Below are 72,089 nucleotides of genomic sequence, written 5' to 3'. Positions count from 1 at the left end.
GCAGTTTTCCATCCAGGCTCTTCTCTACATGCGAGAATTTGATGTGCTCTTTGATCATTGTTGCATATCTTCATCGGAGACGACGTGTTCGTGTTCGGTGGTGGTGATGGCTTCTCCAGAGTGTCGCATTTTCTTGCCGGGTGGTTGTCTACGTGAACGTCGACTGCCGTTCGAAGTTTGCGAGCTGTCCGTTTCGTTGCCATCGGTCCTGCGTTGAGAAACAAAGGTGCCGATTGGGACTGACACCGGCGTGAGCTGGATGACGGCTTGTGTTGCGGTTGGTTTTTTTTTGTATAGTAGCATGTGCAGCGGGGGTGGCATCGTGCTTTTGTGTTGTGCTGTTGTTACTCGCGTCTCACTTGCTCCAAAGAGATTTGGAGCCATTCCCGAAGTGCCTGGCTGTTCGATTACAAGCGGACCTTTTCTAGCCGGTTTGCGTTGCTCCGCTATGTACGGTGGAGGTTTGCTTGGTAGAGGTTTGTTCGGTTTACCTTTTGTAACGTTAGCGTACGATTGATCTGCTGCAAGCTTCTGTACCAGAAGTTTTTTGTTTTGCACACATGGGATGCCAATGTGTGCAAATTCATGGCAGTGCAAACAGGTTTGCCTCTGCCCCTTGTAAGCCACCGCAGTTTCTTCGCCCTGAATCGTAACGAGAGAAGGAATGTTCTTCGTTACCACTACACGCGCGACATGAACACCGGTTTTAACACCACCAAAGTCATTGTAACGGGTATCCCATAGTAGGTCACGAACGTAGATGGCATCACCGTATTCGGTGAGGAAAACTGCGATTTGTTCGTTGGAGACGCCTTCGGGTAGATCGAAAAATTTCCCTCCATCATAATTCGTAGCTTGTACGACTCGTGTTTACCATCGTGTTGCTCCACGATCGTCTCGGCAAGATCGAGGTTGTTAACCTTCACGAAGGTACATCCCAGCCGTCTGCTTGGCTGGAGTTGTAGCACATTTTCACGCGAAAGACCAAGTTCTTTCGCGATGAACTTGTGTATTTCGTCATGGGAAAGGTGCTTCGGAAACTGCGAATAGTCGACGCGAAACGTATTTTCGCGGCGTGGCATCGCGAAATATGACGTCGCGACGGAGGCGAACGCGATACTTGGTTCGACGGTAGAAAAAACCGACAAAGAACGTACAAAGTAGCCTGTAAACGACTTCCGATATCTGCTCGTCCGAAAACATCGACTTATCGGCTCGGAAGTTGAGCGCTAACTGTCAGGTTCGCAAATCGATCCTGACCGATCATTTCCAATTACGCTGAAACTTTGCACAGTTGTTCCTTTTTAGTAAAGGCGCCATTTTGTGCTCTCAGTGTTTCATATTGAATCACGACTACTTTTTGAAAAGGGCCTGTGTAAAAATAGTACTAATGAGTCTAAAAATATATATTGCCGAACCTCTTTGTTCGATTGATTTGGTGTCTTCAGCAAAGTTGTAGATATTATTTTGGCAATTGTGTTAAACATATACACTGTAAAAAAATTGATTGTATCAATGAAAAAAAAATATATTTATTATTAAAAAATATAATTTCTCAAAAAGTGCATTTTTGAAAGTTTTTATTTTAAGCCTCATTGAAGCTCATAATGTTTGCTACTAACTGGCAAAGTTTGGTGATGGTAAACTCAAAAAGTTATGGTTTTTTGAAAATTTATTTACGATTTTTACATTTTCATTAAAAACACATGTTTTTCAACCGTGTATATTTTTTCAAGAATCGCATTTCAATTTTGCACAACTTTCCCGAAGACACCATAGCAATCAAGCAAGCCGTTTTTGCAAAGTATTAAAATGTTTATTTTATAAGCGCTTTTCTACACAGGCCCTATTGGAAAAGAAGTCGGGGTTCGCTATAACAATTTGTTAAAGCGAATCCCGACTACTTCCTTATTTTAAAATTTCAACTTAAATCCACAAAATACATTTTTCTGCTCTTTTTCACTTCTTTTTATTCGGAAACCTTATGGACAGATGATACATAATTTATTTTCTTTTTTTTTAATTAATTTATTTGTACAGGCTCAATCGAATAAACTTTACATAGCCGAGTTATCATTTTTGTTACACATTATTGATGTCTTATATTTAAAGTTAAAGGTTTGAGGTTTGAGGTTTGTGGAGATTTACAATTTTTTTGGATGGGAAAAGGGAGAGGGAGGTTTGAAATGTGGTTTACGATACAAATATTTAATTAATTCTAAAACATGAACTAATTTCTATTCATCTTGAAAACAAACATAAAAAAACCCACACGTACAAAATACAAACTAAACACAAGGTTAATAAAACTTACCATTTAATGTTAATATTCTTAAAGTAAACATATATGAGTTTCATAAACTCCAGATCGCGTCTAGCCAAAATATCCCGACTGGAACATTAGGTTGTCTACCTCGAGCCCGAAGGGAATCGTACAGCTCAGATCTGACTCCACGGTGCTCAGCACATGACCAAATAATGTGATCTGCGTCCTGGTAACCTTGTCCACATTCACAGAGATTGCTGTCTCCCAACCGTTTAATTAATTGAGCGTTTAACGAATAGTGATTGGACATGAGGCGAGACATCGTACGAATGAAGTCTCGACCCACATTCAACCCCTTGAACCAAGAACTCTTCGACACCTTAGGGATGATCGAATATAGCCATCGTCCCAAACTCCCTTCACTCCACTTATTCTGCCAGCTGACGAGTGACTGTTGACGATAAATGAAGAAAAATTCATCGTAGGCGATTTGTCGATCGTAAATATCGCCTTCCATAGCGCCCACCTGAGCAAGTGAGTCCCGGAACCGAGCAATGAGATGGGACCCATGCAAAGGTGATGACAAAAGATCTTAAAGATAAAGCACTTAGAAGCTCTCGTATTTTCATGAGAAAATACGAGGAGTGCTTTACCGGCCTCATGGAGCGAATAGCCTCGACAGAACTGAGACTATCCGTAAAAATAAAATAATGATCTGGTGCAAGTGAGGCGATCGTTTCTAGTGTATAATGTATTGCCGCCAGATCAGCAATATATACAGAACGGGGAGCATGAAGCATTCGAGAGGCGCTATGAAATTCGTTATAAATACCAAAACCAGCGGACGCCTCTATTAGTGATCCATCTGTGAAGAACGATCTTGCGGAATCAACTTGGCCAAACTTTGCAGCATAAATTAACAGAACAATCATGGAACGATGATATTCTGGGATCCGACGAATCTCCCGCGTCATATATAAATCAAAACTAACTGAATTGCCGAAGTCGGAGAAGCATACACGATGAGGATTATGCTGTGAAGGGCTGACATCCAGCGTTATATACACGTAGTACAATGACATAAAACGAGTTTGAGGGTTTAGCTCAAGAAGCTTTTCAAAGTTTTCGATTACCAGTGGGTTCATAACTTCGCAACGGGTGAGGAGCCTGAGGGACAATTACGAAAACCGATCCGAGAGCGGCAACATGCCCGCCAACACTTCTAGACTCATCGTATGAGTCGAGTGCATGCATCCTAACGCGATACGAAGACAACGATACTGTTCCAGTTTGATGATGTGAGTTTTAGCCGCCGACTGGAAACAAAAACTGCCGTATTCTAAAACCGATAAAATCGTTGTCCGGTACAACGTTAGAAGATCTTGCGGATGGGCTCCCCACCACGTTCCGGTAATTGTTCGAGGAAAATTGATCCTTTGTTGGCATTTTCGTCTCAGATACTCAATGTGGGATTTCCAGGTGCATTTGGAATCGAACCAGATCCCAAGATATTTGAAAGACATAGAATGAGTGATCGGTCGACCCAAAAGTTGAAGCTTCGGTTGTGCTGGGCTATGCTTCCTAGAAAAAAACGACCAACTCAGTTTTCTCAGTGGAGAATTTGATACCTAACTGAATAGCCCAAGTAGACAAATTGTCTAAGGTATCCTGTAAGGGTCCTTGCAGGTCAACCCCTTTGGGCCCTGTCATAGACACTACGCCGTCATCTGCAAGTTGTCTCAACGTGCAGTTGTCACTTAGACAATTGTCAATTTCTCTGACGTAGAAATTATAAAAAAGGGGGCTTAAACATGAGCCCTGGGGGAGACCCATGTAACTAAATCGAGAAGCTGTAGAGTTTCCATGAGAAAGCTCATATGTTTCTCTGACAGCAAATTGTACAAAAAGTTATTTATTAATGGAGAAAGGCCACAAGAGTGGATTTTGTCTGAAAGGACTTCAACGGATACTGAATCAAAAGCCCCCCTGATATCCAAGAATACAGAAGCCATTTGCTCTTTTTTAGCAAAAGCCAACTGAATTTCTGTGGAAAGCAACGTGAAACAGTCGTTCGTTCCCTTGCCCCTACGGAAACCAAATTGAGTATCTGAGAGTAGGTTGTTCGTCTCAACCCATTTGTTCAAGCGAAAAAGGATCATTTTCTCCAACAATTTTCGAATGCACGATAACATCGCGATGGGACGATACGAGTTATGATCTGAAGCGGGTTTTCCAGGCTTTTTAATGGCTATAACTCTCACTTGCCTCCAATCATCCGGAACAATATTAAGCTCCAGGAACTGACCAAACAAGTTCAACATGCGCCTCTTAGCGACGTCTGGGAGGTTCTTCAACAAGTTGAACTTGATTCTATCAGCCCCCGGAGCCGAATTGCCACACGAAAGGAGCGCGAGTGAGAGTTCCAGCATTGAAAAAGGCTGGCTGATCCCGTCTACCGAATACGTCGTTTCGCGAGGAATCATATGTGCCGGCACGGAATCAGGACATACTTTTCGCGCGAACTTGAGAATCCAACTGTCGGAGTACTCCTCGCTCTCGTTGTTTGAAGACCTATTACGCATCCTTCGCGCCGCATTCCAAAGCGTATTCATCGACGTTTCGCGCGATAATCCGTCCACGAATTGCCGCCAGTATCCGCGTTTCTTGGCTTTGATGAGGCTCTTTAGTTTGCGTTTAAGAGAAGAGTACGCTTCGAAATTCACGGGTGTTCCACGTTTCCGGAAAAGCTTAAACGCGTCGGACTTTTTACGATAAACCTCAGCGCATTGCTGGTCCCACCAAGGGGAAGGAGGTTTCCTACGGAAAGACGTTCCTGGAACCGGCCGAGTTTAAGCTCGAAGCGCGCTGTCCAAGATCAGATTGGAGAGGAAGTTATATTCCTCCAATGGTGGAAGCCCTTCTACCGACGACACGGCTTCCTCTATCGCGGGCTTGAACGTTGTCCAGTCGATATTACGGGTGAGGTCGTACGCGACGTTAACGGATTCCGACGGATTGAACCCACTGGCAATCGAAATTTTGATCGGCAAGTGATCACTGCCGTGGGGATCCTGGATCACATTCCACGTGCAATCCAACGATAATGAGTTAGAGCAAAGTATGAGGTCTAATTTACTTCCATTCGAGGATGGTCCAGCCAAACGTGTTACTTCTCCATTGTTAAGAATTGTCATATTAAAGCTGTCACAGAGGTCATATATCATAGTAGAACGGTTGTCATCATACAGTTCCCCCCAGCCTGTACCGTGGGAATTAAAATCTCCCATAATCAACCGTGAAGCAGGAAGTACTGAACATATATCTGAAAGTTGTTTTCGACTAACAACGGCTCTAGGAGGATTATACACTGAAGTCTTTTTTTACACGGTTTTTTTTACACGGTTTTTTTTACACGGTTTTTTTACGACGATTTTTTAAATAACGCGGTTTTTTTACACGGTTTTTTGAAATAACGCGTTTTTTTTTTACACGGTTTTTTTTAAATAACGCGGTTAAAGAGCCAAAACATTCTAAGTGTTTTCTGAGGAATGGACTAGCCAAAAAAACAAACTTGAAGTGTACTTCGAGTGGATTCACCGGACAACATGGGTACATACATATTTTCGGAACGGGAACGACGCGTAGAGGCCGGAAATCGATGATTTATGCCATTTTGGAATCCAAGATGCGGCTTCCGGTATTGTGAAAAACTGTCAAATAGCTAACGATATGGATATTTTCGGAACGGCAACGACGTGTAGAGGCCAGAAATCGATGATTCACGCAATTTTGGAATCCAAAATGGTGGCTTCCGGTTTGTGAATGTTTCAAAAAAATGTTATACAACAAATTTTAATTAACTTTTTTTTTCGATAATCTGTAATTAATCTTTTTACATTTACAAGAACTTCATAAACTCAATGTTGAACAACATTTGATACCAGTGACTTGGTTGTGGAATGCATGTAGCACTAGAGGTTATACAGGTACAAGTGGTAATGGCCTGCCGAGATTTGCTCAGCCGAGCTCGGTAGAAAAAAAAAAACTAAGTGTGTGGATAGTACTTAACATAACAGGAACCGGGGTTGAAGTTGTCGCTGACCGAATAGTCAAAGTCATGAAACACAGTGAACGAAGGATTCTTGTCACTGAAATCGATGTTTAGCCAATAACACATCTTAGTTTTTTCTACCGAGCTCGGCTGAGCAAATCTCGGCAGGCCATTACCACTTGTACCTGTATAACCTCTAGTGCTACATGCATTCCAACACAAACCTGGTTCATTGTCTCTACCGAACAATTACAATTGTGGGAGTTAGAAGGAAAGGGGTGTAAGTGACTTTGATCGATTCTCTTCATCTCTTTCGTTAATAATTCAGCTGCAAACACATTCCTTGATGCGTGTGCCATTCTGGATGCTAGATTAGAAGCTTCTTTATCAAACTATGTGGCAGAAATAGCGCGAAATCTGTTTATAAAGCTGCTATCAAAAGAGAAAGTCGATGAAGAGAATCGATCAAAGTCACTTACACCCTTTCCTACTGACCCCTCAGCTTAATGTAATACTGATAGGTAAAATCTGAAAATCGTTTAATTTTTCGCTATTTGGCGAAATTTTGAGGATCACCATAATCAGCAAGTTTATGTGTACCGTAATGTGCCCTATTTCAAGAGCAAACTTCCATTACAAAGCAATTAGTTTTTATATTTTATAGTATGTTTGCCCTCGTCGTTTTGCTTTCTCATTATTAAAGTGAATAAATGGAACTGTTTGTTGCTAAGATGATTTCGGTGGTCCTAAAATGATGAATGGGCTGCACGTAAGGAGAGGTGATTGATAATTCTCCCGAATATCCTGGTAAAAAAAAACTAAGACTTAAGTAACCTTAGGGGGTCACCAAACGACGTATAATAACTTTTGGTTCGAAAACCAGTACTTTTTAGCATGAAAGCTAGTGATCTGCTTTGTATGATTAAACCCCTGCTTAATATGTTAAACATTGCTATCACTATGAATTGAAATTAGGATGCACCACGGTATGCACATTTGCACCACGTAGATATTTAATTCATACACATATGTATGTACCTACAACGTTTTACTGGTCATTACTCAGCTACGGGAGCAGCTTTGTTGAAGCCAGCTGCTTTCAAGATGGTTAGGATTTACAAATGAGAGAAAATTCCGAAATGGTGTGATCAAAGCATACGGAAGGTCTTTACCTTCTTCTTTAGAAGAACTTTATCATGAACGAATATGTTCTAGGTGATCATGACTTACAAGCACCGAATAAAATTCCATGCACACTGCTCAGTTTTTTGTTATGATGAATTTTGAAATAACACGGGTTTATCACACGGTTTTGTGAAACACATGGTTTTTTTAAACGGTTTTTTTTAAATATCACGGTTTTTTTTTTTAACACGGTTTTTTTTTTAACACGGTTTTTTTACGCAGTAGACTTGCGACATGCGACAACTTCAATACCTGTAAATTGTGGAAGATTCACTCTATAGAAGGAATGGCACTTTTTGATCCCCAAAAGTACCCCTCCTCCACGCGAATCCTCACGATCCAGTCGAATAATGTTAAAATCATAAAAAGGAAGATCAATATCTGAAGAGAGCAAGTTTCACAAACAGCAAATGCATCACAATCATTATTGTGAACTAAAAACTTAAAAGAGTCTAATTTAGGAATAAGACTTCGGCAATTCCACTGTAGAATAGTGATCAAATCCCCGACCTCGTTTGGAAAATTATCCATCGAAGGAAATGATTGCTGCAATGAGGGGCCACTTCAATGTCAATTGCTTCAAGAGGGTCTTCACAGAAGGAAGCATTGCCAGAACAATGCTTTTGAGAGGATCAGAAATATTGAGGTACTTGAGAATATCGTCCACAATTTTATCAAATGAGAACAACCAAGATGAAGAAGGGGCTTCTGTTCTTAAAAATGGGACATCAGGGGTTTTGGATGTCCCCGGGAGAGGTGGAAAATCCTGGGTATAGTCAGTTCTGCGGAACCCAGGAGGAGTAGAAGTCTCTTTTTTTTCCACCACTCCTTGATTTGGGCAAGCTGATTTGGGGTTCTTCATTCTCAACTTTCCGCAAACGGATGCGTTTTCTTTTCCGTGCTGAAAAACGGAAAGAAGTTCCCTCCTCAGCCAAGTCAGAGTCAGTCTCGTCATCTGACAAAAGAGAGAATGGATTTTTGTCGTTGGTAGATGGCGTGGCCGTCTTAAGTATTTCCGCATAAGACTGCCGGGAACGTTCCTTGAGTGAGCGTTGTAATTTCTCCCCGCGTTGTTTGTACACCGTGCATGACGAGAGACCATGAGGAGTTCCCTTACAGTACACGCATTTTGGTGCAGTGACTGTGCAGGCGCCATCCTCGTGCTTCACCCCGCATTTGGAACAGCGTGCCTTGCTGCCACAGTGGGACGCCGTATGTCCCAACTGCTTACAGTTTTGGCAGTTCGTGACCCGGGGAACGAACAAGCGCACAGGTAGTCGAAGTTTTCCCAGCTCGATGTAGTGAGGAAGGGCTGAACCAGAAAAGGTCACACGGAACGAGTCTGTGGGGGTAAAACTCTTTTTACCCTCGCTGACAGATACTGAGCCCAGTTTTTGAACATCCAGTATCTTCACCGGGGGAAGCAAAGGGTTCTTGAAACGGCCAACCACCTGCTTCTCCAAGATCTCGGGGGTCAGACTCGCTTCGGTGACCACACCTTCGATCTTCACATCACGAGCTGGGATGTAAACTCTGTACTCGAGCGTGAAGTGCTGGGAGGCAGCAATCTCGTTAGCCTGCTTCAGGTTAGAGACGGACACACGAAGTTTATTGTGCCTAACCTTCATGATTTCGGTCACGGCCGAGAATCGCTTCGTCAAATCATTTGAGATTTGCACAACGTTCAAAGGTTTGTTTCTGGGCTGAAAGTAGACAACCCATGGGCCAGTCGAGTCATCTGGATAGGCTCGCGATCGGGGGTTTATCTGAGCCTGTCCTTTGCCAGACTGAGACGATGAACCAGGGATGACATCCTCTGTCTTCTGAGATGACATACGTTTTCGACCCTTCTTGCCATCGCGTGGCAAAGTGGTGTCATCTTCCGACAAAACGTCCATTTCGTCTTGCGACAAAATGTCCATTTTGCCGTACTAGTGGGAGCGAAAAACGCTCTACCACTGAAACGATAATCACTCGGACACAATACACAAAAAAAAACTACAAACACAGAACACAAACTTAACATTTAACTGATGGGCGAAAGAGAGAAACAAGGACAAAAACTTATCTGATAATCCGATACTACTACTACCGATCGTTTACACAGCAGCTGCGGAGCGACGCGCAGCGTGGATGATCTTCGATCCGCGTGTGCGGGCGGTCTTCGTTGGTGTGTGCTTGTATGAGGGTCGGCACTCAGCTGAACACACGATGATAGATGAGCGGTGTAATGCGGAGGCAGATGCTGACACTCGATGACGATGAGCCGTGTGCAGGTATGCGTTACCACGCACCGATGGTGCGCAAAATGGTTGGCGAATTGGCAATCGCAAAAACAATTTTCCTTCCGATGATGCCGAAAACACACTTTCTTCTCAGAAAAAAAAAACTCACTTTTAGTTAATTATTTAGCTGGGAACTCTAAGCGTGAAAAAACTGATAATTTAAATCAAGCGAATAGCGAGAAAACTTCCAAAATAGCGGAGCGCGAACTAAGTCGACCGTACTTCTTGCTAGGACGCAGTGGAGTGACAATTCTACAATGTACATATACAATTAGTCACACGCGACGTGTACTGAAAACGATGTACTCGTACGGAAGGTTTCTTACGAACTAACTTATATGATCTATTCTGGATCTACACCACTGCGTGCGATTTTTTTTTCTTATCGGTTTGCTACCTACGTTCGGCCCTACTATTGATCGTGAAGCGATCGATAAGGCACGGGATGTAATGATAATGGACATTGGTTGAAGTAGATCAACCATATCACCTATACTGATCAAGTGAGTTTTCTTCAAAAAAAAAATATACCTCGGTGATCGGCGTGAACAAATGTTATCTGGCAGGATTTGCAAAAACAAATTAAAAAGCGATTCTCTGCCCTGAGGAACAAAATTTTTGAAAATAATGCTTCTCAATTAGACCCGAGTTCCAAACCCTTTTGGAAACTCACAAAAATTTTGAAAAAAGAAACATCAAAAGCCTATTTTAGCGCTTAAAGAAGGTGGTAAAATTTTGATCACGAGAGTTCCCATAATTTCAGTTTGGGTCTTACTAGTCCTATTGAGAATCAGGTTGCTCGGGATTATCTGAATATTTTCTCTCGGGAACTAAAAAGTTTCATAATATGAAAGCTCCAGGTAATGATGGAATTTTCTATATCATCATCATCATCATCAAAAAAACTCCCAGAGAGTACCTTGTCTATCTTGGTGAAAAAATCCAGCGGATAAAAATCCAGCTGAAGCCTCTACATAGCTACCGTCCAATAAGTTTGCTTTCTTCAATAAGTTAACTTTTTGAATAGATAATTTTGAATGGAATGATGTTTCACATCAATACGAACTCAATTTTTGCAGATGGGCAATTTGGATTTCGCCATGGGCATTCAACTACTCAACTCTTAAGAGTTTCCAATTTAATTCGTTCAAACAAATCTGAAGGCTGCTCAACTAGAGTTGCTCTTTTAGACATAGAAAAAGCATTCGACAGTGTTTGGCATGAAGGTTTGATTGCTTAATTGTAAAAGTTTAATTTTCCACTCTACATTATGAAATTAGTTCAAAATTCGAGTAGTCGAATATTAGTGCACTGAAGAAGGCACTGAAGAAGTCTGATCATTGTAGACGAAATACGCGTATCTGTCAAGGATAAGCAAATAAGGTAGTGGAACTAAATGGAAATTACTAATCCTTCTCTCTTTCTCTCTATCTCTCTCTGTATACAGGTATTCCACTAAGACGCCCACATTCATCAGGAGTTCAACATTATTTAACTGACATAACTCTGCAGGTAAATTATCAAAATTCCAAATCTGAACGACTATCTGTTAGAGCAGGAGTTCCTGAGGGGAGCATTCTTGGCCTATATTGTATAACATATTCACTTCGGACCTCCCTGATTTGCCACTGGGTTGCCGCAAATCTTTGTTCGCTGAAGACACAGGCATTTCCGCTAAAGGAAGAAGTCTTCGTGTTATTTGCAGCAGACTGCAGAAAAGTTTAAATATTTTCTCTTCTTATTCACAAAGAAGGAAGATTTCTCCCAATGCTTCCAAAACTCAACTTAGAATACATCCAAATAAGCCTAGAGCTTCCTTTTTGAAACCTAGTAGTAGTCACATAGTCACTATGAACGGATTACAATTGGAAGGCAGCCCAGTCTTTACACCCAGAAGATCCCTGCCGAGGAGTTTTTTCCTTTATTTAACCGTCGGTTTCTGTTCCGTAATCTAGTGTCAATCACCGACGGACATCGATTGCCATCCATTGACGGCAACCGAATTTGTATGAAGGCAGCTTCCACACCTGCGTAGGATATCGCACCCATTCAAACACACATGGGCCGGGACCAACGGCTTTACTTCCCTTTCGAAGGAAGACGTGACCTGTGATTTTTTATGCCTCAGAAAAATACCACCGACCTCGGCTGGGATTGAACCCAGACCCATGGGGGTGAGAAAACAGTCACGCTTACCACTACACCACCGGTGCCGGTAAAATTAATTTGTTGTTTTTATCGATAATTGCATTTCGCATCCAGGGGATTATCCACTCAGCAGTTTGTAATCCAAAGTGCAATAGGACTAGAAAGTAATCTCGCTTTTTTTAGTAAGCCTGAACAGGAAACCAGAAGAAGATGAGTTGTAGAAACGAATTATTGACAAATGGACTAATCTCAAGTAGTATTACCAGTGTTCGATCGTGGAGATCAAATTCGGATGCCGGAGGTATTACTACCCGCTATATCTGATAGCAGCACACCAAACCACGGGTAAAAGTAATTCACCACTGTAGCACACTTCACTGGTATTGCAATGCTCTTTCTTGTGACGGTTTCTTCGTCACGAATCACCCACTGTAAATATCACGGTTTCAATCAATCCCGTGATCCATTTATTGTCACCTTTGGCTAACACCGAGATAAGGTTCGGACATCGAAAAAACACTCGAATTTACTGCACTGATGGGGTTTGCTTTATTTGCCCGGAATAAAGGGAACGACTTGGGTTTGCAACCGGTTGCTTTGGCTTTATATTTTGAACTGATGGGATTGTATAACTTACTTAACATTGAATGGGGTTTGTGCGTACTATAGTTTGTGGGTCGATCGTAAATTTGCAGAAACGTTCCTTATGACCGACAATGCCATTTTGAATCCAGCCTTATTTTTGAAAAGGGCATATAGAAATAAAACAAGCTAATCTCCAGAAATTTTTTACTCGAAAACTGTTTCCCGATCGGTTTGGTGTCTTCGGCAATATTTCATATAATCATAACTTGGATCATAACTTAAAAACATCACTTCCAATCGAAATAACTTTAGGGACCAGAGATTCCAGATTTGCAGACATGTCTGTGAATGTGCAGAATTTTCATTTTTAATACAGACCTTTTTCACAGTGCAGCATAATAGCCTTTTTATTTTTTTCGCAGACATTTACAGATTTTAGGAGTCATAGAATTTGTCACACTAAAGCTTACATTCATAATTATGGATAGTTTACAGAAAGATAGAGAGAAGGATTAGTAATTTCCATTTAATTCCACTACCTTATTTGCTTATCCTTGACAGATACGCGTATTTCGTTTACAATGTGCAGACTTCTTCAGTGGCTTCTACTTATACTGTACTAAGGACGTGTATAAGAAGAAGACACTGAAGAAGTCTGCACATTGTAAACGAAAACGCGTATCTGTCAAGGGTAAGCAAATAAGGTAGGAGAATTAAATGCAAATTACTAATTCATCCCTCTCTCTTCAAACAGGAATTCTTCTTAGACGCCCACATTCATAAGGAATTCAAATATCTCATTGATTTCACTTCAAATAAGTTTTATGTAAGCTATACATTTGACACATCTACTAGCAAAGGCTGGTGGAAAAAGGATTTTAAAAAAATACTTGTTGGCTGTTCCTAGCCGCACATCCACCTCATACTAATGTTTACTAATTGGCGTTCTTCGAAAAACTCGTCTCTTCTAGCAAATATTGACTGTTTATTATGGAAATTTTTGGTTGAGTGAAAGGATAGTCCAAAGTATGCTATATTTCACGCACAGACTGACGTTTGCTAGAGGAAAGAATTACAGAGTCGACATCAACGCCAATTACAGCCAATATTTAGTAATGATTATGTTGATAGATGATCGACATCGCAGATATTTCAAACCTTTGCCAAGTTTCCAAAGCGGAAGTTGTTTCACAATTTAAAAAGGTTTAAACCCTCATCGCTCGTTCTAAAAGCGCTTACGGACCCCACTCCGATGCCCTGTTAGTCTTGAAACCCGAAAGCGGTAGTTATCGAACGTGTTAAGATTTTGGTATCAAGATTTATTTGGATCTACCAGTTTTGCTTAAGCTCACTCACTTGCTTTAGCTTATTTCGACAGCAGCTGTTTCTTCCATTGAAACGAAAATTAAAATTAAATTGCTGCTATATTTATTTATATTGGTAAGGTAAGCAATCAGGCTAAGGCCTTGTTCTCCTCTGCTGTCCGAAGAAGTCGTCTCCACTCTCTGCTCGATCCATGGCCACACTTCGGCTGCCTCGTAGTCTGCGAAGGGTCTGCAGGTCGTCTTCTACTTGCCCGCTGCGAGTCTCTTCTTCTTGTTCCTGTTGGGTCGCCTTCGAGAACCATTTTTCCTGGGTTGTAGTGCGGCATTCATGAAACGACTTTTTTCGCTTTTAAATAAAGTAGACGACCCTATTTTCGATCTTTTTACAATCAAAATAATCTACAGACCCTACACGATAAGAACAAAATACTCAAATTTAAATTTATAGAATCTCAACGTTGGGTTCTATCATTTGAGATCCACCGTTGAGTGAATTAGCAAAGTTACGTTGGTTCAAATTTACTCATCTATTGAGTTAAAATGTTTTTTTTTCCCTTGATTTGTTTTCCGTCCATTTTTGACGCCACAGAAGCAGCTCCCACACCTGGACCCTACCTATCGACCCATCAACTCATGAGCCGGGAACCAACTGCTTTTCTTCCCTGCGTGATCAGAGATGTTATGCCTCAGAAAATCCCGGCGGCGCTGACTGGGATTGAACCCAGGCCTGCTGGGGTGAGAGGTAATCACGCGCAACACTACTTCATTGGTTCTCCAGCTTAATCATTGTTAAGCTCAAAACGTAATATTTTTCACTGTCGATTTATATAACACTTTCCGTATTTGTTTAAAAGTTACATGTTTGCGAATTTTGTTGCATAAAGTTATTATGAATTAAACAAAACACGCTGTGACTCATAGTAAAAAAGAACTAAATTTTCAGTTAAAAGTACTCATCCGTTTAACTTATTTTTCGATGAAAATCATAGCAACCTGCGCTGTGTCGATGCTGTCATATTTTCGTGCTCCATTGCCTCCGTTCGTGCTCCATCGGTCATCGTATTAGTCTTCGTTAGTGCGTGGCACGAAGCGACAAAAAAAAATTGGATGCTGGTAGGTTGTGAGTGTTTTTAGTTCCATTGTAGCATGATGATGATGATGATAGCATGATAGTGGCTTACACATTGTAGCACGTAAACTTAGTCCGATAGCAGTGGGCTCTCTTCTCTGTTTGCTTAATAACTTCTGATTGTCCTCAACATGTCGCTGTATGAAGGGCCAAAAACGGATTGGGTGGATCGATAGACAAAATCGCCTATACGCATCTACGGGACAATAAAGAATCTCCTTCCAGCAACATGATCAGCCAATTGGTCAACAAGACGAGTTCCCAAACAGGAAGATGCCCCAATGAGTGGGGTGAAGAGCCCGCCCTTTATCCACGAAATGTTATCAACAGGGAGTTGGCATTACCACTCTCCCCGTCCAAATCGCTTCAATCGGGTGCCCCCTTTTTATATGTTTTTAAATGTTTATGTTATATAAATGTTATATATACTGAATCATCACTTATGCGAGTCGATTGTTATGAATATTGTCAATAATACTTACATATAGATGAAGATGATGCCACCAATCCAACTTTGAATCGTTCGGAGAAGGGGCTCATGGTTCCACTCATCCTGTATAGTCTTCTTTTTCTTCTTCCGGTTCGCTCACCACCCGAAATGAACGCTCGGTGCATCATAGATTTGATATGGTTAGTAATATCAAATAGTGTTACATGCAACAGAAAATGATGAGTTTTTTAAAGTAACAGTTTCATCTGAATTCCTAACTAACCACATCGTATCTCAGTGACATTGTCTCACTCTGAACCTACATTTAAAGTTATGTCTTGATTATATGGTTACTGTGCAAGTATCACAAGTTCAACAACGCCCAACTTGGACAGTTCAATGCTATGGACACCAAAGAATATATAGAGATAAAGTTTAATACAGTTTTAACTGATAGTGACTCATCAAGTTGTTCCATATTGGATCCTGCCAACCCACGGAACCTGCACGGTAATGTGGGCCATCAGAATGGTTCATCGGTTGCTAAGTCAAGTACTGCTCAAACTGAAGCGATACATTTCTCAATGTTTCAACTTTATTCTAATGTAAACTTAATATCGTCTCACCCATATGCCCATACACACCCAAAACCCATCTCCACACAAAATCAAATAAAAAGGTTTATGTATGGTAAACACGTCCGGACATTGACAGGGAAAATGAGTTTACATCTTCACTATTGCAACTACGGGTAATCATCGAAAGTATTTGCATTTTACTCAGGCATTTGAGGGAACTTCAATTACCCTCTCATACTTGAAATGTGCCACGACCAACCTGGCACAACGATGCCCTTACGCTCTCTGATCAAAGCACAGGGAGTGTTTTAGTTCCGTTGTTTACAAAAATCTTAATTTGTATCTACTGTAAATTTGCATGGACCATGAGCTTCCGAAGAAGTCGAACTTGGTATAAGGACGATGAGGATATATTCTGCTGTGAACGAGTGGTTTCGCGTTGACGAGTGGTTGCGGAAGTGCTTATTAATTGTTGTGTAATAATTTCAATGGCTGCAAATAAATGCAATTTAACTTTGGTTGTCATATATTCGTTGCTTTCCATACTAAAGAATGGAAAATTATTAAATTATGAATTATTCCAACGTTGGGTAAAGTTTACCTATTTATAAACCTAATTTTACCTAGCCCCACTGAAGCCACGCGTTGAGTGAAAGGAACTCAATTTTGGTACTTTTTTCTTACCGTGTAGAAATTCTAGTGGACCACTATTTTTGAAATTTATCAAGAAATTCAAACAAAGTCATTGGAAACTTTCCGTAACACGTTTTCCGGAGGCTTCGTAGTCAGCGTAAAGTTTTTTACCCACCCTGTTCGAAGCGTTAATTTAAATTCTGTTACTATATCTAATATTGTTCTTACAAGATAATTTTGTTACGGGTGACCTTCATAGCTTATTGATGAAATATTTATCGTGTTTTTTTTCAGGTGGTTCAAAATGGATCAACAATCGCATGATAGTGAAATTAAGTCGGGTGGCCACGGCGAAAAATTCCAAACAGACGTTGCCCTCGCACTGTTGCTGCGTACGCGGGAATTAAGTTCCGCTACAAGGATGGCGTATGAAATGAAGATGGCCGACAAGTTTGACGATGTTGTGTTGATTGACGATACAAACAAGGTGATCCACTTAATTCAAGCAAAACACGCCGATACCAAGGATGAAAAGGTTAAAAATATCGATATGGATGCCCTGTTTCCAACTGGAAATAGTGCCAAACGCACCGGGGACTTTGATTTGTGCAAGTATGCAGAATCCTACATGACTGTGACTGGAAGTTTGGAACCAAAGGCGTTCAAGAAGATGTTTTACATCTTCACCAATGAGGATCTGAAACAGACCGATAACGAATGGGTGAAGATCGAAGAACGAGAAGTAAATGAAATCCTACGTTTTTCTGGATCCAGTGCCAAAAACCTGGAACTTTGTCCAAAAGAGAAGGCTATCAACGAGGTGCGCAATTACATCAACAAAGATATCATTGCGATTAAAGATGCGATCAAAGAGTTCTTTCACAGCGGAACGGTCAGCCAAATTTTACCTCTTTATTGCACTCCATTGAAAGACGTTATGATCATAGACCGGAAAAAGTGTCGCTTTGCAAGCAACTTCAATGCTGAACATACAAATCCCAATGTTGCCAAGCTATACACCATGTTGCAAAGCGATCAGGTTGATATGAAGAAAGAAGTAACCGTCAACAATAATTTCATGGCGAAAGACTCAAGGAACAAACTTTTGCCACCATTCGTTGGTGAGGATGACATTCGTGGCTTCTTTCGCGATTTGACTCTATCGGTGGGTCAACCGAACGATTTGCAACCTATCATCGTTGGTGAACTACTGGCTTGGATGAAGACGTGGATTCAACCGGACATTCTCGGTAAGCTGGGGGAAAAGGACTTCGAGCAGGTGTATATCGACCTGAAAGATTATTTTGTCAAATGCAACGAACCTGATAACAAAAATAGGAAACGTTTTTTGGCCAAACAAGGTATCGAACAATGCTTTGGACAATTAAAGCGTGGAATGGAGACGGGTGTCATAAAGCGCGTAATGGCAGAGGTGGAAGAATGGCAATTTACGTATATTAACCGCCATATCAAGTACGAAGAGACGGCATTAGAACCAACCGGTAAATTATTAACCAAGGCAACAGATAAGGATAGGACTAGCACAATAGTTCGAAAGATAAGTGATACTATATTAGTTGAAGAGCTTCGAGGAAGATTCAAATACCAGCAACACATTTTACTTGTAGCAGACCCCGGTATGGGAAAAACCATTTTACTGCAGTTTTTGGCATTTCAGGTTCAAAAACAAAGCCACTCTGAAGTATTCTTGGTGTATTTAAGCACGCTTTATAATGAATTAAACAAAATTGAAAAAGTATCAAACTCAGACGATGTCCGGGGAATTCTCAGCGCTGTTCTTTCAGAGAATAACTGTAATCTCATCCTTAATGCCCCGGAAAGGCGAAATGACGAAGGATATTCCATTATTTTAGCATTGGATGCGTTTGACGAAATACATTCCAAATACACCGAGAAAGTAATTAGTATACTCGAACTGCTCAGTTTGAAAAAGAGTATTCAGTTCATAATCAGCTCGAGACTCCACGTGCAGGAATTATTGCAAAGGAAATTCGATGTGAAGCTAATATCCCTAGTCCCTTTTCGGCATGAGGATCAGATCCAGTACTTGAAGAAAATATGGATGAAGGACAGTGTTGATGAGAAAGATGTTGAAAACTTTTCGGAACTTCTTTTAAAAAAATATCATTCCAGCATTTTATCCAACTTGAGTGAAATTTCCGGTTTGCCTCTGATGATGCGAATGCTCGCTGAAATTTACTCTGACAAATTCGAACAATTTATTTTCGCAGAAAATTCCGACAAAATGAAACCGTTTGATTGGTCAGAAGACACATTGAATATTGTGCAACTGTTAGAGCAGTTTGCCAAGAAATGTTTTCACAAGAAATTTGTAGAAAAATTTAAGTCCACCGTTGATATCAACGATGCTAAATTTAATTCAATAATTGACACGTACATTTTGGAACATCAACTGCTAGCGATAAAGCTGCTAGACATTGAAATGCTCATGGATTTATTCACGGTTCCGTATTTTAAGAAAAAATATTACTCATTCAAAAGCCGTTGTGAGCAGGATGCAGAAAAATCTATTTTGGTGAAAGTAGTCAACAATAATGTTCAGTTCTGCCATTTATCATTTGGTGAATACTTCGTAGCAACATATTTAAGTGATAACATTTCCAAGTTGGAACCAAACTTATTGATCAACGTTCTATCTCAAAACGATGTTATTAGGAAACTGACACTGATCAAGCTTGGAGAAAATGAAAACTGCTCCGAAACTTTAAACCATTTGAACAGACTAAACAAGAACGTACCTTTGTGGGTATGCGAGAGTGGTTGCCTGAAATTGGTTTCATCCCTAAAAGTTGAAGAGTTCTCCACTAATTTACTAAACGATATGTTAAAAGTATCTGCGAAATGCGGATATTTCGAAATATGTAATTTTCTTATTGATTACAATGCAAATCTCGATAAAAGCACTGCGCTGCATTCTGCCGTTGAGAATGGCCATCTGAGCGTTGTGAAACTATTGATAGCGAAAAATGCGGACCCAAATGAGATGGACAAATACAAATGGACTGCACTTCATTATGCATGCAAAAACGGAAATGTAGAAATAGTTCAATTCTTTATTGATCGCGGTATGAACATTTCCTCTCGGTCAATCAAAGGTGAAACTCCACTTCACATTGCTGCGAGTAACGGCCATCTGAATATTGTTAATCTGTTGATAGCAAATAATGCGGACCCAAATGAGATGAGCGATAATAAATATACTGCACTTCATTATGCATGCCGCGAGGGGAATGTAGAAATAGTTCAATTATTGATTGATAAAGGTGGGAACATTTCCTCTCGGTCAATCAAAGGTGAAACTCCACTTCAAATTGCTGCGTGGAACGGCCATCTGAATATTGTTAATCTGTTGATAGCAAATAATGCGGACCCAAATGAGATGACCGATAATACATGGACTGTACTTCATTATGCATGCCTCAAGGGGAATGTAGAACTAGTTCAATTATTGATTGATGATCGTCGTACGAACACTTCCTCTCGGACAATCAAAGGTGAAACTCCACTTCACATTGCTGCGAGGAACGACCATCTTAATATTGTTAAACTATTGATAGCGAAAAATGCGGACCCAAATGAGATGGACGATGATAAATGGACTGCACTTCATTATGCATGCAGTGACGGAAATGTAGAACTAGTTCAATTCTTTATTGATCACGGTATGAACATTTCCTCTCGGACAATCAAAGGTGAAACTCCACTTCACATTGCTGCAGGGAATGGCCATGCGAACGAGTGCTGTGAAACTCTTGATTAAGGGGTTTCATATGTTTTAATTCAACCAAAAAATCGACACGTGTTAGTATCAGTATTAGTTAACACGAATTCGTAACTGATGTTCGTTGACTGAATTTTGTGCCGTAAAAATATTTTTATCTTTTTTGGTACCTAATTCCACTGAAATAATTTTGGTATCGATGACAGATACGATTATTAGCGATTTGAATAGATTTTTCTCCTTTACTTTACTAAAACCTTTGGTTATTATTAGTTAGGTAGGTTCTAAACATTGTAGTTTCATTTTTTTACCTGTGATCTTGACATTTTTACCTACGGGATGAGTACTTAAGGGGGATAGGTTTTTGATAAGTCTTTAGTGGCAATGACACTGATGAAGACTGCACATTGTAGTCAAAATACGTATCTGGCATGGATACTTCGTAGATTGGATACTAGCGACACTCACGACTCTTTTGAAACTCTCAGTCAGACTACTTTCAGGAATAATGCTGGGGAGTAAACATTGATTCCAATCTTAATGAGAATACCAGAATCATGAATTTCGCTATTCCCGGCCACGCCCATCTTTTCCACAGCTAAGGAGATGTTCTTGTAGTACTTATTTAACGAGGGGCCACCGACTTAGCGACACCCTTATACGTGCTACGGAGTTGGAGGTTCGGGTAGGGTCTTCGGTAACGATTCACCTCTCAAGTTGGCGATGCAACCCAATGTTTATTTTGTTTAAGCTCTCGATAGCCGATTATCGAAAGAAAATATTAATTTTGCTTAGTGATTTTGTATTTTAAGGGTCATGACGGAGAGCTTGTGATTACATCCAAGGTGTTCTGTTCTTTTTTTTCCTTTGGTTTGTTTTTTCCATCGACCTTGTTTTCCGTGCTGAGCACCAATGCTACCGACGTGCCAGGAAGGCAGCTCCCACACCTGGACCCTACCTATCGACCCATCAACTCATGAACCGAGGACCAACGGCTTTACTTCCCATCCGAAGGAAGGCGTGATCAGAGATGTTATGCCTCAGAACATCTCGGCGCGCCGACTGGGATTGAACCCAGGCCTGCTGGGGTGAGAGATAATCACGCTTACCACTACACCACCGGTGACGTTGGGTGTTCTGTTCAGTAAGCAAATCAATTCATCTAAATGGACTACAAAATATGACTACGTTTTCGCTTGTTATGTAAAGAACGACTGAAATACGCGATAGTAAAAGTTTTCGAGGTTGATGGATAATCTGCATTATTGGATATACAGTCTACACGTCTGTCCTAAAACTTAAATATTACTTCTTCACGTACTCGACCCTTCAACCCCTTCTTTACGTTTTACATCATATTATGAAATAAAGCCGATTTAAACTATAACTCTATAATGGAAGGAGCTTGGGATTGAACCCATGATTTTCTACTTATTGAGCAAAATCGGTCGCCATAAGGCCACCGAGCTCCTCCTTATACAAAACAATTACGAGCAATTTCCCGTTCAACTTGCTATCACTACAATAACAGATACTCTTGAGAAGGATTTGTTATAGATTTCCAATCAACGCATCTTTCCAAAAAACTCAAATATTACGATTGTTTTTCCGTACTCGTTCCTCCAACCGAATTTCAATACGCTTTATCTCATATCAAGAATAAATCCGATTCACACTAAAGGAGGAGTTTGAGATTGAACCCACCGAGCTCTTTACATCAGCGACGACAAGGCCAATAACAAATTCTCACAAAATCAAAATATCAAGAACATTGATAATAAATGCATAAAGGACGTTCTTCAACTAGAACAAATGCACCAAATCCAACGATGATCGTTTTCCAATGCTGCGGATTCATACATTATGAATTCAAATTGCACTTGATTCAAAAATGTCACAAAACGACCCGAAACTCGTCCAACAAATACAAAATGTATACATTCTGCACATGGCAAACAGGCCCGAATCAATCTCCACGATATTCACCGAGAAACCGACAAGCATGACCCTCGTCCCGCCCACATCCTCCACCAGCGATTCCAACCACTAATAACTAGATATGATTTACACGGCATGATCGAATGTGTCTTTTATGAACCAATTTTCTGTCAAACGCGAACCAGCTCCTGATTGGTCGGGTGAAAGTATAGAAACGCAAGAATTTCTACAACAGGGAATTTGTTTTCTGGTATTTTGACAGACAACTGCGTCGCCCAAAATGAAATAGTTTTTGCACGGTCGCGAGAGAGGAAGAACACGTCGTTCAGGAACAGAAAAACAGATCAGCACGGTAGAGGTTATAGCGGGCAACAAAGAAAAACGCAACAGCACACTTATGGGGTGTTTACACTTATGCTAGTTCACTAGCGCTAATGAGTTCGCTGCTAGCAAAAACGCCCACCATCATGATAAAAAGTGTTGACATTATGATAATACGCTGGTGAGTGGGTGCTGATAGTGCTCATTATGCAAACGAAGTCAAAAAAGGCTTTTCTGTTGATCAGTTCGTCTCGTGACCGGTTAATTGCTTAATTAAAAAAAAATGACCGAAATACTATATGATTGTTCGTACGATGTTGTGTGCTGCTTGTTAAATGAAGAAATTTGCAATTCTACGAATACACAATCCAGAAAACGAAAGCAAACTGTTCGGTTAGTGTGGGTTCTGATAGACCTTGGATGTTTTATTTTGTAGTCGGGATTGGAAAAGCCCCACAAACACGGATGTTGCTCATAAACTCGGATCAGGTAGGTCTTGCTCTTCTGACATTTTGTTCACTACTGTCGGGTACCAGCTTCTCATCACCAGCATGCAATTTCAGAAGCGCCTGCAATTGATGCGCGAGTGGAAATCAGCTGCTAGAAACTGTTTACATGCTCATTAGCGCTAGTGATCTGGCCTAAGTGTAGGCACCCCATTAGCACCAGTAACTTTTTTTTTCCATTTACCATCACACGCAAGCAGTAGCGCTTCAACCCAGTGTGGATGAATTGCGTTCGTTTTGAATATTTTCGCTATCACTTACGAGCAAAATGAACAAATGAGTTCATTATACATCAACGAATACGCTTTGATGATATTCACCACTTCTTGATTATATAACCCAAAATTTCAATATCAGAAGCGATCCTTAAAAGCATTTTGGGCAAAATATTTATTTTGAGTATTGCCGACTAGAGATCCCAAAACCTCGATATTATCAATAATTCAGCATGATGCAATAATGTTCCATCAATCTGTGTATAAATAACCAACACAACACTTTCTACAGATCTATATGTGTGCAATATGAAAATAATCCTTTCTGCATTTGATCCTCAAAATCATCCTCATCAAGATGAAGACGAATATTGATATTGACAACAACACAGGCGAATTAAATATCCAGCCACGAATGAACAAAACAAATCAAGATCAACCATTGAAAAGGCCTTAACTCCATTTTGTAAACAAACCTTGTAAGGCCATTTTCTCGTGAACCAAAACCTTCATTCGCAAACCTAAACCACAATCGGGTAGAGGAGAATTTCCCCTACCTGTTCATTATGTTGGTTTGCCTTTGCGGACTTCGGTACGCGAGAAAATGGCCTTACAAGGTTTGTTTACAAAATGGAGTTAAGGCCATTTCAATTGTTGGTCTTGAAATGTTGACTTCGATACGCAGAGGTTGCCTTGATCAAAAGAATGTGTTTATGTCAAAATTCAAATTCATGCAGATAGTTGGTCTATCTGTTAAGGTTGTCTTCATTTCCAGCTAAGTTGAGTGTTGAGTCAGCGCAGTGCACCATTGTATCAGCAAATCGATAAAGTATCACTTGCTAAAACATATTCAATCAGATCAAACTATAGCGCACGGGACCTAAAGCTTATAAAATGCGATCACCAGTCCATAACAACTCCAGCTTTTCAGCAGCAAAAAAAACACAGGAGAAGAATCAAAACACATCCACTTCGCTCGCTGGTTCAATCAGCACTCTTTTACCGACTTACTTACATGCATCCCCTTAAGCACACTTTGGACCCATATGAGGTGGACTATAAGAAATGGACTGCCCTCCATCATGCAAGCCATAACGGAAATGTGGATACGGTGAAATTCTTGACTGCACAGTTAGAAATACATAATCTTACACGTGACGGAATCCATCTTTGACATAAAGGATGAGACGTACACAAACATGTCATGTTCGAAATTACGTTTCAATGAGCTGAATTTCACGTCTATTATGAGTTAATTTTATGTCAAAATTGACGCTCGTATATGTCAGTCTCAGAGCACCTAAATCTACATTAATATTTCTAAGTGTGTGATCAAGATGTGAATCACATAAATAATGGTTTAAATTGACTTTTCCTCACTTCCCCCTTAATGTTTTCAACTGCTTTCATGTTGTTATTACTGTTATACTTTGTACGTATCTTTCTTTGCCTATGCGAGCATTGAATTTCTCCATTAGAAATAAACTGTAGAACTAGGAATAAACTGTACCCATGAACATCAATGGCAAGACTGGATTTCTTACATCCTCTGCATGTTTTCTTACAACAACTGTAATGGCGGTTCTTGCTATGGACGTTTGTAGCGTACAAACAAGTTTTTATAGAATAAATATTTTCGTCGAAAACCTTTGTTGGTTGATTTTATAGCAGCAGTGCATTTAAAGAAATAAACATTGTCGAAAAATAAGCTAAGCTAAATAAAAATAAAAGTATTTAAAAATAAAAAAATCTGATTAATTCTTTTACCGCTGACAAGTGCCTTTCTCATTTCATTTCATCTTCATGTTGTAGTATAGAAGGGGGTCAAGGGCCAGGTCTCTGGTGTGCTTAGGCACCATCCACGCTATACCAGTAGACAGGGGGTTGGCATCACAGCATATTTACCAGCAGGTTAAATAAGTTCTGTGTGTAGTAGGCAAAGATGATTGAGGACGTGCTTAGTGAAGACGATTGGAAAATGCTGAAACGGGTTGGTTTCACCGCGTCTGATGTGGATCGAAAAAGCCTTTGACGGTACTCGGTGAAGTGGACGCAGAAATCGAAATCGGCGATGCCAACTGCCATACAACCTTCTTCGTGATTCAAGATGGCAATGCTGTGTGGAAATTCTGCAGAAAACTTGAGGTAGTAAAGTTTCTGCATGCGTTGTCTACTGAGGAGTTGCCTCACATCAAAGGTAAGAAGTCTACAATTTAATAATTAGTTACGGTAAATGCTTCATTTGACGTGCACTAAATATATTATCTTAAACATTTAGATATGTGTGCATCTATAAAAATACACAAGTCTGTCCCACCAGTAAGACAAGCTTATCGACGTATTCCCATACCTCTTGAAGAGATTACACTTCTCAAACTAAAAGAGTTGTAAAGTCAGGGTATCGTAGAAAGAGTTAACCAAGCATCAGAATAGGTGTCTCCCATGCTTGTGAAGTTCAGATGAAGTCAGAATAATCATAGATTTACGAGAAGCGAACAAGGCAATCGTTCGCTACCCACAATGAAGCAAATTATTTGTTAACTGAAGGGAAGTATGGTGTTCACTAAACTGGATGTAAAACAAGCATTTCACCAGTTACTACCAGTCGAGAAGAATGCAGATATATCACGACATTCATCTCACCCCTTGGATTGATGCGATATAAGCGACTAGTATTCGGTTAATCAGCAGCTCCGGAGTTGTTTCAGAAATACATGGAAACAATTCTTGGTGATTTTCCTTGGATAATTGTTTTAATTGATGATATTTTAATTTTCTACTCTAAAGGTATATTTATATAATGCAATTTTTTTTTTTTTAATTGATATTTAAAACCAACATTATACCTACGAACAGAGCAGACGCCTTAAGGAGAAAAGTGTCCTTCTGAATGATACTGCTTAGACTATAGAAAATGCAAACCAGATAGATTTTCTTGGTTATCATCTATCATCTGAAGGGGTAAAGGCATCGAATGAAAAGCTACAAGCTATCACCAAATTCCGTCAACCAAAATCAACAGAGGAACTCAGAAGCTTTTTGGGGCTAGTTACATTTGTAAATCGTTATTTTACCGGATTTATCAACTATCTCGCATTTCTGTGGAATAATGAGCATCAACAAGTATTAGAATTCAGTGTTCACTCGGCTATCGACAAAAGCAGGCCACTTTCGATGCGTGCTACGCGATCGTCTGTTTACTCGGCAGCAACCATTGTGTGGTCCTCCTCATTGTTCTTCATCAGCAGTTCTTTCGGTCGATGCGTCGTCGACTTTGGAAAGCAACCGTTTCGTGATGAGTGTGTGAGTGCTGACCACGTTTTGCGTCCATTGCTGCAATGGACGCGCTCTGACCCTCGTTGGCGTACAACAATTTGCCATACAATGAAACTACTGGAAGCGGCTCCAGTTCTGATGGAGGAGGCTTTTTGGATAGCGGAAGATAAAGTGTTTATTGTGTTGTACCTTTCGACTATAGCTTTAAGATGTATTGTATAGTGACCATGAATCCTCGGCTCTGTTAAGTTAATTCGGTTGAGCCTTATCAAATTAATTAATATACAAAAAAAAAATATTAGAATTGTTGAAATCGAGTTTGGCTCAGAATAACACTTTGGCGTTCTTTAACCCAGGATTAGAAACATTTTTAGTTACTGAATCTAGCCCGGTAGCCCGTACTATTTTTTTTCAAAAATCCCACGAAGAGGTGTTCAAAGTAGTGAGCTACGCCTCTAAGGCGCTGTCTGAGGTCAAAAGACGTTACGCGCAAACCGAGCGTGAAGCCTTAGCTTTAGTTTGGGCACCAGAGAGGTTTCATTATTACCTGTATGGAAAATTCTTTTGGTTGATCACAGATCATAAACTGTTGATCTCTATTTTTGGAGATAAAACTAAACCATGCGCTTAGAATCGAAAGGTGGAAACTTCGATTCGAAGAAATCAAACATTGCTGATCCTTTCTCAAGGCTTTACGTCGACAGCACATCTGCTGTGCAGAGTTTTAATGAAGAAAGTGAGAGGATTATTCAACTAGTTTCAACCGATTCCTGTCCGATTGCTGTTCCACTATCTGAAAAAATAGAGGCAACCAAAAATGATACACTGAAACCTCCATTTACGAACCAAAACGGGGGTTCGTAAATCGAATTAGTGCGTAAAAAAAACCTTGTTATTTGGAATTTACTTCGTAAAAAGAAAACTCGTTATTTGGGATTTACTTCGTAAAAAGAGGTTTTTGAAAATATTGTCAAATACCCCACAATATGGGTATTTTTGGAATCAGGGTGACGTGTATGGACCGGAAATCGATGTCTGACGCCATTTTGAAATCCAAGATGGTGGCTTCCGGTTACAGAAAAACTTCAAAATTCTGTCATATACCACACAATATGAGAATTTTTAGAATCAGAGTGACGTGTAGGGACTGGAAATCGATGTCTGACGCCATTTTAAAATCCAAGATGGCGGCTTCCGGTTACAGGAAAACATGGAAATTCTGTCAAATAATCCACAATATGGGTATTTTTGGAATCGGAGTGACGTGTAGGGACCGGAAATCGATGTCTGACGCCATTTTTAAATCCAAGATGGCAGCTTCCGGTAACAGGAAAACTTGGAAATTCTGTGAAATTCCCCACAATATGGGTATTTTTGGAATCGGAGTGACGTATAAGGACCGAAAATCGATGTGTGACACCATTTAGAAATCCAAGATGGTGGCTTCCGGTAACAGAAAAACTTCGAAATTCTGTCAAATACCCCACAATATGGGTATTTTTGGAATCGGGGTGACGTGTAGGGACCACAAATCGATGTCTGACGCCATTTTGAAATCCAACATGGCAGCTTCCGGTTACAGGAAAACAGAAAAATACCGTTAAATACACAACAATATGGATATATTTGGAATCGAGGTGACCTGTGAGAACCGAGAATCCATGTCTGACGCCATTTTGAAATCCAAGATGGTGACATCCGGTTACAGAAACACTGGGAAATACTGTCAAATACTCAACAATATGGGTTGTTTGGAATCGGGGTGACTTATTAGGACTGAAAACCCATGTATGACACCATTTTGAAATTCAATATCGCGACTTACGGTTACATAAAAACATAAAAGTAATGTTAAATAACCTGCAATATGGGTATTTTAAGAATCGGGGTGACGTGGTGGTATTTTCCAATTTTTCTGTAACCGGAAGCCACCATATTGGATTTCTAAATGACTTCAGACATAAATTTCCGGTTCTTACACGTCACTCCATTTCCAAAAATACCCATATTGTGGGGTGTATGACATAATTTCCATGTTTTTATGTAACTGTAAGTTGCCATCTAGGATTTCAAAATGGCGTCAGACCTTGATTTCCGGTCCCTACACGTCACTCCGATTCCAAAAATACGCATATTGTGGGGTATTTGACAGAATTTCCAAGTTTTTCTGTTACCGGAAGCCGCCATCTTGGATTTGAAAATGGCGTTACACATCGATTTCCGGTCCCTACACGTCACTCCGATTCCAAAAATACCCATGTGGGGTATTTGACAGACTTTCCATGTTTTCCTGTTACCGAAAGCCGCCATCTTGGATTTAAAAATGGCGTCAGACATCGATTTCCAGTCCCTACACGTCACCCTGATTCCAAAAATACCCATATTGTGTGGTATTTGACAGAATTTTGAAGTTTTTCTGTAACCGGAAGCCGCCATCTTGGATTTTAAAATGGCGTCAGATATCGATTTCCAGTCCCTACACGTCACTTCGGTTGCAAAAATACCCATATTGTGGGGTATTTGAAAGACTTTCCATGTTTTCCTGTTACCGAAAGCCGCCATCTTGGATTTTAAAATGGCGTCAGACATCGATTTTCGGTCCCTACACGTCACTACGATTCCAAAAATACCCATATTGTAGGGTATTTCACAGTATATCCCAGTTTCCCAAAATCACAAAAAAAAACTCGTTATTTGGAATTTACTTCGTAAAAAGAAAACTCGCTATTTGGGATTTACTTCGTAAAAAGAGGGACGTAAATTGAATACTGCGTAAAAAAAGGCTTCGTAAACGGAGGTTTCAGTGTACTGAAATTAGTGAATTGATGAAATACCCTGTAAAACGGTGGCCAAAAACATTAAATCAGTACAAGTTGAATGATCTTTCAACAGATGGGAAAATCTTGTTAATCGTTTTCTTGTTTTCGTTTGAATTTAAAAATTTGATAACCTACCTACTTGAGCACTGGAACCTAGCTAACTAATTGAACTAGGTTGCCAAATCACGAATGATCTGGTGGTTTGATCGCAGACAGGCGACTCTGAACCTTTCCAGCGTGGACGTCTTACGCTCCTAGAGTGACCGCCCAGGTGGTGAATATCAGAACTTACGAGTTCGTGGTGGACTTTTAAGGATCATTCTGAGGATTTTGTTATGGATTCTCTGAAGCTTTAAGTAGTGGCACTCAGCACAACTCTCCCAGATTGGCATACCATACTCAATAGCCGTAAGAATGGTCTGCTTGTGAACAGCAAGCTTGTTTTTGAGGGACAGCGTGGACTTCCTGTTTATCAGAGAATAGAGCGACCTTGTTACTCTTGGTGGATGTCTTGTCCACATGGGATCGGAATAGCAATTTTCTATCGAGGGTGAGACCAAGGTAGACTACTTCACTCCACCATTTAATGGGAGTGCTATCAAGATGGATCTTGACGTTAGCAGATGGAACAAGCCAAGGTGCATTTGAGTGTGGAAACAGAATGGTTTGTGTTTTAATCTTCCAGCTCTTAAAATAATAGGACAGAACATCCAGGCCTGATTGTCGTTTACTCGCCAGAGCACGGATCACTCGATCCTTATAGATGATATAGGTGTCATCTGCGAACATTGACAGGATACCACCACCCGGCAGGGGAGGAACGTCTGACGTGAAAATTTTGAATAGGAAAGGCCCAAGCAGGTTACCCTCCCGAGCAAAGCTGAAGATCAAATTGAAATCAAAATTAGCTGTTATGTTGTAACTTATTTTGAATACTGTTCGGAACGACGATAAGTGGACTGTATTTTTTCGATAGGTAACTGTTTCCCGGATAGATGAAGGGAGGTTTGGTTTTCTTTCGCGCAAATCGAAACACTTAATTTTGTATCGAAACATTCAGCACCGTTTATTCTCGGAACACCTTTTTACTCGGGACAAATTAATTTAACGTTTACTGTAGTTTTCTTTACCAACTATATTTGAGCGAGGTTTTATAAGCAAGAAGCTCCAGAATGTTAATTTCTTTAGCTTATATGGGTTGGATTAGTGGGAAAAAATTACTAGCCTTTTCCCTGTCTAATCGTATACCCATCTTTCTTCCGCGTAACTCGTCTAATTTTGATTAGTCATGTTCGATGTTCTTCATCAGTGGTCGTCAATGGATGTTGCTACGCTGGAAATAGGTTGACTCGCTCGGGACTAGTTGATTGCGTCTCGTACATTCTCCCCCCGTTGAAAGAGAGCTTTCAACACCTTCTTACCATCGGTACTGTTGACTTATCGAAACTTCTCGGGACTTCGCCTTCACTGTTAGTGGTTCAAGTTGCTTGATTCTTGAGGGTGGTTGTCGGCAGCATGTTAAGTCGTGAAATCGATCGCTTGTAGACACCTCGGGCTGTTCTCACTGTCACGACTCTAACGATGTTATCATTACCAGGAAAAAGTTGCTCACTCCGCCCCAGTACTCGGAAAAAAAATCCGTTCCCGAAAACGGGAACGGACCGTGAACTAAAAATCACGGCCAGCTATCCAGAACAAAATTTTCTCAATTATACACCGTGAACTATGGTTCACGGCTGTGGTTCACGAATATGGGAACTCTTTTTTTCCCGTGTAGCCATTGTTGACGAGGAGCGTTGTCCTCTCGTACTATAACTAGCTGTCCTGCTCTCACTGGAACCTTGGTGTGCCATTTCGATCGTTGTTGGAGTTGATTGATGTAATCCACGTTCCATCTGCTCCAAAAATGCTGAACGTATTGTGTGATTCGATTCCATCGGGACAGGGTGTGCATGTTTTCATCAGTCAAGTCAGGTTCAGCAATAGCGTTGAGTGGTCGGAAGATTAAGAAATGACCAGGCGTCAGGGCGTTATAATCGGTAGGGTCGTCCGATAATGAACACAGTGGTCTGGAATTTAAGGTTGCCTCTATTCTCGTCAACACTGTGGTCATTTCCTCGTAAGTCAGTATCGCTTCACCAAGGGTTCGACTTAGATGGTACTTCAGCGATCTGACTCCAGCTTCCCACAAACCTCCAAACGATGGCGCACGAAGAGGAATGTTGATCCACTTAATGGTATTTGAAGAGTTCGTGCAGTTCCTTTAGGTTGTTGTTTGCTCGAACAAAATTAGTCGTATTGTCGGACATAAGCTTGGCACACTTTCCTCGTCGGGACACAAACCTTTGTAGCGCAGCGATGAAAGCGACTGATGTCAGGGATCCTACTAACTCCAGATGAATTGCTTTTGTTGTTTGGCACACAAATACGCAAATATAGGGCTTCGCACGGGTCGTTGATCGAATTGTTGGCTTCAGGTACACCGGTCCACAAAAATCCACCCCTGTGTTGTAGAAAGGGTAGACTAACTCTACCCGTTCCAATGGTAGGTCGCCCATGTACTGGTACAGTTGTTTCGGCTTGTGACGAAAGCATCGTAGACAGACGAATCGTTTTACAGCAGTCTTACCACGCTCAATCCAGAATGTATCCCGAATCATCGACACAGTTAGCTGGTTGCCGGAATGTAAGTTTTCACGATGATACTCACGAATGACGGCTTCCGTAAATTTGTGGTACGGAGGTAGTTGTAGTACCTATCAGAGCAGATATAATGAATTCAATATAAAATATGTTTACATTGGATTCATCAAATGAAAGTAAAATAAACAACCTTATTATCTTTTACATAAGCCTTGTCTGCCTATCGTTCATCCCTGTTTAGGTTTAGTTTTAGGTGTATATCGATATAGCACAGACCTGCTGTGCTAAAATGATTGGTGAGTGTGTGTCTGTGAGTGAGAACGTTTGCAGAAAGGATAGCTTACTAATACTGTGACACTGGAAACTGCGAAGCGGAAATGGCGCAACGGTTCATCATTCACTTTGCTAAGTTTGTGCGTGATAGATGTTCTTTGCTGAAGTGTGAATGAATGGAAAGAAAATGGAGGACGACGGCTCGGAAGGATACGACAATGGCGCAGCCGGTGCTCCGGACAGGTAAATTTGTTGAATTTTATTAGCCCAAAGATTTTAAAATGAAGATTATGGCTGAAGGCTGTAAATTTGCTTGATTTTATTAACTCAAAACCTATAAAGCTATAAACCTACAAATGTTTAGCTTTTCCATTGAAATCAAACACTTGTCTAATAATGACTAATGAATAAGGAATTGAGTTCGATAATCCCCTGCTTACTTGGAAAATCAGACTCAACTTATCAAATGGAAATCATTAATAACAAATTCCTCAAATTTCTTCAAAATGGAGGACGACGGCTCGGAGAGAACATGGTTTCCGAAAAGCAACTTGCCTCAACTTTCTTTTCCATTAGCATCTTCTTCCTTGGCTATTGGTAATATTGACATGTTTCGAAATGCACCCCCAGGGGAGGATGATTACTGATCTACATTCTTTATCACCATTTTCGTCTTTGACGAATACACTCCCATTAGAATTATGATTCATCCCGTCTTTGTCATCTTCTTTTACATATGCTTTACAATTAGAATTTTAGTTTTTTTCGATGGTGATACTCAAGTATTTTTGACAATTGTTATACGTGGTTATGCTATAAATACATGCATTACAATTGTACTATTCCCTACAAATGGGTAAGCTATTCTACTTCCGATGAATGGGCGGAGAGTAAAAAGCTGCTGTTAAGAACAGTAAGCTATTCTACTCCCGACGAATGGGCGGAGAGTAAAGAGCTGCCGTTACGGACGGTAAGCTATTCCACTCCCGACGAATGGGCGGAGAGTAAAGAGCTGCCGTTAAGGACGACAAGCTATTCTACTCCCGACGAATGGGCGGAGAGTAAAGAGCTACCGTTACGGACGGTAAGCTATTCTACTCCCGACGAATGGGCGGAGAGTAAAGAGCTGCCGTTAAGGACGACAAGCTATTCTACTCCCGACGAATGGGCGGAGAGTAAAGAGCTACCGTTACGGACGGTAAGCTATTCTACTCCCGACGAATGGGCGGAGAGTAAAGAGCTGCCGTTAAGGACGACAAGCTATTCTACTCCCGACGAATGGGCGGAGAGTAAAGAGCTACCGTTACGGACGGTAAGCTATTCTACTCCCGACGAATGGGCGGAGAGTAAAGAGCTGCTGTTAAGAACGGTAAGCTATTCTACTCCCGACGAATGGGTGGAAAGTTATGAGCTACCGTTACGGACGGTAAGCTATTCTAGCTCCGACGTATGGTCTGAGAGTAAACAGCTACCGTTACGGACAGTAAGCTACTTCCGACGAACGGGCGGAAAGACCTACCGTTAGAGGACGGAAAACTGTTAGTTAGGATTGATTAATAGGCTAAAGTGTAAAATATGAAAAGCAAATTACTACTTCTCTTGAACGTTATGAAATTATGAGCATATCCTGTGGAATAAAGAAACAGCTTAGACTTTGTCTGAGAGCTACCGTTACAGGACACTAAGCTATCAATTGGTATTGAGTAAAATACGAAATGTAAAATACTACCTTTCTTGAGCGTTAAAAAAAATCATAAGCATTATGCTGCTAAACAAAGAAACAGTTTAAACATAATCTGAATTGAATCGAGAGAGATTGAGATTTACAAAATCTGATCTTCATCATTGTAGGTCATCAACTATTAAGCGCAAAATGAAAGGAAACAAGTCGATTGAGAAACAAGCTAAGAAAAGATTGCTCATACCGGATCATGTCAAGAAACAATCCAAATTGTGTTGGATTGAGGAGGATTTGGGAAAACAAAAAACACGCTATCCTTCGTCATTGGCTGAGCATCTTGAAAGAGTTCGAAGCGATGTTCGAGGGGATTCATCGGAAGCAAACGGTGGAAGCGTAGCCACTGGATCGGAAGCATGTGGAGCTTTCGATGAGGTCGTTTGTCCCTCTAGTACGCGTCGTGCGGAACATTTATCGACTCTGGAATGCACACGATTTGTATCCTCGATGAATCAGCTATCGGTATCTTCTGTCGCCGTTCCTGAGTGTAAGCCCTTGGAAGACGGAGTGGAAATCCACAGACACACATATGAAATGTGGAAAGATCTGCTAGTCGATTCCATGGCTTTGGCAGGAATTCTGGACGAAAGCACGAAATTTATTGTGTTCAAAGTGAAGACCGGTGCCCGTTTGCTAGAAATCTTTCGCAACACAAAATCTGGCCCAGATGCACCCGACGCAGACGTGTTCCCTTTCTCTAATGCGTTGCATAGACTAAAATCGTATTTCGGCTCTGGTTCAGATGTTATGCTGCAGCGTCGAAAGCTGGCAACTATGACACAAAAGTCAGAAGAAACGGATTTGAGCTTCATTACTAGGATTGGAGCCACAGCACGTCTCTGCGATTTCGGCAACGGGAAAGAATTTGAAGAGATTGTGGCAGCGGTGGCAGAGCATGCTAGAAGCAAGGAAGTACGGGTAGCAGCGCTCAAAATGCTCAATCGGTCGGGAACGTTCACCGACCTCATTGACAAAGTCCGAGAGATTGAGGCTGTTCGACTGAATGAGGAATTTCATTTGCTGAAACATGGAAAAACAGAACATCAGACAATCGCTCAAGTGAGCACTGCTTACCAACAGAATACAGCACCAAGACAATCTTTTCCGATACGTGGATCTCGCAGCGGATACTTGAATCGTCGAGAGGTTTCGAGCCGTGGCTTCACCCGACCGGGATTAAGACGCCCGTTCAGAAGTTCCTTCATGTCAAATCGTGGTCGCCCGTACGATTCAAATGCTACGTCTCGTGACAAGTGTAACAGATGCCTGAGTTCCTTTCACGATTCTTCGAACTGTCCAGCGAGATTCAAGAACTGCAGGAACTGTGGCAATGTAGGCCACTTCGAAAGGGCATGCAGGATTGCAAGTGTCATGCCATCAACGTCGAAGGTCGAACCGAGTGAAACGAAGGACATCGCTGTAGTTCAATTTCCGGGAAACGATTTGCCATCTGTGGATGTGAGTGAACATAATTAATGTTTAGGAACAGAGGACACGTTTTCTCTAATCTTTCATGAATTACCATTACACTTTTTTTTACTTAATTTTTTGTTCAATAATTCTAAACAGAACCTATCACTGATTTCTAGTAGCAAATAAGTTTTAGTTTTGATTTATTTTCACTTAAATACTAGCACTACTTAAAAGATCAACCAAACGTCAAAATCTGAGAGTCATCAACAAAAGAGAAATCGCCAGGTGTGAAGCTCGATGTGAAGCAGTATCATTTATGTTGTATCATAGTAGCTCACTCATAACAAGTTGTCTATCTTAACATAAAAGGGCAGTAGTTTGTTAAGTACTTGTCGCACGGTTTGACATTGCAATTAAAATGAAACACGGAAAATAAACGTTAAACAAAACAAATAATAATGGTAAACTCATTAGAATATTTAGAAAAGAAACGTGTCATTGTTCTATATTTTTGTTAAATGAAATTGGGTTTAGTTTAATGTATTTGTATTTTTCAACAGGATCCAAGGCAGGATCGTTATAATAAGGACCCATTAGTGGTAGCATCCTTCGAAAGAAGCGTTGGGTCTAGCGATAATGGTATTATTCTCTGTGAGGTAGCCGGTATGTGATGTGAATTTTTGATCGACTCAGGCGCTCAGGTGAATACGTTCACGGAGGGTATGTTCAAGCAGCTGATGGCCGATGAAAAGTATAAAGAAAATCTTTACAACATGCAATACGGATCAGACTGTCGTTTGCGAGCATATGCATCAATCGGTAATATTTCCGTATCAGCAACCTTCGAGGCTTACTTATTCATTTCCGAGGACAGACCAATGTTGCTCGAAAAATTTTACGTTGTAAAGGAGCTAAGATCCTTACTGAGCAGAGCCACCGCTAATAGGTATAGTGTTCTCATGCTTGGTCTTAAGGTACCAGTCAAATCGGATAAGTTGTCAGATAGGTGGAACGTGTATCCCAGCACTATTGCTTCGTTGGTAAAGAAGGCCCCCTTTCCAAAGTTTAATGTACCCCCAGTCAAGATTAGCTATAATAGGGATGAGCCCCCCTGTAGGAATGTTTTTATGAATATTCCTCAAGCTGTTAAGCCTTTAGTCGAGGATCGACTACAACAACTGGTTGAAGCAGAAATAATCGAAAGCGTAACCGACGAGATGGATACATCATTTTGTTCTTCAATGCTCGTGGTGCCCAAAGGCAAAGATGACATTAGGCTAGTCATCGATTTGAGGGGACCAAACCGATATATCTACAGAGCTCCATTTGCAATGCCAACATTGGAAAAGATCTTGGCTGAGCTTGATGGCTCATCCTGGTTCTCGACCATCGACCTATCTAACGCTTTCTTCCATGTCGAACTGGACAAGGACTCACGTCATTTGACCAATTTTTTTACGGAGTTCGGGATGTTCCGGTTCGTAAGGTTACCATTCGGTCTATGTAACGCGCCAGATCTGTTCCAAGAAATTTTGCAAAGGCAGATACTGGGTGGCTGTAAAGGAGTGAAAAATTACTTAGATGATGTTCTTGTTCATGGACACACTAAGGAGGAACATGACGCTAACCTTGAGGCTGTCTTAGCTCGTCTACGTCAACACAATGTAAAACTTAATGAGTCCAAGTGTGTGTTCGGCAGCCGTTCGGTCAAGTTTCTCGGCTTTGTTTTAACTTCTGATGGATGGAAAATTCAGGAAGAGAAAATAAGTGCAGTAGAGAAGTTTAGACAACCAGGCAACTGCTCAGAAGTGAAGAGTTTTCTGGGCTTAGTGACCTTTGCTGACAGATTCATCATGCATCGAGCGGATAAAACGGAGAGGCTTCGTCGCTTAGCTAATGCGGAAAAGTTTTACTGGACTCATGAAGAAGACAAGGAATTCAATTATCTACGTAGCACGGCGTTGAAGACTATCGAAAGGCTTGGATATTATAGCACCACAGACAAAACTGACCTGTTTGTAGATGCATCACCGATCGGGCTTGGGGCGGTCTTAGTTCAGTACGACGGACAAGGAATCCCACGAATTATCGCTTGTGCATCTAAAGCACTTACGTCGACAGAGCAAAAATACCCCCATTCACACAAAGAAGCCCTTGCTGTTGTTTGGGGCGTAGAAAGGTTTTCATATTACTTACTGAGCAGATCGTTTGTAATTCGTACGGATGCTGAAGCTAATGAGTACATCTTCAACTCAAGCCACCGTATGGGAAAAAGAGCAGTTTCACGAGCGGAGGCTTGGGCCCTACGGTTGCAGCCTTACGATTACGTTATGAAAAGAGTTCCAGGCGATCTGAATGTGGCCGATGCACTATCGCGATTAATCCATGAAACTCAACCAGCAGCACCATTTGAAGAAAACGACGACAATCATTTCCTCTATGCGTTAGATGCGGGATGTATGGACGTGACTTGGGATGAAATCGAGAAAGCTTCGGAAGACGACCATGAACTAGGAATGGTACGCGCTGCGATTACTTGTAAACACTGGCCTTCAGGATTGCGCCGGTACGAAGTTCAAAAGGAGAATATACACGTTTTGGGATCACTCGTCTTCAAAAATGATAAAACGATCCTTCCATTGAAGTTACGACAGAAAGCGATGCATCTGGCACATAGTGGACATGTTGGAGAAACAGCGATGAAGAGGATTATGCGCGAATTTTTCTGGTGGCCGGGTATGGCTTCAGACGTTGAAAAGTTTATGAAGAGCTGCGAAACGTGTGCCATGCTATCAAAGAAAAACCCACCAGTTCCATTGTCGAGCAGAGAATTACCAGAGGGACCTTGGGAAATACTCCAAATTGATTTTCTATCAATCCCTTCATTTGGTACTGGAGAGTTTCTGGTCATAGTGGACACTTATTCACGATACTTATTCGTTATTCAGATGAGACATACCGACGCTGACAGTACTAATGCGGCTCTGTGCGATGTGTTTAAGACCTGGGGTTGTCCGAAAATTATCCAGAGCGATAACGGTCCACCCTTTCAGAGTTCTTCCTTTATCGATTTCTGGGAGAGCAAAGGAGTGCGGATTCGTAAAGCCATTCCGCTTTGTCCACAAACCAATGGGTTGGTGGAAAGGCATAGTCAAGAGATCATCAAAGCAGTTGCGGCATCTAAAATTGATGGTGTAAACTGGAGGTTTGCCTTGCAGCGTTATGTGCACAACCACAATACTCTCATTCCCCACTCGAGATTGCGCGTAACTCCTTTTGAACTGATGGTCGGATGGAAGTTTCGTGGTACATTTCCCAGCCTGTGGAGTAACAGTGATATCGAATTAGACCGAGCTGATATTAGAGAGCGGGATGCTGAAGCCAAGTTATTGAGTAAGAGACATGCGGATAAGAAACGCGGCGCTAAAGAATCGGATATTATGATTGGCGATAAAGTTTTACTTATGCAGCAGAGAAAATGCAAGGTCGACCCCACTTTTTCTGCGGAACCATACACTGTCGTTGTTAGAGATAGAGCTAAAGTGGTTATTGTTAGCAAGAATGGAATTCAGTACACCCGTAACGTTAGTGATGTGAAGAAAGCTCCTGAAATCGGAAGTAGCTATGGTGCAACAGTGGACGACAGCGAAAACCTGGACGGTGATAACGGTAATGTTGCGGATCAAAGTTTTGGAAATGCATTTGACTATCGTGATTCAGATGATAATCTCCATATTAGCCCGAATGTTGACGCAGCTATAAATCATCGACAAAGACGCAACATTAAGAAACCTGCAAGGTTTGATGATCACTTCGTTTATATGATTTTCAGTTGAAATGGACTATAAGAGAGTACTTATCATAAGATATGATATGTAAAATGACAAGAATCTTTACTTTGGATTTATTAAATGGAAATAAAACAACATAAATTCAAAAAAAAAAAAAAAGTCATGAATCACCATATCGTAGATATTTTTCCATTCCTTTTTGTGTTTTTTTGGACGTGCCATTTTAGCTTTGGCGAAACACACTTGAGTTAGCCCGTCTTGCATGATTACAGCAGCCCCGTCAGCACTCTGCATAACTTCACATGCCATCTCGACCCGCTCCAGGGCAATTCAATACTACTCCGGTTTGATAAGTGTAATCTCCAGGTCCAGTATGACACGCCCTTCTTGACGAACTGATTTGCTTTAGGTAGGTACTACCTTTGAACCGTAGCACCTGTGCCTAACTGCCTAATAATGCGGATGAGTTGTTCGCATCGGGATGCTGGACGAAGAACCATTCATTTGGAACCTTCCGAATAGTACTGCTTCGAACAGGTCACCTCCGGAAGTCAAAACAAAATACACACAGTACAGCGGTATCGGTAGTATTCGATTATGATTGCGATAGTCTGGAGGAATAACGGTAACATCCGGAATGGTTAGTAGGCAAATCAAAACGGGTACACAATAATCGAAGCGACGAAACTTCGGACCTCCACCAACGAGACGCGACAAGCCGTGCTTGTTGTTGTTTTCTTTTCTTTTTTTTGCGAACTGTCAAAGACATCGTCGTGCAAAAGGGATCGGTTCATGAGGTCGAAATATACGGTTACTTGATATAACTCAAAATTGACTCAAACTGATTCATTTCAGCGAATCTTACACTGAAAATAACTTTGTTGTGAAAATTAGCATTTTGGGGCTAATATTGACAGACAACGTTTTTCAACCGATGTGATTTCGTATTTAAGACAACAATAAGTGTTTTAATCTTTACCAGCTCTGAGCTTTGGTAGTAATAAATAGATACATTCCTTCACGCGGTTTAAGAGTGGACTAGAAGGGCAATGTAGTACCTATCAGAGCAGATATAATGAATTCAATATAAAATATGTTTACATTGGATTCATCAAATGAAAGTAAAATAAACAACCTTATTATCTTTTACATAAGCCTTGTCTGCCTATCGTTCATCCCTGTTTAGGTTTAGTTTTAGGTGTATATCGATATAGCACAGACCTGCTGTGCTAAAATGATTGGTGAGTGTGTGTCTGTGAGTGAGAACGTTTGCAGAAAGGATAGCTTACTAATACTGTGACACTGGAAACTGCGAAGCGGAAATGGCGCAACGGTTCATCATTCACTTTGCTAAGTTTGTGCGTGATAGATGTTCTTTGCTGAAGTGTGAATGAATGGAAAGAAAATGGAGGACGACGGCTCGGAAGGATACGACAGTAGTATGCACTGATGCTTCATGTCGAAATGTAGTTTTTGATCCGCAGTCTACCGCCGACACGTAAAACTCCATGCTTGTCGATAAATGGTGAAAGGTTGATCAGTTTGTGCTTTGAGTCGATCACCTTTCCTTGCAACTGGTCGATCAGCTCGGGGTAGGCCTCCCCCTGCACTAACTTCACCAACTGTTGTCAGGCGGCTGTCTTCTCTGTATTACTTATCTCCTCTGTTCTCGGAACTTCTGGCTGCTTCTTCAGAATACTGATGAATCTCTGTACCCATATCATAACACGAACCATTCGTCGATAAGAGCTGATGTTCACGAATATAGGGAATGATTCCATGGGTTGCTCGGCACTAAGGTTGACAGCTAATCGAATTTCAAGGATTTCTTCAGGATATTGGAACTCCTGGGGCCACACAGCTTCGGTACTTGACAGGAACTCAGGACCATTCCACCACAAAGATGAATTTTGGAGATCCTTTGGCATCAATCCTCTCGATATGATGGCCGCTGGGTTTTCGTTGGTGCCTACGTGACGCCACTCCATAGTCGATGTCAACGCCTGGATCTTTGTGACACGATTTGCTACAAATAGCTTCAGTTGTTCTGGACATCGATTGATCCAAGCAAGATCGATTGTAGAATGATATAATGGTAGCAGTGACTAATTGAGCTAAGAGCAGAGCACCACATAATTCCAGCCTGGGTATTGTAAGATCAGGCTGCGATTTTCTTGGGTTTGTGGATTTCTTGATAGGGGCCACACGTGACTTTGTGCATACTAGTGATACATTGACCTGACCGTTTTCTTTAGTGGATCTCAGATAGATGCACGCACCGTGGGCGTAGTTTGATGCAGCACAAAAGCCATGGATTTGGATGCAAATGGCAGAATGCAACGCCTCACCTTGATCTCTCGTAGACACCCCAACTGCGACTTGAAATCTGTCCATTTTTCGACGTCTTCTTTGTCAGCAACCTCATCGTAATTTGTCTCCTTCTTCCACAAGCTTTGCATGATGAGTTTCACCACGATGATTGCTGGCCAATTGGATCGAAGAACTTTGAGATGCTCGATAATATAGCCCGCTTCGTAGTCTCCGATTTACCGACGATGATGGAATCAACGTTGAACATGAAAACATCTTCGTCAGGTTTCCAAACAATTCCAAGAGCCTTAACCGATTGTTTCTCACCAACCAGCAACTTCTTCTCAATGCTGTCCTGAGGGAGGGTTTTCAGAAATTCACTGCTGTTCGAGCACCACTCGTGAAGCTCGAATTTGGCGCTTCCAAAAACTCCGATTCATCTTTCCGCTGGATCGCTTGTTCGAGTATTTCTGCTCCTGTTAAAACGTCATCAATGTACGAATCTTCAGCTACAACCTTCGCCGCCCAAGGAAAACGTGCTGCTTCGTCGATACAAAGTTGCTTCACTGCTCGAACCGCTTGGAATGGTGCACTCGCTAGTCCATAAGTCACCGTTGTAAATAAGTCGATTGGATTTCTTATTTCCTTGGGTGTCCACAGAACAAGTTGAAATTGTTGATGCTTACCTGCAGTTAATACCTGTCGATACATTTTACCAACGTCTGCCGTAAACGCAATCTTCGGAACTCGGAACTTCATCGATGTTTCATTTAGTTTGGATTGCATCACCGGTCCAACGAGCAGGTTTTCGTTCAGTGATTTTCCGTTGCTGGATAACGCTGATCCGTCAAAAACAACGCGGCATTTTGTCGTGCTACCGTCCGGCTTCTCGACAGCATGGTGAGCAAGGAAGTAATCGTGTCCAGACACGTAAGTTTCCAAAGGACCAACCTTCACCATATGCCCTAGACTGATGTATTCATTAATGAAGTCCTCGTAATCGCCAGCAGCCAATTTTTGCTTAGTCTCCTATCTAGGGCTTGAAGTCGTTTCAATGCCATCTGCTTCGAATCACCAAGATTAGGACAGCCTTGCTTGAAGGGTAATTCCACCACGTATCGACCATCCTCCTGACGACGGTGAGTCTCGACGAATTTTGTTCTGCTTGATCTTCTCCAGTCGTACACTTCGATTCAGTACCATAATCTTCCACTTCCCAGAAACGCTTCAGCAATTCATCCAGATCCTTGTTTGTGACCAAAGCAGAAACTAGTGGCTTCTTGACTTCCACTTTTCCACCAATAACCCAACCAAAAAGCGTTTGTTGCATAACAGGACTACCATTCAGCAGAGGGACCCGGTTGTTCTCCAAGACCTTCGTGTAAACATCCATATGGGATGTTGAAAGATGGATCTGCCAAAATTAGATTTTCAGGAATCATCAAGGTATCTACCACAAAACCTTCGAGAGGAAGATCTGCTGTTAACTAACCAGACATTCGATTTCGGTCTCGTACCTGGAGGTGCTAGAACGAATCGTGAACGCGTGAAACTTGTACTGGACAGTAGAAGTTTTACCGCAGACCCCAGAAACATGTACATCTCCCTTGGTTTTTTCACAGCCCAAGCCGCTGAACGCAGTCTTCGGTAATAAAGTTGACCATGGATCCAGAATCCAAGAGCACTCGGACCTTGTGTAACTTCTTGTGGTAATCTTCGACGTAGACGACGGCAGTATTGAGCAAAATTTGACGACGAATCGGAACGGAACGACAAGTTTGGGAAACAGTGGTATTCGACACAGGAGGTTCGGATGGCATCGGTTGTTCACGTTGACCTATGGGTTGTTCAATCGGTACATTCTCCCTCGGGACTACGGAAAATGATTGTTTGATTTCCAAATGCAGCAATGTATGGTGTTTCTTCTGGCAGGTTCGACACAAACTCCGATTGCATTGACTCGACGTGTGGTTGTTGGACAAACAGTTGAAGCAAAGGTTAAGCACTTTCGCTTTCTCGGTACGTTGTGGAGAAGTCAGCTTCAAGAAACCTTCACACTGGTTGCCCATAATTTGGTGCCGTGACCAGGATACTGGTGTCGACCGCGTGAAGTCGTCAGTGTAACCTCACTTCGACGCTATTGTGCCCGCATTAGAGTGGCCCAAATCAGCTCGTACCCACTGGAAAAATTGTTCCCGGATCGTGATTTTGAAAAAAAAGACCTCATTCTAAGAGGTACAAGGTGAGTACCTCTCCAATACCTCTACGTCCATCATCGCGGTGCTTCTTGGGTCTTTTTTTTTTACAATTTTAGCCTTATTGCTTGTGCCGTGTTTACGAGATGCCTGACGAAAAACGGATCAAGATGAAGGAGGCTAGAAGAAGGAATGCCATCGAAGGGATCAATCGATTGGATCAGTTTCTCACCAACTACGTTCCCGAGCAGCATCAGCATGAAGTTTCCCATCGATTGGATCGTCTGGAGAAGGTGTGGAACGTATTCGAGACCCTGCAGGAAGAATGGATGACTCCGAAGAATCGTTGCAAAACAACTTGGAGCTGAGAATAAAGGTAGAAGAAGTTTATTTCCGTGTGAAGGCAGGCCTAGCCACGAAGTTGCCGCCTACGACCATTTCTGCTGTTGCTGGTCCCTCTACCGCACCTGCTGCTCCAACCACCCTCGCCAATTTAAAGCTGCCGACGATATCGCTTCGATGGCGATTTCAACAACTGGCTGACATTTCACGATACGTTTCTGTCGATGATACATTCGTCCACGGAGATATCGCAGGTGCAGAAGTTCCATTACCTCCGGGCTGCCCTGAAGGGAGAGGCAGCCAACTGGATCCAGTCGATAACGATAACGGCAAATAATTACGCTGTCGTGGGAGACGTTAATGAATCGTTACTCGAACAAGGCCATTCTCCGGAAAAAAACACATCCGAGCCCTGCTCAAGTACCCGAATATCCAGAGTAACACCGTGGAAGCGCTTCATCGAATTGTGGACGAATTTCAGCGCCACACCAAAGTTCTGGAACAACTTGGTGAGCCAGTCGAGCAGTTTAGTTCAATCCTTACCGAGCTGCTCGAGGACAAGTTGGACGACGCTTCGCTTACAGCATGGGAAGAATCAATCGCAACGGAGGAACACCATTCGTACTCCAAAATGGTCGAGTTTCTGCAGAAGCGAGCGCACGTACTTGAGATAATTTCTGTCAACCGACCGCAGCATGTTAATCCCAAGTCCGTTAATCATCCCTCAGCTCCAAAGAAATCAAACCAGCCCCGATTCAGCGCAAATGCAGCAACTGAAATTGCAACAAAATAGTTCCCGATGTGCCCTGCTTGTAAGAGGCAAAAGCATTCCATTTTCGATTGCTCCGTTCTCAACGGTCTCGACTCGAAAGGTCGTATGAAGGTGGTTACGGATAAGAAAGTTTGCAGCAACTGCTTCCGTAGTGATCACTTTGCCCGCAACTGTCGCTCGAAGTATTCATGCAAGCATTGCTCGAAGCGACATCATTCGATGATCCATCCGGGGCCATACGAGCTCAACTTGCCAACTACCGATCAAAATGCAGTATCTGGAGATCTACTTGCTGGTAGTAGATGCGTACGGTCAAGAGCAAATCGTCCGTGTCTTGTTGGATACTGGATCCCAACCGAATGCGATTAGCGAGCGTCTTTGTCAGCAACTTCACCTGAACCGTAGGTCTGTTAATGTACCGATCGCTGGCGTAGATGGGACCGTTATGAACGCCAAGCATGAAGTATCTGCCGAGGTTCGATCACGTGTGTCCGACTTTCGTGAGGTGATTGATTTCCTTGTATTGCGGAAAGTGACCAGCGACACTCCATCCGTACCGTTCAACGCATCTGAACTGAAGCTTCCCAACGGTCTTGCACTGGCGGATCCCGACTTTGGCACACCTCGTAGGGTGGACATGATCATTGGAGCTGCTCACTTCTTTTCCTTTTTGCGGAATGGACGGTTCCACCTCCCAAGTCTCCTATTCGTCGAAACCGTGTTTGGGTGGATTGCCTCTGGAACGATCGATGAGTCCAGTGGTAATTTCCAGCAGCCAATAGCAACTTGCCATGTGGCGACAGTTGTACCGGTTGATGAACTGCTGTAGCGATTTTGGCAGATCGAGGAAGTAAGCGGCTCAAATTACTCCGTAGACGAGCAGAATTGCGAGGATTTCTATCCGCAGACAGTTTCCCGAGATCCTACCGGACGCTATATCGTTCGGATGCCCAAACATCCCCAATGTGACCAGATGAGCCATGGCAATGCGGCGTCTACAGTGGTTGGGCTGGTGGCTGCAAAAGGATGATGAAATGAAGGCTCAGTATTACGCGTTCATGGAAGAATATATCAGTCTCGGCCATATTGGTCTCGCTCCCCATGACGATAATAATGGATCAACCAATTGCTACCTTCCGCACCATCCCGTGGTGAAACAATCGAGCACGACGACCAAGGTTCAAGTTGTGTTCGATGGCTCAGCGAAAACTAGCACCGGACATTCTCTCAACGATGCGTTGCTAGTTGGGCCAGTTGTTCAGGACGACATTCTGGACATTCATCTTCGTTTTCGGATGGTCAAGAACGCAATAGTGGCGGATGCGGAGAAGATGTTGATGCACCGTACAGATCGGCCATTGCAGAAGATTCTGTGGCCACCCAGTAGCAGCGGAACCGTTCAAGCTTATGAGCTGTGCACCGTTACGTATGGACTCGCGCCGTCTTCGATTCTAGCCACGAGAACCCTGTTGCAGTTAGCTGAAGATCATCGAAGTGAATATCCGAAAGCAAGTAAGGCACTGAGGAAGAATGTGTACGTGGACGACTTCATTACCGGTGACAACACAATCGATGGCGCAATCCAGTTGCGCACGGAGTTGATGCAGCTTCTGCAGAAGGGTGGTTTTCTTTTGCGGAAGTGGTGCTCGAATTCGCTGCAGGTCTTGGATGGTCTTCCTCCAGAGCTTCTCGGCACTCAATCTTCCATCAAGTTCGGCCCCGAAGAGACCATCAAAACCCTCGGCATCAGTTGGGAACCTGAGGCAGACGTTTTCAAGTTCGATACGTCAATCATCGTCAACAACCAAACGCCTACGAAGCGCAACTCTTCGACCCTCTCGGAATCATTTCTCCCGTCGTTGTTCAAGCGAAAATCCTCATGCAGCATCTGTGGCTGCTGGCACTGGAGTGGGATGCCGAAGTTCCTCCAGAAATCCGTCAGCAGTGGGTTCGATTCGCCGAGCAGCTACCTCAGCCAAGTCCAAGGTCGCACCACTGAAACCGCTTAGCATTCCGAGACTGGGGCTGTGTGCGGCACTCATCGCTTCCCAACTCTATGACAGAATTTCGAAGGCGTTGGACATAAACTTCTCTGCTGTAGTTTTTTGGTCCGACTCTACAGTGGTATTTCAATGGATGAAATCTCCCCCACGATCCTGGAAAACCTTCGTTGCAAACCGTATTTCCGAAATTCAATCCACTACTCACGGCTCGGAATGGTTACACGTAGCTGGAAAGGATAACCCCGCAGATCTCGTTTCCCGAGATCAGCTGAAGAATTGGTCGCAAACACCTTGTGGAAGTATGGTCCAACCTGGCTGCAAGAGGATATATCACGGTAGCCGGTTCAACTTACGCAGGAAGACCAGTTACCCTCCGAGGAGATGGAAGCAAACCCGAACGTGATACTTACAACCCAGACGCTTAAGCCAAATTCATTGTTCAAGAGATTTTCATCGTACCCGCTTCTGCTTGGTGCAGTTGCATACTGTTTTCGGTTCTACAACAACACTCACCGTAATAAGGAGCACCGGAAGTCCAGCAGCGTCCTGTCCGCCGCTGAATTACAGCACTCCAAATTAGCTCTCGTGAAGCTAGTTCAAGCTGAAACGTTCCCCGAAGATTTGAAGCAGCTGAAGAAGGAGCGAATGGTACCAGGAAAGTCCTCTCTTCGTCTGCTGAACCCCTTCCTCGATTCCGATGGTTTGATCCGCGTTGGTGGCCGGTTGCGCTTATCCGATGCACCATATGACGTAAAACATTAGATCGTTATTCCCGGATTTAATCCCTTTTCGCAACTTCTTCTGAAGCATCAGCATTGTAAACTCGTGCACGGCGGAATTACGCTGACTCTCGCTGTCGTCCGTGACGAGTTCTGGCCACTGAATGGCCGAAAATCAGTACTTAGTGCCAATCGCAAATGCTACGAGTGCAGCAAATCGAACCCGTAACCCATCCAGCAACCGATTGGCCAGTTTCCCGTCGCAAGAGTGACCGCCAACGAAGCTTTCGTTTGCACAGGCGTTGATTATTGTGGTCCCATCTTCCTCAAGCCGATCTACCGTAGAGCCACCTCCCGCAAATCCTACATCTGTGTCTTCGTATGTTTGAGCTCGAAAGGGTTCACCTGGAACTGGTGAGCGACCTTAGCACGGCCGCTTTCCTGATGGCCATAGATCGTTTCGTGTGGAGGAGAAATAAGCCACAGCATCTGTACTCCAACAACAGCACGAACTTCATCGGTGCGAAGAATGCTTTGCAAGAGCTCTATGCCATGCTACAACCCGGACCTGACAACGACAAGATCTCCAAGCACCTCCCCGAAGACAGCATCCAATGGCATCTGATCCCTCCTCGAGCTCCCAACTCTGGTGGCCTTTGAGAAGCCGCGGTGAAGGTAGCCAAAACCCACCTGGTGCGTCAACTCGGTTCTTCACTACTTTCTGTCGAAGAGTTCTCCACGATGCTGATTAAAATCGAAGGTTGCATGAATTCCCGTCCTCTGCTGCCACTTTCGAGCGATCCAAACGATTTTGCTGCGCTCACCCCGGCGCACTTCCTAGTGAAGAACATGATTCGTCACATTCCCGAAGCCGACGACCGTGATGTACCGTTCAACCGTCTCAATCAGTACCAAAAGCTCCAGAAGTACGCTCAAACTTTCTGGCATCGCTGGCGAAATGAGTACCTGAAAGAGCTAAACCTGCAGTATAATGCCAACCCGAAGCGCTACCAAATCAATGTCAATGTGCAGGGGAATGGCGAAGCTCCAAACATTTGGTGAAGATAACGGTAAGATGGTTGAAGAAGTCAATACTCAAGTTTTTCAACTCGAGGTTGGCTACACCATCCATACCCGCAGCCTTCATGTTTTTAGTGCTTCTAATAGCTGCTATAACCTCATCAGCCGATATTCTACTATCATCATGCACTACTACGGAGGTGTCAGCGACTCTAGACATTGCCTCCAGAACGGCAGGCTCATGGGGGCTCACCATGGTATGGTAAAGTTTATGTGAAATCACAAAATGTTGGCCAAGAGCATTGGCCTTTTCAACTGGGGTTATGAGTAGTCGGAATTGATGCTATGAAGAAACGAGTCAGGGGAAAATTTTGGTGGATCCGCATTGATGCTATGGTAAAAGATTATGTTAATTCTTGCGATGGTTGTCTACTAGTTTCGGAACCAGACATCGAACCTATGTATAGGACACCCATTCCTGATGGATCGTGGCGTAAATTAGCACTGGATTTTACTGAAGCTTCCAACAGAATTCATCTACTGGTTCTCGTAGATTACTACTCAAGATACCCTGAAGTTGAAATCATGACGTCGACCACTGCAAAATTGACAATTCAAAGATGATGGATGATTTTTGAACGATTTGAATATCCAGAACAAATAATTTGCGATAATGGTCCACCTTTTTTTTTTTTTTTTTGTTAATAACTTTATTTGTACAGGCTCAATTGAATAAACTTTACAGAGCCAAGTTATCATTTTCTTTATACATTATAAATGTCTTAAATCTAAAATTAAAGGATTGGAACCGATTACTCGCGGTCTTTTCGAGGTTAGTGGATGACAATTGTTTGGATCGGGAGAGGGAAAAGGAGATTTGGAATATGATTTATGATTAAAAAATGTCACTATTTCTAAAACATATACTTAATCCTATCGACGTTATATCAACTCTGTAATTATACAATTATTACAGAAACAAATCTACAAAAAAAAAATACACACACATACAAAACACAAACTAAACACAAGGTTAGTCAAACTTACAATCTATGGTTAATATTCTTCAAGAAAACATATATGAGTTGCATAAACTCCAGATCGCGTCTAGCCAAAATATCCCGAACTGGAACATTAGGTTGTCTACCTCGAGCCCGAAGGGAATCGTACAACTCGGATCTGACTCCACGGTGCTCAGCACATGACCAAATAATGTGATCTGCGTCCTGGTAACCTTGTCCACATTCACAGAGATTACTGTCCCCCAGCTCAACACGGAACAAGTGAGCGTTTAACGAGTAGTGATTGGACATGAGGCGAGACATCATACGAATGAAGTCTCGACCCACATCCAACCCCTTGAACCAAGGACACTTCGACACCTTAGGGATGATAGTCATCGTCCCAAACTCCCTTCACTCCACTTATTCTGCCAGCTGACGAGTGACTGTTGACGATAAATGAAGAAAAATTCATCGTAGGCGATTTATCGATCGTAAATATCGCCTTCCATAGCGCCCACCTTAGCAAGTGAGTCCGCCATCTCATTGCCCGGAATCGATCAATGAGATGGGACCCATGCAAAGGTGATGACAAAAGATCTTAAAGATAAAGCACTTAAAAGCTCTCGTATTTTCATGAGAAAATACGAGGAGTGCTTTACCGGCCTAATGGAGCGAATAGCCTCACCTGAGACTATCCGTAAAAATAAAATAATGATCTGGTGCAAGTGAGGCGATCGTTGCTAGCGTATAGTATATTGCCGCCATCTCAGCAACATATACGGAACAAGGAGCATGAAGCATTCGAGAGGTGCTATGAAATTCGTTATAAATACCAAAACCAACGGACGCCTCTATTAGTGATCCATCTGTGAAGAACGATCTTGCGGAATCAACTTGGCCAAACTTTGCAGCTCTGGGATTCCGCGAATCTCTTGCGTCATGGATAAATCAAAATGAACAGAATTGTCGAAGTCGGAGAAGCAAACACGATAGGGATTATGCTGCGAAGGGCTGACATCCTGTGTTATGTACACGTAGTACAATGACATAAAACGAGTTTGAGGGTTTAGGGTGAGGAGCCTGAGGGATAATTCCGAAAACCGATCAGAGAGTGGCAACATGCCCGCTAACAGTTCGAGACTCATCGTATGAGTCGAGTGCATGCATCCTAACGCGATACGAAGACAGCGATACTGGATCCGTTCCAGTTTGATGATGTGTGTTTTAGCCGCCGACTGGAAACAAAAACTACCGTATTCTAAAACCGATAAAATCGTTGTCCGGTACAACGTTAGAAGATCTTGCGGATGGGCTCCCCACCACGTTCCGGTAATTGTTCGGAGAAAATTGATCCTTTGTTGGCATTTCCGCTTCAGATACTCAATGTGGGATCTCCAGGTGCATTTTGAATCGAACCAGACCCCAAAATATTTAAAAGACATGGAATGAGTGATCGGCTTACCCAAAAGTTGAAGCTTCGGTTGTGCTGGGCTATGCTTCCTAGAAAAAACGACCAACTCAGTTTTCTCCGTGGAGAATTCGATACCTAGCTGGATAGCCCAAGTAGACAAATTGTCTAAGGTATCCTGTAAGGGTCCTTGCAGGTCGGCCTCTCTGGGTCCTGTCATAGACACTACATCAACTTGTCTCAACGTGCAGTTGTCCCTTAGACAATTGTCAATTTCTCTGACGTAGAAATTATACAGAAGGGGGCTTAAACATGAGCCCTGGGGGAGGCCCATGTAGCTAAATCGTGAAGCTGTAGAGTTTCCATGAGAAAGCTCATATGTTTCTCTGACAGCAAATTGTACAAAAAGTTATTAATTAATGGAGAAAGGCCACAAGCGTGGAGTTTGTCTGAAAGGACTTCAACCGATACTGAATCAAAAGCCCCCTTAATATCCAAGAAGACAGAAGCCATTTGCTCTTTTTTAGCAAAAGTCAACTGAATTTCAGTGGAAAGCAACGCGAGACAGTCGTTCGTTCCCTTGCCCCTACGGAAACCAAATTGAGTATCTGAGAGTAGGTGGTTCAACTCAACCCATTTGTCGAGGCGAAAAAGGATCATTTTCTCCAACAATTTTCGAATACACGATAACATCGCAATGGGACGATACGAGTTGTGATCTGACGCGGGTTTTCCAGGCTTTTTAATGGCTATAACTCTCACCCGCGTCCAATCATCTGGAACAATATTAAGCTCCAAGAACTGACCAAACAAGTTCAACATGCGCCTCTTAGCGACGTCTGGGAGGTTCTTCAACAAGTTGAACTTGATTCTATCAGCCCCCGGAGCCAAATTGCCACACGAAAGGAGCGCGAGTGAGAGCTCGAGCATTGACAAAGGCTGGCTGGTCTTGTCTACCGAATTCGTCGTTTCGCGAGGAATCATCTGTGCCGGCACAGAATCAGGACATACTTTTCGCGCGAACTTGAGAATCCAACTATCCGAGTACTCCTCACTCTCGTTGTGTGAAGACCGGTTACGCATCCTTCGCGCCGCATTCCAAAGCGTATTCATCGACGTTTCGCGCGATAATCCGTCCACGAATTACCGCCAGTATCCGCGTTTCTTGGCTTTGATGAGGCTCTTGAGTTCGCGTTCAAGAGCCGAGTACGCTTCGAAATGTACGGGGGTTCCACGTTTCCGGAAAAGCTTAAACGCGTCGGACTTTTTACGATAAACCTCAGTGCATTGCTGGTCCCACCAAGGGGAAGGAGGTTTCCTACGGAAAGACGTTCCTGGAACCGGCCGAGTTTGAGCTCGAAGCGCGCTGTCCAAGATCAGATTGGAGAGGAAGTTATATTCCTCCAACGGTGGAAGCCCTTCTACCGACGTTATGGCATCTTCTATCACATTCTATGATGATGATGATGATGATGATGGTCTCACCTCTTACCCCTACAAAGGTTTGAGCTGGACGAGTTATCTTTAAGATAATTAAATATAAACATTTTAACCAGGTTTGCAAACAAAATCGAGCTGGTTACAATTACAGATATAAATGTCCTGTTAAATATGCTATAGGCATCAACCAAAAACATTCAAAGGTGTAGCTAGTTATCAAAAGTCCAAGTATAGTCCTCGACAATACTTCCATTTACACGTGACCTGGGATTTACACGTTTAAGCTTCCGCAGTGCCAGGACTATATCCAAGGAAACGACTTCCAGCCAATCCTTTACTAATTTAAGGCTTTTGCCACAATTTCCACGTATTAGTCATTTATACCTGTATTCCGCGCGCGAGGCTCAAACCATTGTAGACTACTCAAAGCTATTTTTACTATTACTACTACAAAATCAAAAAAACTAAAAATCCATCATCACCATCGAGGCAAACAATGTAGTTTTTTGTATATGCTACACAAATTACTAAAATGTCTTGATGACAGTCTCCATACAAACTAATCCGTTAGTGATAACTTTGTCAAGATACATGATTTATCCATTCATAAAAAAATAACTGCTCAATAAACAGCTTTTACATGTGAAATGCAGCGTCTCTTGAATTCTGTAAGTGTAGTTGCACGCTTGATGTGTCTAGGCATCGAATTGAAAACATTTATACCTTTGAAAAATAATGAATTTTGTGAAGCATTATTCAAAAGATGTGGTGTTCTTACTTCATCCGCGTTTCTAGTGTTATATCTATGAAAATCACTTCCTCTTTCAATCCGATCACACAAATATCGAGGCAGCAAACCGTTAACTACTTTAAAAATGAACACCATAGTCAAAAACACAATTCTTTGCTTCACTGACAGCCATTGCAAAGCGTCCAGCATAAAAGTTGAGGAAGTGAATCTATTACATCTTAAAATCAAACGCATTACTTTATTCTGCAAACGCTGTAATCTCGATATTTGTGTTTCATTGGCCAAAAATAAAATGGAAGGGCAAAAGTCTAGATGAGGGGAGATGATTGATTTGTATAACTGTATTTTACTACCAATAGTTAAATCGTTTTTCAAGCGACATAGGATTCCATACTTCTTGGCAATTTTCTTGATGACATTGTCAATATGAGAATTGAACTTGAGTTTGTCATCAATAATCACGCCAAGATATTTAATTTCCTGAACGCGATCAAGTGTCTCATCATCAATAACAACAGAGACATCATCATCTACACGATTCCGCGAAATTACCATGAATTTAGTTTTACTTATATTCAATTTCAATTGTTTATACTTCAACCATCTACTTAGAGAACGCAAATCTTCATTCAAGCGTGAAACGGCTTCTTCTAAATCTTTAGCTGCAATGAATAACACAGTATCGTCAGCAAAAAGATTAATATCACAAAACCGTAAAACTCGTCGCATGTCATTAATATACATAATAAATAAAAGGGGCCCTAATACACTTCCCTGAGGCACTCCAAGGTCATTGTCAACGGGACAAGATACAAAATCATTAAAAACAGTCCTTTGTGTTCTGTCAGATAAATAGCTTTCAAACCATTTGTATGCAGAACCCGAAATTCCAAAGCGCTTGATTGTTCTCAACAATAAGGGCCTAGAAATTGTCTCAAAAGCGCGTTTTAGATCCAAAAACACAGCAACAATCGTATCTTTATGCTCCAAATTTTCTTTCCATTTAGCTAACACTATGTTTAACGCGGTTTCACAAGAATGGCCTTCCCGGTATCCCGATTGTTCCGGTATCAACAAACAGTTACTACACTGATAGGCAAAATAAAGTGCCCACCCCATCATTTTTTGAATTTCTCTCATTTATTTGGTTCAAATTAAAGTAAATACACTGTAGTATTTTTTATATCTTATTCTTTATATTCTTTTTAAGTTTCACTTATAGAATACCAGATAAAAAGAAGAGACTGACTCGAAGAAAAAAAAATCAAAATGGGTGTAAAAAAGAACAGTGACAAAAAAAAGTGCCCACTGCATTTTAACTCCAGAAAACATAAAATAAAGTAAAAGAATACCAGCCTAATAGTTAATGTGTCCTCCTTTGGCCTTCAGGACCAGCTGCAGGCGCTTCGGCATGCTCTCCACTAGATTCTTCAGGTGCTGTGGATCTAGTTCTTCCCAGGCGCGCTCCAGGGCTTCAAAATAGTTATTTTTATTGGTAACACCAGTTTTGTCAACCCTGGCATCGAGAATCGCCCACAAATTCTCGATGGGGTTGAGGTCCGGGCTTTGTGGAGGCCATTCCAGTGGTTTAATTCGACATGACCGGAAGAAAGACTTAGTCTTCTTGGCAGTATGCTTCGGATCGTTGTCCTGCTGGAATACGAATTTCTCCTCAAGGCCCGTCTGGATCAGCGAAACTTCCAGATTTTCCCGCAGGATGTCGATGTAGGAATCTGCCGTCATTATCCCGTCGATTTTCACCAGGCTTCCCACTCCACCCCACGAAAAGCACCCCCAGACCATCACATTTCCTCCTCCATGCTTCACCGTGCCTTGTATGTGGCGCTCCTGAAGCTCCTCACCCGATCTACACCACACACGAACCCGTCGCTTCCGGTTGAACAGTTCGAATTTTGATTCGTCCGTCCAGAGAACCGTTTTCCAGAACTCTAGGGGCTTATCAGCATGCTCCTTAGCAAACTTAAGCCGTTTGACTTTGTTTGCCTTGCTGATAAATGGGCGCTTCCGAGCAACTTTGCTGTTCAACCCCTGTGCTACGAGACGGCGACGAACAGTTCGACTGGAAACTGTTAGCTGAAGAGCCTCCTGGATCTCGCGGACAGTTACCTTCGGGTTCTTCTTCACTTCACGCATGATCTTGGTGTCCGTTCTCGCATCCGTTTTGCGCATCCTGCCTCTGCCAGGGCGATCCACCACTGATCCGAACGATTTCATTTTCTGCAGAATTTTCCCGACCGCTGTTTTGCTGATATTGTACTTCCTAGCGACAGACCGGTGCGATTCACCGTTTTGCACATCACGAACAACCAATTTTCGGATACACACGGGAATTGCTTTCGAAATCACTACGTCCTCCATTTTTTTCAACTGATTCAAATGCGATCACGTGTACAAATGCACCAGTTCCACCCGTTTGCTTCAATACATGTCAAACTTTCAAAACAAAAACAATCGAGGGGTTTTCCGATGGAAACTTATCGAAAACATACCGATTTTTGAAGTGGGCACTTTTTTTTGTCACTGTTTTCTTTTTCAATCCAAATTGATTTTCTTTTACTTCAAGTAAAACTTTATATTTTCAGTATTCCATAGGTGTAACTTTAAAAGAATAATAAAGGTAAGACATCGAAACAGACTACGGTGTGTTTATTTGAATTTGAACCAAATAAATGAGAGAAATTTCAAAAATGATGGGGTGGGCACTTTATTTTGCCTATCAGTGTATTTAAATATTCTAACAGCTGGCCTTTTACAACAAGTTCTAAAATTTTCTCTAATGTGTGCAACATGTTGATGGGACGAAACTCGTCAGCTTTAATCGTCCCAGCAACTTTTTGTATAGGAACAACTAAAGATTCTTTCCAAATATGCGGCACGTGCCCAGATTGCAATGATTGATTAATAAGGTCCCGCAGAGTGTGTCGAATGACATGAAAGCAATCTTGAATAACTCTAGCATTAACATTATCTACTCCAGCCGTTTTTCCTAATGAAAAGCAAATATTTTTAAGTTCATCTAATGTAATTGGGTGAAAACCATTAAATCTACAATTACTATTAATCGGCTGTTTTATTTCGTCCGGTTCATTGATCAGTTCAATAGATTGATTGATCAGTGAAACGCTCTCAACGAAATAGTCATTGAACTTAGAAGCAATTACTGGTTCTGACTGTTCTAATATGCCATCAAAAGTTATGGTCCGCGATTTACAATTACTAGGCTTCATCAAAGATTTCAAAATTTTCCATAACTCTTTGCTGTTGTTTTGATGCTGATCAATTTTCCTCTGAATATATTCACATCGAGTTTTCTTAATTGATTGTGAATATTTATTACGCGCGACCGTGTACCTATTCCAATGATTATCACTATTCGATCTACAAAACTTTTTGTACCATTTGTCCCGCTTACGTTTAACTTGAACGTTCTTGAACTTTGTCCAATCGATATTACGGGTAAGATCGTACGCGACGTTAACGGGTTCCGACGAATTGAACCCACTGGCAACTGAAACTTTGATCGGCAAGTGATCACTACCGTGGGGATCTTGGATCACATTCCACGTGCAATCCAACGATAATGAGTCAGAGCAAAGTGTGAGGTCTAATCTACTTCCATTCGAGGATGGGCCAGCCAAACGTGTTACTTCTCCATTGTTAAGAATTGTCATATTAAAGCTGTCGCAGAGGTCATATATCATAGTAGAACGGTTGTCATCATACAGCTCCCCCCAGTCTGTACCGTGGGAATTAAAATCTCCCATAATCAACCGTGGAGCAGGAAGTACCGAACAGATATCTGAAAGTTGTTTTCGATTAACAACGGCTCTAGGAGGAATATAAACAGAAGCAATACAAAGGCTCTTACCTTTAATAATAGCCTGACATGCGACAACTTCAATACCTGGAAATTGTGGAAGATTCACTCTATAGAAGGAATGGCACTTTTTAATCCCCAAAAGTACTCCTCCTCCACGCGAATCCTCACGATCCAGTCGAATAATGTTAAAATCATAAAAAGGAAGATCGATATCTGAAGAGAGCAAGTTTCACAAACAGCAAATGCATCACAATCATTATTGTGAACTAAAAACTTAAAAGAGTCTAATTTAGGAATAAGACTTCGACAATTCCACTGTAGAATAGTGATCAAATCCCCGACCTCGTTTGGAAAATTATCCATCAAAGGAAATGATTGCTGCAATGAGGGGCCACTTCAATGTCAATTACTTTAAGAGGGTCTTCACAGAAGGAAGCATTGCCAGAACAATGCTTTTGAGAGGATCAGAAATATTGAGGTACTTGAGAATATCGTCCACAATTTTATCAAATGAGAACAACCCGGATGAAGAAGGGGCATCTGTTCCTAAAAATGGGCCATCAGGGGTTTTTGATGTCCCCGGGAGAGATGGAAAGTTCTGGTTATAGTTAGTTCTGCGGAAACCAGGAGGAGTTGAAACTTCCTTTTTTTCCATCACTCCTTGATTTGGGCAAGCTGATTTGGGGTTCCTTATCTGCAACTTTCCGCGAACGGATGCGTTTTCGTTTCCGTGCAGAACCTTCCGGAAGACTGAAAGAAACTGTATCCTCAGCCAAGTCAGAGTCAGACTCGGCATCAGACAAAACAGCAAAGGGATTTTTGTCGTTGGTTGATGGTGTGGCTGTCTTTAGCATTGCTGCAAAAGACTGCCTGGAACGCTCCTTAAGAGAGCGTTCTAGTTTCTCCCCGCGTTGTTTGTACGCTGGGCACGACGAGAGACCATGAGGAGTTCCCTTACAGTACACGCATTTTGGTGCAGTGACTGTGCAGGCGCCATCCTCGTGCTTCTCCCCGCATTTGGAACAGCGTGCCTTGCTGCCACAGTGAGAGGCCGTATGTCCCAACTGTTTGCAGTTTTGGCAGTTCATGACCCGAGGAACAAACAAACGCACAGGTAGCCGAAGTTTTCCCAACTCGATGTAGTGAGGAAGGGCTGAACCAGAAAAGGTCACCCGAAACGAGTCTGTGGGGGTAAAGCTCTTTTTACCCTCGCTGAAAGATACTGAGTTCAGCTTCTGGACTTCCAGTATCTCAACCGTGGGAAGCAAGGGGTTCTTGAAACGGCCAACCGCTTGCTTCGCCAAGATCTCGGGGGTCAGACTCGCTTCGGTGACCACACCTTCGATCTCCACATTACGAGCTGGGATGTACACTCTATACTCGAGTGTAAAGAGCTGGGAGGCAGCAATCTCGTTAGCTTGTTTCAGGTTAGAGACGACAACGCGAAGTTAATTGTACCTCACCTTCGAGATTTCGGTCACGGCCGAAAACCGATTCGTCAGATCATTAGTAATTTGCATTACATTCAAAGGTTTCTTTTTGGGCTGAAAGTAAACAACCCATGGGCCAGTCGAGTCTTCTGGGTAGACTCGCGATCGGGGGCTTATCTGTCCCTGTCCATTACCAGACTGAGATGACGAAGCAGGGATGGCATCATCTGATTTCTGGGATGATAGACGTTTTCGACCCTTCTTGCTATCGCGTGGCAAAGTGGTGTCATCTTCCGACAAAACGTCCATTTCGTCTTCCGACAAAATGTCCATTTTGCCGTACTAGTGGGAGCGAAAAACGCTCTACCACTGCAACGATAATCAAAATTACTCGGACACAATACACGAGAAAAAAAAATACAAACACAGAAACACAAACTTAAAATTTAACTGATGGGAGAAAGAAAGAAACAAGAACAAAAACTTATCTGATAATCCTATACTACTACCACCGAGCGTTTACACAGCAGCAGCGGAGCGACGCGCAGCTTTGATGATCTTCGATCCGCGTGTGCGGGCGGTCTTCGTTGGTGTGTGCTTGTATGAAACTCGGCACTCAGCTGAACACACGATGATGGATGAGCGGTTTGAATGTGGAGGCCAGCGTTGCCAGGTCATTTTCAGAAAAATCTGGACCAGGTAAAATATAAAATCTCGAAAAATCTGGAATGCTCCAAAAATCCTCTTTTTAACATAATGCTATTGAAATCTCCCGTGAAAATAGGTCAATATGATCTGGAATTTATTTAAAGTACTAGAATTGTTATAAATTACATGTTTAAATTAATTAAATAAAGCAAATAACTTGTTGGCATTGCTAAAATCATCCAAAAGTTGTAAAGTACTGACACGGTGTGCCCAAAAAGTTCAAATATCCATTACGCAGCATTTCAAAAATTGAGTTAAATGTGGGTAAAAACAGCAGAAAATATGGTTAGAATTGTTTTTTAAACTGTAACTTTTTTTTAAAAAAAATGAGAAGCAAAGAATTGAGGAAACTTGATGGGATGGATTTTTGAACTAATAGTCGATGTTGTCCTTACTAGTTGATGCAGTACCAGAATTCAAAGACTTTACTAGTTCTAAATAATTCTAATATTACTCTGAGGTTGATCAGATTTACAGTTTAATTCTTGACATCATACAACACACAACACCTAGCAGATCAGTAGACAATTTTATTTTGAAGCAAAATTCACCGGGCTGAAGTGGGAATCAAAGCCTAACATTGTGGAACTCACACACACTTTACCTAAAATACGGGTAACTCCACTATTCGTATGACCATAATGCCGAAGAATAATTTTATTTTATTACTAAAATGAAAGTCTGATAGCTTCATTTTTGAAGTCTCAGGATCTTGCAATGATTCTAAATTCCGGAATTAATATTTTTCCTGCGTCCCAGATAATGAATTTTTTTGTTAGTCTTAATTTGCTTGGAACTCTTTACAGGATATCTTCGCCTTTTTTTTAGTTCAATTCGAATCATCCTACGGCATATTTATTTTCTATATTCCCCTAAAATAAGCTTGAAAACATCTTAACTTTTCCAGTAACACTCTAAGAGTTGTCCCAACAAACAATTCAAAGTCACAAATAAGCATACACATTGAATAAATGTAGTATAACAGTGTACAATGCTGAATGAAACAGGATGTCGAATTATGTGCTGAAAAAAAGCTCATTTAGATCGATAGATGCGCCTTTATTTGCACATACATTGTCGCTTTTATTTGACTGTTTTTAATTGATTGAATAAAATGCTTTATTAAACTTCTTATAAATGTTTTCTAGCTCCATTATTAGATTTCATTGCATTGCTTTACGATATTGCTGTATAAAGGTGAATACACTCAGCAAAATAGCTCTTATACCACCCAACAAACAATTCAGAGTCATAAATAAGCATATATATTGAATAAATGCTGTATAACAGTGTACAATGCTGAATAAAAAGAGTTGTCGAATTATGTGCTGAAAAAGCTCATTGAGATCGATAGATGCACATTTATTCCACTGTTTGCTCTGATCTGATTAATTTACTTATTAAAAACTGTAAAAGTGTTAAATGTCTTCTCATATCAACGCCAGAAGTTTGATCTAATAACAAACTAAAAAAGTGTAATTTGTACATACATTGACACTTTTATTCGACTGTTTTCAATTGATTTAATAACATGCTTTATTAAACGTCTAATAAATGTTCTCCAGCTTTTTTATTAGATTTCATTGCATTACTTTACATTATTGCTGAATAAAGGTGAATACAGTCAGCATAATAGCTATTATACCACTATGCGTCCATGTTGTAATCACATGATTTGTAAATGTTTTATAAACGACATATTAGATTCATTATTCGACAACACTGATTCAGTCTAACAACAAGGCGAAATCAGTAGAGTAGTGGTTACCGTTTCTGCTTTCCAATTAGAAGGTCGTGAGTTCAATCCCAAGCTCAACCCTTTTTTTATATGTGTTCTACGTCTAATTAATTTAAATAGTAATCATCGATCACATGACTCACGATAATGAATGCATTTATCTAGTTTAAAAAATAACCGAGCATTCCTTCTTTGGGATTGGAGTGGTGAAGAGGTAACATTGGTCTCATGTTAAACAACGATGAATGAATTAATCATTCCCACAGGGCCTTGAAGGAGCTAGAGTTGCGATCGGGAGTGGTGATAGGTATTTACTTTCAAGCGAGCTTTTATTGATTATTGAGTTGCCCATATGATGAATTCTAGGATAGCTCAGATGACAAGGCAAGCGGCTGGTGATCGGAAGGTACATGGTTCGAATCCCATACAACAACATGTATGTATTTAATAAATTTTCTAATATCGTGTGGTGCGAGCCACGTCAGAAATAATGAATACAATTACACACTTAAGAAACACACCCTTCCCTGTCCCCGTCCCTCTTATTTTCGGGTTAATTTTCTCACAGTTGAATAATCGTTTAATAAATGTATAATAATGTCTAATTAAACGTTACTTCACATGAGAATCAAGCGTATACAGAGCATCACTGTCTTAAGGAAGCAGTGATGTCAAAAAAATGAATAATCAAAAAAATTATCGTATGAACTCTGTTACAACTCATATAAGTCGAATAAAAGCTTCTCGACATACCTTATACAACACCAATAGTTCAATGTTGTGGTTGAATAAATTCTCCAGATTTGTGTGAACAAAGCCTGAACAGAAGTTATTATTAAAAATAGTACAAGTACTATTAAGCATGCAGTTGAAGAAAACGGCCAAGAAGTCGTTTCTTCAATAGACGATTGTTTGTTGGGGTTTGCATTACCTCTTCAATCCCACAACTCCCTCAAATTGGTACTAATTCCAAAGAATTGGCTCAACTTTGTGTCCATTTTTCTCTATGAAATTCTTAAAATGTTCTTAACAATTTCCTTGGTACACTCTTCAGAATGACCGTCACTCTTCTCAGACTTATCCGATAATTCTCTTTAAATTGCTTTGTAGGTAAAGTCAGAATTGTTTTAAATTCCTTTTCAGCATTACCTAAGTACTCAAGTTCTTTGCCAAAATGGTTTTGAAAGTCTGCAAGAAATTGCGCTTAAAATTTTATTAAAATAAATCTCCATAGAAACATTGGACAGAATTCCATTGAAATTATTCTCACGATTCCTATCAGTTTCATCATAAGAATTTTCTATGATATCTCTTCCGGATTGTATTTCCTTTATTGGCAAAATCTTCATGGAATTGTCATCAGAGTTGACAGGACAATTGACACCGTCTTCAACTAGAGGTTGCACAGACTGAATATGTAACACTAGACAACGGACAACTCACCACACCCATTAGACCAGTAGGGACATTTTCAAGTTGCCAAAATTAGCACTGGCTGAAGCGGGAATCGAACCCTCACTTCGTGGCACTCACAATACGCCTAAATGATGGGTGACGCCGCACGACCCCGACACCCACAAAGATGGATGTAATTCTACTCAGAAGTAGCTTGAAATTCTCCTTTGATTTCACAAAGAATTCGCCTCACACTTAACTGTGAACTATTTTCAGAATTACCTTAAAATTCCAATAACGTCCAACGTTGATGGCTTTTAATAATTAAAGTAGCAAGTTTGGCTTTTTTTTATTAGTAAATCAATTGCAGTTATATTTAAAAAAAAAACATGTTCAAAAAATCTGGGCAACTCTGGAAAATATTTAAAAAATCTGGAAATATACGTGGTCAGTCTGTGTATCTGGCAAGACGACTAAAAATCTGGAAAATCCAGATAAATCTGGAATACTGGCAACGCTGGTGGAGGCAGATGCTGACACTCGATGACGATGATCCGTGTGCACAGGTATGCGTGACCACGCACCGATGGTGCGCAAAATGATTGGCGAATTGCCAATCGCAAAAACAATTTTCGATGATGCCGAAAACACACTTTCTTCTCAGAAAAAAACTCACTTTTTGATAAATTTATCGGGAATTATGCCAGGAATCCAAATCCAACGGAGCGCGTAACAAGTCGACCGTACTTCTTGCTAGGACGCAGTGGTGTGGTCCGAGATGGGAAATGACAGGTGGGCAGGAACTCACGGTCTCCCAGTGTTGGTGAGTTCTTTGCCGTTAATGTTCACGAAAAGTTCAATATTTTGCCATACAGAAATTCAAAACAAAAATTTTTATCTGCGGATTTGGACAGTTTTTGACCTGTTTCATATGACCGGAAGGTGTATGTTGGTCACAAATGCCGTGCCAATCTGATTTCCTACGCAATTAATCAATCTTTGATGTGAATTTCGCTAATATACACGAGGAGCATTTCTTATAGCAAAACTTGCCATAACAAAATGGGCGGTTCATTTTAGTAAACAAACTAACACTTCTTCCGACAGTGTCACCTCTCTTACTCGCCTAGGGTGTGGTCCACCTTTTTGTTCGACAGAATTTGTTAATTTCTGCAAAACAAATGATGTAACCATAAATCATTCCATTCCGTATACACCATTTTACAATAGGTCACTGCTGAAAACGATTCGGACTAGTACTGCCATGGGTCGTGACTAGAAAAACGATCTATTTGATTACTTGTTAGCATACCGGAACACACCGCATTCCACAACAAATATGTCATACGTGATCTAGCACGGTAAGTTAAGTTATACTCGAAGTTAGGTAGGTTTTCACTTTTTCTCAATTAAAAAAAAAACGCACCCCCAAAGGGGTATTCTGTAAACGTAGTAGAAAAACGCAATTATTAAATTAGAATATCAAATTAAGCAAAGATGAAGAGCCAGGTAGGGCAATCAATTAAAATGTTAAATCAATGTGCTATCATAATCAACAGAAATAAACATAATTGTACTACTAGAATTGACATCATTGTTGAACTCGCTCCTTCAGCAATCTCCGTACGCCAACAGAATCTCAGCGCTTATAGTATGGTCAATTGCCCAACGACCATGACGAGATAAAGTGACTATGTTGGTTGAATAATTTATCCAAATCCAAATCACCTGCTAACTGTGGTGGTACAGTTCCCTGTTGACTCAATGTGTGAAGAAAATGGTATCGTCTGTCCAGGTCCATTACCGAGGATTGACGTTTTGAATTCTAATGGGCACATGCGGTTTACCGTTTCACTTGTTGGTTGGTTTCAATCCTGATCGAAACTGGAATGACAGGCACCGTTCAAGGTTGAATGGGAGGTTGCTGAAATGGCGTCGATATTCCATCGGTATCGGTTTATGGCACAATTTACGATTCATTCGCGAATGAATGGATCGTAATTATCGCGATAATGGCTTGTGGAATCGCTTTTCTGGAACAATGATGCTTTCGCGTACCGGTTATTGGTTCCCATGTGTTCTTTTCATTTGCGAATAAATGGATATTACGGAACATTGTGAGGTTGGAAGTTGGCAAATAGCGGCATTATGAACTGTTTATTGTCAGTCGCTCGGTTTGAGGTCGGTCTCAAATCTGGGAATCAATTTTTTAAATGAAAATAATTCAGTGCTTGCTTGCATAAACTTAAACCAAGAAAAAGTTCAGCTTCTTCCATCCAGCAAGGAAACGACCTAGCCAGCAGGTGCTTAATGCGTCTCCATAAATTACCAACCATAATGTATCATGTCAAAAAGCCACCGCCACCACCATCAGACCATTTTAAGCAGCAGAACCTCCACCTCCTGTTCCATCTCCTCCTCGTGTTCTGCCTGCAACTAAGAGAAGAGCAACAGCCGGGCACCAACCTAGCAGCATCAAGTGATACATTACGGGAGTGTGGCTTTAAAATCTTCCGAAACCGACACCTTCCTTCTGGTCTGTGGGGGAGGCTCTCCGAGAACGCAACTGTACTCACCCTTCAACATTTTCCGCTCCGAGTTCTTTACTTCCAGTCGTAGGATGTAAATATTCGCCACCACTGCCACTGGCTGTTACCATCGAATCGGTTGTAACTTAGCAGCAGTGTGGCAGGATATTGCCTTTCAGTTTTTTTTCCTCAATTTGCCTACCCGAGTAAAAAAGTGTTGCAGACATCGAAAACCAACGTCTTCAAAATGCTGTTGTATACAAGATTCGATAAAACGGTCAGTTACCGATTTCGAATTCAGGAGGTAAAATAATGATAGGAATGAAAGAGATGGTCGAAGAATAAAAGAGACAGGTAGAACAAAAAGGGAAAATAAAGTTGTAAAGTTTGAGAGAGGAAATAAATCCAATCAGAAGTATTGTGGTGATTAACTAAAGAACACTGTTCTTTTAACAAAGTACCGAAAACCTTAAATTAGTGTTAAAGCGTGTTAGATGCTAAAGTAGCATATATTTTTTTAATGCCAATTTTTATCCGGGCAGCATCGAAAGAAAAGGAAACGGCTATTCGACTGGGAGAGGTGGGGGAGGTAAAATGTTGATTTGAGTAAGTTAACACCGCGCGGGGAAAATCTGTGGACCGGGTGCATGTGTTCTTCACTGTATGGGATTTTTTCGCTTTCTTGCAGGTTGATGTTCCGGACTTCTGTCTGCTTTTTTCCTTGGATACCACCAAAGAGCAAAAGCGGCAAAGGTGTTGGCGGAGTAATTTCATGGCGCGCTTGAAGTCATTCTTCCGGGTGAACATTTTCCAGTACTTTTTTTTCTTTCTTTTACTTGTTTACCCGCCCTGGACGGGGGAGGGGGAGTTCAAATACGAAAATTTGTTAATTTCGCCGGTTGACGCTGCACGATATTAGCATATAATTATGCGAAATGCTGCTTAATTTTGACGAATTTATGGGAGCCAAGCGTGACTCCGACGACGACGACGTGTGTGCTTGGCAGCATGGCACCACCGACCCGACCGGGGGATGGATGGATGTGGGAGAAAATAAAAAGCTAAAACTGGGGAGATTCACTTCCATGTGTGTTCACGTGTTTTATGGAAATAGAGTCATACCAGGCAGCTGCCTTGGGAATGTGCTAATGTATGCTAAGCTCTGTTGAAATCGGGCTGAGTAGTCCTTTTTTTTGCGCTTCCATCCTTTGAGAGAGTAAATCTGGAGGATTAGCACATGGCAACCCCGGTTGATGACAGTGGATTTGCGAAGGATTTCTGCTTTTTGCGACTTGTTCAGAAAACGTTTGTTCTATTTTTTTTTGTAAAAGTACGTTTATTTGTCGTTTGTAAAAATTATTCACATAATTATTTAAACCTCGACTTCAAAATTAAATTTCAGTGCATCTATATCAATCCTACCATTACAGCTATCAATGAAAGTGATATAGGTTAACCCTCCGTTACTCGCGCTGTTGTACTTTGTACAACACACATGAGTTTTCCATTGCCATTTTGTTGCTGAGTTACCAATCGATCTGAAACCAACGAGTATTCCTCAAAAAACTTGTTTTGATCTAAACAAGCTAAACCTAAGGGGCCTCCCTTAGCTCAGTCGGTAAAGGCACAGCTACAAAGCAAGACCATGCTGGAGGTGGCTGGGTTCGATTCCCGGTCCGGTCTAACAATTTTTCGGGTTGGAAAATTTCTCGACTTCCCTGGGCATAGAATTATTATTATTTAGCTTTATTTAGGAGGCTTTCAGCCTTAGGCTGGTTCGCCTCCAACCTGGGCATAGAAGTATGATTAGACTTCCCACACCAATCATATCAATGCAAAAATGGTACAGGCATCAAAAGCTCTTAATTAATAACTGTGGAAGTGCATCAAGAACACTAAGTTGAGAGCACGCCATAAGCTAATATGCGATATGCAATAAGCTTGAAATGCGAAGAAGAAGAAGAAGAAGAAGCTAAACTTTGATTGCAGTAAACACCTAAAAAATGTGGATAATAGGAAAAATGTAAATGGAAACCGCGTAAACTGCGACCATACTACGTGGGATTTGACTTAATTGCTTACAACATGGAATATATCGATATCCTGACCAGATAGAAAGTTACTGTCTCCGACAAAGTTGTTCAGGAGATCATAGCCTTGTCACTGGTGGATAGTAGTTCAGAATTTTCTCACTACGTAGCGCTAGTATACATGTGAAATTCATCCATGAGATATATCTCGAGATCTTGACCAGATAGAAAGTTACTGTCTTCCACAAAGTTTTTCAGGAGGTCAAAGCCTATTACTCGCTGCTCAATAGTTCAGAGTTTTCTCACTATGCGACGCTAGTATACACGTGAAATTCTCATATAAAATATCTCGAGCTCCCGACCAGATAGAAAGGTACTGTCTTCGGCATAGTTGTTCAGGAGTTCAAGGCTTTTTCGCAGGCGGACAGTTGTTCAGTGTTTTCTCACTTCGCGGCGCTACTATAGATGTGAAACTCTTGCATATAAAATATCTCTAGATCCTGACCAGATAGAAAGTAAATGTATTCGGCAAAAATTTTCAAGAAGTGAAGATCTTTTTGTTGGGTGACAATAGTTCAGAATGTTCTCATTATGCGGTGCTAGTATATATGTGCCTTTCTCGCATATTTAGCTCGAGATCTTGATCAGCTAGAAACTTGCTGTCTTCGGCAAAGTTGTTTATGGGGTCAAGACTTTTGGCTGGTAGGCAGTAGTTAAGAATTTTCTCATCACGTGGCAAGTTTTTCGCTGAGATCCAGCAAAATAAAATACCAAGCTGCTCGGTGGTGCCCATCTCGGCAAAAAAATCTAAAGGTAAATCCAAAGTCAAAAAGAAAAGGCCTAGTGAAATTATCATCTATTTCATTATACCACTATTCCTACGCTGCTAGGAATATGACGTCAAATTTATGGTTACATACACCTTATCCTAAATCTAAACGAGAAAAATCTACTCAGTTGGTCTAAAATATGTGTAATGTAAAATGTATAAAATATATACACACGAGTTAGCCAGTCGAGCCATAGGACTATCTCAGTCGTGAAATTGCTTTACTCAGTTGTCTGGAGAAATTTCCAAAAGCGTAGTTCACTCAGCGCTGAGTAACCTACACTCCCAATCATAAGCTTAAATACACCCCCCAAAATACATGCAAACGTGTTTTGTTCAAATCTCTCTCATTTTTCGTCCAATGTTTGATCTTCTTAGGTTATTTGAATGGTATGAATGGCATAGAATAAGGGTTCTACTACTACTTTTAATTTCAAATATATATTTTTCAACTCAATTCTGAGAAAATCAATCATGATTCTTCAGAGTACATTTTGAAAAATAGTTTAACTCTCGTGAACCTTTGGTATACAAAATTTATGGAGCAATTTGCAGGACAATCGGAAGCCGGAGGCAAGCAGCAACGAACCGAGTTAATTTACGTAAACCGATTCAAATATTAGAGTGCCGGAATGTTCTGGAAGTCACACGAATGTGCAAGCCCGAAGTCTTTTAAAAGACTAAACTTCTTTTAAAGTTTTGGGATTAGTTTGCCATGGACTATGTTTAGAGGCAGGGAAGCATTGAAGAAATCTCTTTTAGCATTTTTCTTATAAAGTCGCATATAGGTACAAAGCAATTTGTGGTAAAATGCCTTAACACTTTCAGGGTTATTCTGCGTGGCGAATGAGGTGAGACGACTCGAGTCACTCGTGTCACCCGATTCCAGCTGTCGAGTGAGGTGAGAAAAGTCACTTGGGATGAACCCGGTGAACTCTCACCTTATTCTCACAGTCGTATTTCGGTGACAAAAGTCGTACTGAAGTGACGATTTTAAGTGACAAGAGTCGTAACCTCCGCTGCAGTCGACTGGATGGAAAACCTTAGAGTTATATAAGCGATGGTTGCGGGTTTCGGTAATTTATTACTTCTAAATTTGTTTCAATCAATTTTTTTTGTTTCTTCGGCTTCCTCAATATGAGTATTTTTGGAGTCGGGATGACGTGTAGGGACCGGAAATCGGTGTCTGAGGTCAATTTGAAATTCAAGATGGTGGCTTCCGGTTGGAGAAAAACTTGAAAATTCTGTCAAATATCCCTCAATATGGGTATTTTTGGAATTGGGGTAACGCGTAGGGACTGGAAACCCATGTCTGACGCCATTTTAAATTCAATATGGCAGCCTTCGGTTAGAGAAAAAATTGGAAATTCTGCCAAAAAGCATTTTTTTAAATCTGGGTGACATTTAGGGCCCTGAAACCCATGTATGACACCATTTAGAATTCATTATGGCGGCTTCTGGCTAGAGAAAAACTGGGAAATACTGCCAAATTACCCACAATATTAGTATTTTTGGAGCCGGGGTGACGTGTGTCGATCGAAAAACCATGTCTGACGTCTTTCTGAAATTCAATATGGCGGCTTCCGGTAAGAGAAAAACTCGGAAATACTGTAAAATTAACCACAATATTGGCATTTTTGGAATTTTGGTAACGTGTTGTACCGGAAATAGATGTCTGACGCCTCTTTGAAATTCAAGATGGCGGCTTCCAGTTTGATAACAACTTGTAAATTCTGTTAAATACCCCTCAATGTGGGTATTTTTGGAATCCGGGTGACGTGTAGGGACCGGAAAGCCATGTCTGATGTCTTTAGGTATTTTTGGAGTTGGGCAGACGTGTGAGAACCGAAAATCGATGTCTGAGTCGATTTCGAAATTCAAGATAACAGCTTCCGGTTGGAGAAAACCCTGAAAATTCTGTCAAATACTTTATAATATGGGTATTTTTGGAATCGGGATGACGTGTAGAGTCAGTAAATCCATATCGAATGCCTTTTTGAAATCCAAATGGCAGTTTTCAGGTAGAGGAAAATATAAAAATACTGTCAAATAACCCTCAATATGATTCAAAGTGTTTTTATGTTACTTCATACGCGAAGTTAACGATTTTCAGAGTTGGTTGGAAATGCTAACATGAAGCTTTAGTGTGATGATTTATTAGCTAGAGAATGATCTTTAGAAGAGGGTAGGTGGATAGTTCTGTTAGAGTACGGCAATATGAAAATTGAATAGAAGTTGAAAATGAGCGAAGGGCCATTAATGCGACAATTTTTTTTTTAAAGATAGACGCAAATTTTTGCCTAACCCGTACGATGTACGCGGAGACTTGAAATATGTCTCCAAATCTACAGGTAAAAATGTGCGTCCCTCTTTTTGCTTATAAACTGACTGCGGCTGTGGAATAGTTCTAGTGACGTTTTCATCACTACTTAAAGCCCCACGTTATGAGAGCATTTCCAGTCGATGGTGTGTTACCGTGGCGTGCTGTACCATCATCAGCATTGTTGACGGCTACTCCCGCCTTGAGTTGTTACATTCAAAGTGTTTTTATGTCAAATACTTCATAATATTGAAAACACTTTGAATGTAACAACTCAAGGCGGGAGTAGCCGTCAACAATGCTGATGATGGTACAGCACGCAACAACCACCCTACTGCTTTCTCTCTGAGATGATCACGTTGGTCATAACAGGTCATGACGAGAGGAGCAACACAATAGTTGGGTAAAGAAGAACTGCATTATAACACACCATCGACTGGAAATGCTCTCGCAACGTGGGGCTTTAGGAAGTGATGAAAACGTCGCTAGAACTATTCCACAGCCGCAGTCAGTTTATGAGCAAAAAGAGGGACGCACATTTTTGCCTGTAGACTTGGAGACATACTTCAAGTCTCCGCATACATCGTACAGGTTAGGCAAAAATGTGCGTCTATCTTTAAAAAAAAACTGTCGCATTAATGGCCCTTCACTCATTTTCAACTTCTATTCAATTTTCATACTGCCGTACTCTAACGGAACTATCCACCTACCCTCTTCTAAAGATCATTCTCTAGCTAATAAATCATCACACTAAAGCTTCATGTTAGCATTTCCAACCAACTCCTCTCAATATGATTATTTTTGGAATCGTGTTGATGTGTAGAGACCGGAAATTCATGTCTGAGGCTATGTTGAAATCCATGATGGTGGGTTCCGGTAGAAGAAAAACTTGGAAACACTGTCAAATACACCACAATATGGGTATTTTTGGAACCGAGGTGACGTGTAGAGCCCGGAAAGCAATGTCTGACTTCTTTTTGAAATCCAATTTGGTGGCTTCCGAATACAGAAAAATAGAAATATATGGATGGGTTTTCCGTCCTTACACGTCACTCCGATTCCAAAAATACCCATATTTACCCCTCAATTGGACAGAATTCATAAGTTTTTCTCGAACAGAAACCACCATATTGAATTCAAAATGTCTCTACACATCACCACAAGCAAAAATACCCATATTGAGGGGTATTTGATAGTATTTTCAATTTTTCTGTGACTGGAATTTCAAAAAAAGGCGGGAGACATCGATCTCCGGTCCCAACAAGTCATCAAGATTCCTGAAATACTCATAAGGCGGTGTATTTGACAGAATATCCCAGTTTTTATTCAACCGGAAGCCACCATCTTGGATATCAAAATGGCGCCGAGCTTGGGCCATCTTAAAGTATACAAAGCTTCTCTGTAGAGCGTGGTTTCTATTTCCATTGCTCACGATTGATTCCATTAGCTGGTGAAGGTGAATCAGCCACGAGATCCTTTCTAATAAAGAACTTAACTGATTCCATTAGCGTGGGTGAAGCGCGCAATCCATGTACCATGTGCGACTTATTTGAGATATTCATAAAGCGGAAAGGAAATAAAGCCGTTGGTCCCCGATTTGTGAGTTGATGGTCGATAGAGAGTTCAGATGTGGGAGCTTCCTCCCGTGCGTCGGTAGCAGTGGTACTCAGTACGGAAAAGAAGGTCGACAGGAACAAATCATGGAAAAAAAAATCAAAATCTATTGAAATTTCGCTAAGATATGGCACTGTAAATTTGGAACAAATAGACCCCAGTAAAGGTTTTTGTTTTGCACAGACAAAGGGAAATTTAGCACGTCATGGAATGGAGAAAAGCAAAATGGAACGCTCTACACTGATTGACTATTGATTGACTACACTGAAAAATAAACAAAACAAAACAGCAAATAAGGCGACCAGAAACTCGCCTTTCTGATGGTCATAGGGTTACTAGAAGTCCAAATTAAAAATGAACCTCGTTAATATGCATGAAGGA

The 72,089-nt window shown here is 41.4% G+C and overlaps 2 protein-coding genes across 2 annotated transcripts; both read left to right on the top strand.

Annotated features, from left to right (window-relative positions):
* Positions 1 to 45,198: 45,198 nt before the first annotated feature.
* On the top strand, positions 45,199 to 45,759 carry LOC135712933 (uncharacterized). The gene has a single exon (XM_065236030.1). It carries the CDS (start codon positions 45,199 to 45,201, stop codon positions 45,757 to 45,759), a length of 561 nt encoding a protein of 186 aa, XP_065092102.1.
* Positions 45,760 to 45,910: 151 nt separating this feature from the next.
* LOC135712930 (uncharacterized) lies at positions 45,911 to 46,939 on the top strand. Its single transcript, XM_065236029.1, has one exon. It carries the CDS (start codon positions 45,911 to 45,913, stop codon positions 46,937 to 46,939), a length of 1,029 nt encoding a protein of 342 aa, XP_065092101.1.
* Positions 46,940 to 72,089: the final 25,150 nt, after the last annotated feature.

This window comes from Ochlerotatus camptorhynchus, unplaced genomic scaffold, assembly GCF_037179485.1.
Source record: "Ochlerotatus camptorhynchus isolate MF236.1 unplaced genomic scaffold, CSIRO-AGI_Acam_v1.1 ptg000520l, whole genome shotgun sequence".
Classification (NCBI taxonomy): Eukaryota; Metazoa; Arthropoda; class Insecta; order Diptera; family Culicidae; genus Ochlerotatus; species Ochlerotatus camptorhynchus.
Note: the sequence above shows the minus strand (reverse complement) of the source record. Positions and strands in the feature narration are given on the sequence as shown.

What these genes read in the sequence shown, in the direction of transcription:
- LOC135712933 (XM_065236030.1), top strand. Translation starts at nt 45,199, where the DNA reads ATGCAGTATCTGGAGATCTACTTGCTGGTAGTAGATGCGTACGGTCAA.
- LOC135712930 (XM_065236029.1), top strand. Translation starts at nt 45,911, where the DNA reads ATGGCAATGCGGCGTCTACAGTGGTTGGGCTGGTGGCTGCAAAAGGAT.